The following is a 72089-nucleotide window of genomic DNA, read 5'->3' on the forward strand; positions in this document are numbered from 1 at the left end:
CAACACAATCATGAAATTTATTAGTATAGAGGTACAACTATGGTAACTGTTTGCAAGTCCAAGTAGCCGGAACAGAACAAACTTGCATCCCCAATATGGGCAATATATTCCTGACAATTATGAACAACCATCGATGCGTGGTGACATTAAAAAAAGTCGTTTGATTAATCAAACTCATCCGACCTTCGCTAAACCTTCATTAAACAAATCGCGTGCGCGATACAGATTTTTTTTTTTCTGTCATCCTGATGATGACCACAATTTTATATTTTTCAGTTGCCATGGTTTTTGGTGGGCCTTGGTTCCATGTTTCAGTAATTTCCGCAATTTGTTCATATACATACTCTTTCAACCACATTTACTATTCATAACGCAATATTGTTATAAATGGACATGTTCAGTTGCTTTTAGGAATGTTGCTTAGAAGTCGATGGGAACAATACAAAAAAATTGGGTAGTCTGAAATATAACATCCAGAAGAAGGATCGCAGTATTTTGAACATCAATTTATTTAAAAACACATATATCTCTGGGACTTCTGATGATAATCGCGTTGGAATAGCAAACAATGAATTTGGACAGGAATTTGTTTGAAAAATGTATTGTTTTCGATTTGAAAAGTTTTTATGTTTGCTAAGCGATAACGGGGTTACCTATACAGCATCATTGTCAGACGATTCGACAGGGCTTCAAATATTCAATCAGAGGTGGGATTGTATATCATCTCTTAATCTGGAAATCTGATGTTCGTCGTCATGACCACTATGATGTCACTCGTATTGTACATAGTCGCTTCATTTATGACTGGTAAGATCGATAAGAAAATGATACATATATCTTATTTTAGTTAATCTCCCTAAGATTTGCCTTTTTTCATATTTTCACAAAAATCTCTTTATCAAATTATTTAAAGTTACGGTAGTGACGCCTTTGTAAATTTTAATTTGAGTAAAAAACGCGAGCTGCATTAGGAAAGGATGACTAGACAATTTTCGTATTGATATCATATCGAAAAGGAAAAAAGAAATAATGTGACGTCATCGATTCTTTAATTTCAAACTGTGATATACACATGCAATTTCAATTTACTTTTTTATTTTTATTTTTTAAAGTTTTTACATTGATCCTGTTGTTGGTATTTCAGCGACATTCTGATTTTCAGTGTACAAAAATAATTTTGTTCTTGCGCAGATCAGCCTTCATAGTGGATGGGGGAGGGATAGAGTGATTTCCTTTGGTCTCACGATGGATAATTACTGGCTTGATAAGGCATTTGAAATATACTTAAAATTTCCGTTAAAATTCAGGATATTAATTTAATCTCTACAATAATGCCCAAACTAGTGATATTGTAACATACTGACTGATATAACTTTAGCTTTCAGTTTATTAGAATGTCATTCTTCGAATCAGCGATAACCACAAATAAATAATTTGAGACGGCAGCAGTTAAAATGATATATATCATGCATAAAGCTTTATTGTGTTTATGAGATGGTAATTTTCTTGAAATAAGATACATTTTTATTGACCTTATTTGGCCCAGATAAGCGAGATAAGCACAGAAGGGGGGGGGGGGCTATTACTATCTTTGAAATTTTATTCACGTAATAGGATCAATGTATCGGTCTAGTGACCAGGCTTGTCGCCATTATGTACATATTTAGGAAATCAATATTGATCATTTTACGTAGCAATATCAATCTACGGAGATGAGTAATACCGTTCAGGGACATTATCAATCGCGCGAAACCGGAAAGAATAACCCAAAATCGTGACACTGAAACGTAAGTTATGTGAACTCACTTACTGCGATTACTTTCTCTTAACGTGTTTGTGTTTATCGTTGTATTCATGGTTCGCATATCATCACGGACATTTTTTTTCATCTTATTTTTTTCTTTTTATTTGTATGGGTACTTTAAAAAACAAATGTTCAAGCAAACCTATCAAAATACTTTTGTTATAATGCATTTGTTTTATGACGTTTGCTGTTTGTTAAAAAAAAAAACCTGTGATTTTGAAGAGGAACTTTGAGTTAACACAAGCGTTTTTTTTAATAAATAAATGATTCATTTTTGGATACGGAAATCTATTCCTGCCTTTGAGTGTGTTGATTAACAACTGAACAACGGATTTTTTTTTTTTTTTTTTTGTAATGCAATAATCATACAACTAAAACGCATAGCACGAGGAGCGTACGGGGACAAATAGTATGACATTACACACATTACCCCTACGATACCATTTGTATCTCTTGCGTGGCTTTTTTTTTTCGACATTCAATATACCACCCCCCCCCCCCCAAAAAAAAAAAAAAGGGCAATCATAATAAAGGAAGCAAAACAAGAAAAAAAAAAAAAAAACATAAGTCATTATTATTCGTAGTAGTAGTTGCAGGTAGTAGTATATGTTTATTTATCATACTCTATACTTTGGTACACGAAGTACCCCCCCCCCCCCCACACACACACACACACATTTCCCCGACAAAAGACGAATGATAATGATGTCATCTGAAAAAAAAAGTATATGTATATTTTTGTATCTTTTCATATAACACAGTATATGCGCGTGCAGAGTGCAGCACTCCGGATTGGACGTGTCCACATTGTACTTTTGAGAGTGCTTCTACAGCTACAGAAACGTCTGCGTTTCCTATTGGAACTTACCTGGTATGGGGGTGTGAAGAGAACTATGTCATGGAGGGACCTTCTGACGTCATAGTGTGGATCTGCGGTGCGGATAGCCAATGGACTGGAGAGCCAACACCTTACTGCGCAGGTAAATAATATAGTGAGTGTGTGTGTGTTTGTGTCTGTGTGAGAGGGAGAGAGGGGGGGGGTCGACAAGTTGATTATGTGATTTATTGTAACTTCCATACATTTTATCATTAGTATAGTAAAATATGATTATTTGTTGTCTTTATCACTTTATCAATATAATACATTAGTATTATCATTATTATCAATAATATTGCTATTTGACCTATTTTTAAAATTATAATCGTTGTTTATTATTATTATAATCATTATCATTACTTTATATTATCTTCATTCATACACTGCACTTTCCCCAGATTACTTAAAGCCCTATACGATAAAACGTGGAAATATATTTCAAGAAAAGAATCTTAAACAATCCCAAAACATGAAAATAATGAAACAGAGAACGGAATATACAAAGACATCGGTATTGAAGAGTTAATTAATAAATTAAGATGAGTGAAAAGAAGTACATAAATTGAAAAATGTAATAAATGAAGATAGATAAATCAAATTTAAACTAAAATCGATCAGCCTTTGGCTACCTCTATACATCATAGAAATCGATTCAAATCAATTACAAAGGAAGATTTCCTTCTCTAAAAAAATACCAATTTACCTCTGTTTTTGTCTTTATTGGTGTACCCAAAAGCCTGAATGATGTCAAAATGCATTATGGTATGTTTTATATTCCATTAGAATCGATATCAACCTGTCCCGACCCTCCCGTTCCTGCATATGGTGAGGTGAACCCGGCGGGTGTGGCCCGATACAGACCTGGTGATACCGTTCAGTACTCATGCAAGACTGGATACCAGCGTATGGGGAGTACTCAGAATACGTGCGGGAATGACCATTCTTGGAAGAATGCGGCTCCGACATGTAAAAGTAAGAGAGCTTGAATTAAATGGGAAGTTTATCCGAGCATGAAGTTGGTTTATAGACTTCAAAGCAAAAAAAAAAACAATACTAAGTAGTAATAGTAGTAGTCTAGTATAAGTTATAGTAGTAGCAAGAGGAGGGGAAGTTGCAGGAGTTTAAGTTATAATAGGCAGTATTATTTTTTTCTAATTACTGGAGTATGATTGGTAACGGTAATAGCTTAAAAAAGAACAGCTAGTAGAAATAGAGGGAACTATTTTCGTCAATGTCATGTTTTCACTCTATAAAAAGAGTGAGAGCCAGCACTAATCGTCCTCATCCCTTTTTATTAAAGAAAAACAATATTTGAGAATGAGTAAATGAATCTTGCAAATGACCTCATATATCGTCTCCTTATCGCGTGAAACGTACATTTTTGAGAAAAAGCAAATCAAGTTTTGACCTTATTTTTGCGCTTATGTATTATTTTCTGTCTTAATTCTCATACTTTCTGACAAAGCAAGATGTTGCTTTCATTGATATATATGTATCTTATTTAAAAAACTCAAAACACTTTCTAATCTTTAGAAATAATACCTTGCGTCCTTTTCCCGGTAACAAAAATACGCAATCCACTGATCCAGTGACCTGAGAGACCGCGAGCGAAAATCGGTCAATGCACGTAAAGGCCCCCTCACACCTGACCGAATGTAGGCGGACGAAGGGTGACAAATGGGAAAAATGCACGAAAGGCACGCGAATTCAACGAATTCAAATAAAATTTCCGTCTTATCTTGCGATCAGTAACTATTGTCAATTGCAGCCGAAGGCGAGCGAAGGGTTGATATAACCCAATAAGACAAACGAAGAGTGAGCAATGGTTTGATATGGCGTGCGATTAGAAACGAAGACGAGGGAATAGATCGGGCGTTCTTGTACGTATGTGTCATCGTGTTGCTTCGTCAATGGTTCTTTCGAGATCGGTCCACTTTGGCAAAAGCGCGATGAGGGACTATACGCGGCAATAACGCACGAACGATAAACGAACGATTACGGCAGACTAAAGAAGAGATGCGAATTCAAACAGATGACCAACGATTTTTCAATTCGTCGGGAATGTTTAAACATGTTCAAATTTCCGCGCGTATTTGAATAATCGCAGCTGTTAGCTCAGAAGGTGTACGAACCCAAACACGAAGGGTAAATAGGATTTACTATCAGTTACCATTGAAATGAAAAAAAAATGCATTTCGCCAGCCATCGCAAGGCATATTTCTGGCAATTCGGTTAGGTGTGAGGGGGCCAATACTGAATTGCCTGAAATATGCCTTGCGATGGCTGGCGAAATGCATTTAAAAAAAATCGTTTTCAATGGTAACTGATAGTAAATCACATTTACCCTTCGTGTTTGGGTTCATACACCTTCCGAGCTAACAGCTGCGATTATTCAAATTCACGCGGAAATTTTGAATGTTTAAGAATTCCCGACGAATTGAAAAATCGTTGGTCATCTGTTTGAATTCGCATCTCTTCTTTAGTCTGCGGTAATCGTTCGTTTATCGTTCGTGCGTTATAGTCGCGCATACTCCCTCATCGCGCTTTTGCCAAAGTGGGCCGATCTCGAAAGAACCCAATAACGAAGCAACACGATGACACAAACGTACAAGAACGCCCGATCTATTCCCTCGTCTTCGTTTCTAATCGCACGTTATATCGAACCATTGCTCACTGATCGTTCGTCTTATTGGGTTATACCAACCATTCGTTCGCCTTCGGCTGCAATTTACTCAAAGAGGTGAACCGAAAATCGATATCCTTCGCATGTCATATTTATCCTTCGCTTACCGTTCGTTGATAAAATTTGACAACAATTACTGATCGCATGATTTGACGGAAATTTTATTTAAATTCGTTGAGTCCACGTGCATTTTTTCCCCAGTAGTCACCCTTCGTCCGCCTACAGTCGGTCAGGTGTGAGGGGGCCTTAAGCACATAAGTGTCTTGTTCCCAGAGAAAGCACGTGGAAATGTTTTTTGCTATTATGTCATAATGACGTCACTTTTAGATTCGAGAATTGTACCAGAAGAAAGTTCATGACATGCCTTTTTCATGTAAGCAATAACACAACAACTTTTTTTTAATGTCGATTATTGCCTTTCTGCGGTTAGGCAACGATATATTAGAATGTCATTCAAATGTGTGATTTCTCTGATAGTTTCAGCTACGGTGTGTGATGCAGGAACACTAGGAGAATTTATAGGTGCTGAAAATTCCATGGTCATGGCATCTCACAGCTGCATCATAGGACAACACTTGGTAAATGATTGGCGGTCAGAAAATATCATGACATGGAATGAAGCCAAGACCACTTGTCGAGATCGAGGCGGTACTTTCCAAGGTAACTACTCTCAGTATATTGCCCACACACCGCATGGTCTACCTTGATTTCGTGTAATACCATCCCGCCCATCAACGTTTCGTCTAACAACCACTTGGTCTAATCAGGCGCGTAGCCAGGGGGGGGCGGTGGGGGCGGTCGCCCCCCCAAAAAAAAACGTCCCCAAAAAGAAAAAAAAAAGAAGGGAAAAAAAAGAGAGGAAAAAAGGAAAAGGGAAGGGAGGAAAGGGAAGAAAGGTAGCTTTGTCGTTTTTTTTTTCTTTTTATTCTTTATTTTTTTTCTCAAAAGAGAAACTCCTTCACTCTTGCTCTAAACTTATATATGAATTTTGCTTCCGCGCTGCGCGCGGTTAAATGACAATATTGAAGTTCTCCATTGTTTCCTCCACCCTTTCTCTAACCCTGCTTTCCACCTCAGCTATATGTGTTTATTGCCAGTTAAAGTTCAAATATATACATTATGGCATGGAATTAGAGTAAGGTTAGGCCGAAGAATATGAAGTTATCTTTTTTTTTTTGATCGCGCAACTTCTGGTCGGGTCGGCTCCAGGCGGGTAAAATCTTTATATCAATTTCTGCCGTCACCTCCATAAAGTCAACTTCTCCCGCTTTTCAGCTCTTTACTAAACAACCATAATTTGCGGCAAACAGGTTCCTAATTTAAAAAGAGGAATGTATAAAATTCGTGTCGTATTGAATAAAAAAGTACAATATTTTTTTTCAAATTCTATTAATCTTCATGTTATTTCCCTGCACATTCATCTCCTGTCCTGTTTTGCGCCCTCAGTTTGAAATTTTGAATGACACTCAGGGGCCGCGGAACGGTTTTCAAAGTGGGGGGCTGACCATGCAAAAAATCACAATCTTATGGTCATTTTTACGTTTTTGTACACGGTTTTGGAAAAAAGTGGGGGGGGGGCTGAAGCCCCCCAGCCCCCCCCCCCCCCCCCCGCTTCTGCGGCTCCTGACACCAAAAGCTTACCCCTCCCTGCACCCACCCCCTAGGGAGCGCGCATTGCGCGCTCTGTAAGTGTTGGCACGCTTCGCGTGCATTTACCGCCCCCTCCAAAATGAAATCCTGGCTACGCGGTTGGGTCTAATCATCGCTCCGTTCAATCACTATTTCGTCTATGACTATTTCGTCTCTTTATCAGTTGATCTAATATCCATTTCATATACAATTAAAACCTTAGTCCAATTAGATCAAGTGGTACATGGACTAAATGGCAATATAACCAAATGGTTATTAGACGAAATGGTAAGTGGACGATTTGGCAATTAGGCATGGGAATAGTAGACGAACTGAAGATAGACCAAGTGGTAGTAGACGAGTTGTCAATTGGACGAATTGGCATTAAACGAATTGAAAATAAACCACTTACCTCGCGGTTGTGGTTTCGGTAGATCCTTTCATGTAATTTCCCTACAGCGCTCTTACAAAGCCTGGTTCTCCCAAGGTCAGCGCTAAAATAATCCGGACTATAATGACCTAAGATGGCAAATACTCCTGTGTTTTATAATTTTTATAGCAAGGACAATGTGCAGACCAGCGATGAGCATCTTCCCGTTCAGTCCTGTGCAAACCCATTCTTGATGTTCCCGAGTTCGGGGATGGTCTGCTAATGTTTTATCCAGCATTAATAAAATGCTTACTATAAGGACAAAGCAGTTGTGACTCTGCACGTGATAATAAACATGCCCCTCCCCTAAATTTTGTAAACCTACCCTTTCAATCATTTAACTGGTAATGATGTACCACATTAATGTGTCTATTAAGGTGAGATTACGCTGAAATACATGTACACTGTAACTTGATATCTATTGTAAAAAAAAATATTTAATTAAATAAATGAATAGATACGCAAAGAAACTAACAGAAAAGGCATATAGAATAACATAATCTACCTATCATTTCTTACAGGGAATAGTTATTCAAGAGTGTCCCCAGGCATTCCTGTATTGGAACTGTACCAGAAACAATGCCTATCGTGTATGAAATACTTAATAACCAACGAGAAAGACATGCGAAACTCAAGACTTTTCTTTCTTTACAGTTGGATACTCTCGAATCCATGCGAAATCCATAAAATCCCGATGATCCGTTGACCAATGAAAATAAAGCGCATTCCAATCCAAACTGATATAATGTTAATTAACCTGATACAGGTGAGCTGGCAATGATAAAAACGCCGACAATGCAGGAGGACGTTCGACGACTTCTCAATCTGCCAAAGACGGTAGGGATGGATTTATCAAGCTACTTCTGGATAGGGGTCAAAGAAGGTCGAAATTGGAAATGGTCTAATGATGCTACCGGTGGGTATTGTTCGGTTAAAACAGTAGAAACAAAAAAAATGTTGAAAAGGTGATGAGTAGAAAATAAAGTTGGTTGCCCATCCTCCAAATAAATGAATATAAATCAAATAGAGTCCCCCATGTATGTTTCCTTATCCATATACTTATACCGAAAATGTCTTAATTCATGGAGGTCAGCGATAAGTATGACTGCAGTAGAGATTAATAATTAGTTTGCATGAAGTACATGAATCATATGAAAGATGACATCTATTATACCATATGCCTATTAGACATAATACATCTCCAAAACAACCAGATTAAATAATTTTTTGAAATCTTTATTTTGAAATTATTTTTTTTTTCATGTCAGCATCAATATTAATTGAATCTAGATCAGATTTATCTATTGTTGTCATATTTCAATGTTCTTAAATACAACTAGCTAGTGTATCAATCAAAATTTATATTGTAAATTATACGCAATTCAGCCGTAATGCTGCTATATTCATTTATATACATTTATACAAAAAATGAAATATGAATGAATGAATTACTAAATTCAAATAAATCAAAAGCGGGTATAGAACACCAGTCAGGATAAATTTGAGATCTTTTGCTCTTAACTTATCAAGAATTCGGACATTCGAAGAGATCCTGGACATCCACCGATGTGTTTAATACAATAATAAACACTGATAAGAGGAGGGAGGGGGGACTCCTATACTACATTTCAACACGGATGCAGAAAGGTCGAAGCAAATAAATCAAGTAGATCCTATCCAGGTTAAGATCGTAGATCCTTTCCAGGTTAACCAAATCATGCCAATAGGGTCTATATTTTGTTGATTTTTTTCCTTCACATTTTTAATCTGATGCCTGTTGTAAGAAGCAACACTAATATGAATTTACTTCGTTCAATTTAGATGATACGAACATCTTTCGCTTATTCTGGGCCGATTATCATCCTAGTGAAAGTTCTGGAACCAATTGTATTTCGTTGAGTTCGTCTACCAGCTATCAGTGGGTAGATGCTCCGTGTGGCAGTAGTCGTCGTTTCATCTGTCAATACGGTAAGTTTGAAGGGGGAAGCGAACTGACTAACACTGAGAGTGGTGCCTCTCGTTGGCCATGTGCTATTGGGTAGTCCAAAAGTATAACTTTTGAGTTAAAGGGATAATTTCACTTGTCATCAATTGAAATTCGTACTGCATTTGTGTAGAGAAAGTTGATTTTTTTAAAGAGGAAAAGGAACTATTGTAGCATGAGTATACTAAGCTGTTGATTAGTGTGTTGACAGTCATCATACCATTTGAAAATAAAAATACTCACATCATTGTCAAATTGTGTTGGCCTAAATGAAGTTTGATCTAAATTATGTGACATGAAACTCCAACAAGATGATTGGTTATAAGTTTATTGTTGGAGGCGTTGCTACGCTTCGTGGTGAAGTGGTAAAAACTCTCTCTTCCATCAGAGGGACATGGTTTCGAATCTCTGCCACGGTGTGTTTTCCTTCAGAAAGAAAATTCCAACATTGCGTTAATCTCGACCAAGTTGAGGTGAATGGGTGCCCGGTAGGATTTATTCATTGAATACTTTACCGCCTCTTTGGGGGCTCGGGCTACACAGAGTACCAACCGCAGAAGCGTATATGCAATTATAGTATCTGCGCTCTGTATTATTATCAATATTAAAGCTCATGACCACATATAATGAAATAGTTCTATGATATGTCTTTCGAAGTTATGATGACATTTCAAAAAATAAATCTTAATCCAAAATGCAAGTTGAATTATTTTTAATGATAATTAAGCATACTTTGTTACATAAACAGAATAAATAAATCGTATCAAGTCACTAACAGTCAGCGTATTGCATTTTAGATGGGAGTTGTACCGGGAGAAGTCCTGAGCATGATGCTCGTTTACTCGATGAACGTCGGAAATGCTACTGGTTTAGTAATTCTAAAGCGACTTGGTCTGATGCGAAGACTTCTTGTAGCTCAGAAGGAGGCTCCTTGGTAAAAGTCACTGATGAGAGCCTGCAAGACGTTTTGGCCAACGAAGCGGCGAACGTAGTGGGAGATGTAGGTGACTGGTGGATAGGAGGGTACGATGATGTATCTGCGACAGACAGAGCATGGTTTTGGATGGATAGTAAGTAATTTAGCTAACAATATGTAAGTTTATATTTTTTGTGTAGACTCGGGCCAAATGTTTATACATGTATGTTTGATAGATCCCAGAAAGTGACAGCATTGTTTAACAATATCAATTAAAAGTGATATGTTATGATTTCGGTCACATGAATTATTGATTTTTTATCCTCCTTTATGACACTTTGCTTACACTGTAAATAAATGAAATGCTAATTTAGCATTTTCTAATGCTTACAGTGCTTTTATAGTGACTGCACTGTAAGTGCTAAATTAACACTTCATTTTTTTACAGTGTACCACCTCATGGTATGATTGCGTTAATTTCTCTCATAATTATGCTACATGTATATGTACATCATTACGCATGACCGCTAAATCTTTCCACAATAACCCAAAATAGACTGGGCTATTTCGACGCTCAACACGGGGGGGGGGGGGGGGGTGGGGGCGGGGGCTGATTCAGCCACCCTCCCCTTACACTGTAAAAATGAAGTGCTAATTAGCACTGACAGTGCTTGTATATTGACTGCACTGTAATTGCTAAATTAATACTTATATTTTTACAGTGTATGATCTCTGCCGACGACTGCGCGATCACCACGAAAATTGGCACGTGCGTTACTAACTGCATAATTTACAAAACTCTACAATCAAATACTGCGAAAATATCTTGTTGTTAATTAATTACGATAATTTATGTGTAGAATCAAAAGTTCGCTCTATTTATTTATTGTCATTTATTCATTTATTAGAGCATATTTATTCAGGTACAAAAGATCAGCATAAAACTGTTTTTCATCAATGACCTATTGAAAACATAATAACGAAAACCAACATATCTTACAAATAAAATCAAAATCAGAGTCAAAGATATTTACGATATTTTCCAAATATTGGCCCTAAATGACAAGTTTTGGTTCGCTGACTCTTTATAGGAATCTGATTAAATGTACAACAAAGTCAACATAACATTTATTTTCTAATGTATATTACTGTTTTTTATTTCCTATGTATTTCTATGCTTTTCGATTTTTTTTCATTTTATTTTCAATGGATATTGTCGGGGACTTCATTTTAACCATAAACAAGATGACATTCATTGATTCCGATCAGTAAAAAGGAATAATGATACATATATGAATTTAGGCTTAAAACACTATTTGCATTAGATTTATACACGAATTCACATTTTTGAGCAATTATTGGTCTGCAGGCACTTACGAAATGTTGCGTAATTTCGGAACCGCGTACCAGGGGGTCGTAATTTTGGTCTCAAAAGTTACCTGAGACTTTTAAGTAAAAGTCACTGAGCGGTAAAAAAGAAATGCACGGCGGATTTATCGCGACAAATAAAGAGGGGAGGGCTGATAAATCATCCCCCCGTATTATTAGGTTTAAGAAATGTGTGAATATCTCGAAAAAAAGCGATTTTACCAAACATCTTCTAGTATTTTGTTTTCATTATTATTATTATTTTTCCTTTACCAGATACACGGGCCACTTTCATGTCATGGGACAGTAATCAGCCGAACGACCCTTTACATAAGTGCGTTGAGGTTAACAGTGACATGGAACACGACTGGAATGACGCGAATTGCAATTCAGAACGACTAGCTATGTGCCAAATTGGTATGTTATTATATCACAACATAGAGATCCATTTTGGCTTATCTTGAAATAAGAATAATAATACTAAAATGTTATATAATGCATGGGCCAGTAAAAAAAAAATCTTACCGATGAGTAAATAAGAGTTTAATATCATCATTATTATGGGCGTGTCGTGGTCTAGTGGTTCTGACTCTCGCCTGTCAAACAGAGAGTCGTGGGTTCGAATCCTAGCCATGGCGTGTTTTCCTTCAGCAATAACTTTATTCACACTGTGCTGCACTCGACCCAGGTGAGGTAAATGGGTAACAGAAAGGAAGTAATTCCTCAAAAAGCTGTGCGCACCAGAATCGGTAGACTGGCCTAGCCGGGGTAATATAGGAGCGCCTTGAGCACCTACATGTAGCAAGGTGGATACATGAGCTATACAAATCCTATATTATTATTATTAATATTATTACCATTTTTTATTATTAGTAGTGTTATTATTACTATTATCATTGTGATCAGTATTATTTTTAAAAATAAAACTGCTACTATTTGTTTGAAAAAGAAATGCACAGTGTAGAGGTCTCACCTTGCACCACGTATCCTTTGGAGGGCATGTGATTGTATTGAAAAGGAATGCCCAAACTCGATATCTTACAAGTATCCTCGTGTCGTCTACTTCTCGAAACATCGAATCTGGGCGGTCCTTTTCAGGACCATTCAACGATGATAATAATGATAGTGGTAATAAAAATAACAATAATGATAAAAGGCCTATTAATAAAAAGAAATATTATAATGACACTACCGGTACATTTATCTAAAGTAGCCATATGAGCTCCGAATATTTTTTTCTCTCAGTATAAATGACTTACTGTGAAACCTCTGCCCTGATACTCCTTTTCTTGTCTTATTTATTCCTTTTGTTAGTATTTACCATGGTATGATACCATGATCACGCTGTATCACCTTAAACATGTGAAACGGTATCCATCTTTTTCATTCGGATTTCATCATCAAGTTGTAGATTGACATTTCTCCTGCCCTTTTTCTATCCTGTTTTCCTTACACAGGAATCGCCGCTTGTGGAGATCCTGGAGCTCCAACACATGGAAGTAGAAGCCCGGGGGACAGGTCTACCTACATGGATGGCGCTGTCATGCAATTCTCCTGCGATCCTGGATACAAACTACACGGAAACACTGAGATCATCTGCCAGCCAAACGGGGAATGGGATAACGCCAAACCGTCATGCATAGGTGAGAACGTGCAGATTCAAGTTCTAAGATCGATCCTGGTCTGTGAAACACAGAACTAGGCAATTCCATTAAATTATACCACTGAGATTTGAGATTGATTATATTTCTATATTGCAATCAATCAAACCAATTACACATTTTAGCTGTATAAAAATAATTTCTACGCTTGCCGTTGTCACACCTTAAACAAAGTAACTTCGGTTACTTAACATAGGCCTACTGGAGCACCATACTAGTCAAGTCATTTTTTTTTGGTTCCCCAAAAATACTTTGTATCAAACTCTTCGCGAAAGGAAATGCGTTGCAGTGATAATCATGGTCAACATGTGCACTGCATGCATGTGCCTTTTAATAAAGGAGAGTGTATTCAAATTTAAACATAGTCATGCGTAAGAAAATGTATCGCAGAATCTGTAACAAATTATGTTACAGAATGTGCATTTGAATAGATAAACAGCCCCAAGACATACAAGTTTTGTCCCTGTGCTTCCATGCACCCTCCCCATCTGCCCCCTAAACCGACCCCCCCCCCCCCCCGCCGTCCACGGAGTCTCTCTTCTTCTCAAATCATACCCCTTCATCACTTAATAAAACTATATATGTCTCTTCCCCAAACTGCAGCAATATCTTGTGGGAATAATCCCCATACTGTGCACAACGCAATACAGGAGACCCGTTCACATTCTTTCCGAGGAACTACTCTTTATACATGCAACCAGGGATTACTCCCTTCAGGAAACCCTTTGTCACACTGTCAAGCAAAATCAACATGGAGTCGGCCGGATTTTCAGTGCAATGGTATGCCGAAATTCAAAATACATGAACCCTTGATTGCTAATGAATGCTCGAAGTGAAAATACAAGAAGTTTGAAATACTTTATAAGGTTGCCAAAGACATGGGTAATTATACGGTAAAATAAATAAAATTGGCCTACATGTCTATGTAGCAGTAGATGAGCTCAACATGCTCAAGTGACATTAAAAATAATACTATAAGCGTAGGAGTAATTGCAGGTATAAATACAGATACAGGCTTATATGTTCATAAATATATATACATGTTTATACATGAAGATAAAGAAGATTTGATTAGAGGTCAATGTTCTCTAACCAACGTACGCACACAAAAAAGTTTATCATTTTATATGTCGGGAATGCTGATAGCCAGGCTTGATATCAGAAATCACAGACATTTTCTATTTTTCTCTGCTTTCTTTCCAGAAGTCACAGTGCATCCAACAACTACCACACCTACCACAAGTGCAACCACACAAGCCCCTGATATCCGTACGACTCGGCTAACCACCGTTCCGCTAATATCATCAACGTCTTATCTAACAAATCAAACAGAGCTTCTCGTCCAGTCGACAACAGTGCTCCCTGTGGTCTTACCTGAAGGTACTTCCACCAATTCTTGCACCCCTCCCTTGTTTGCTAAATTTGGTGAAATACATTACCTGCCCATACACGGGGGGGGGGGGGACTTCCTAAAATTTAGAACACAAACCCGCATTTTTAATGAAAAAAAAATCAACACAATATAGCAACGTCTGCACGGAATCCTTCAATTTCAATGCGAAAACGTATTTACAAAGAAATTTAAGCGCACCCCCGGAAAAATATCATAATCCGCATGCGGCAGTCAATAAGAAATCATATGATTAATAATCGAATAGATTTTACATTGTCATTGACCATTACGTTAAATCAAAGGCCAAGTTCGAACATTAAACAAATAACAACATATCATTTCCTATGCTGTGTTTCCACTTAATCGTCTTTGATTTTGACGGAAATGTACAATATGGAGATTTGACCAGTTTTATTGTCACTTTACTTTCCAGGGAATACATGGCCGCTGGCCAGTACGGCACACCCACCTGTTTACTCCGCTGTCCGTGACATGGGTAAGCGACATATTGCCAACCATTATCTTTTAAAACTCCATCCAGTTCGTCATTCCCTTGTTCATATTAAGAATGAGGCTCGTATTCCGATCACACCTTTCAGATCGGGATTGCGTATCTATGAGGCCATTCAAACACTCGCATTTTGCGTCATTCAAATGATCACTCGAGTGCGTCCGGCACTCGAATGATCATTCGAATGACGCAGTTTGACGTGTGAATGCAAAATAGCGTAATTTGAAATGCGCAATTCAATTGATGGTATCGAGGTGTTTCCCAGTGACGATATTCAGGAATGACGGAGCGAAACAGCCGTGTGAATGTTCTGACCTCCAAAACGTAATTCTTGGGGCGGAGCTCATGATGACCTTTCAACCACTTCCGAAGGAATAACTTTCTGTTCTGTTGGCCAATTTTAGCGATGCACGAGTGATTGACGGGGTACCAAAGAGCAGCCACACCTCTTCTTAACGGTGTGAAAACGTAAAGGCGCAGAATTCTCGAATCCTCTTGAGCATAGTGCATAGCTAAAAAGATGTTACAGACGTGACATTGCTAAATTAATATGCTTGGCATTTTAAGATGATGTTTTTTTTTCTTAGAATACCTGATAAAAACAGAGACAAAGCATCTTATCTTTTTCATTAATTTCCTAGGAAAGGTTATATGTAATAGTTTGAGTAGAATTGTCCTAACTAAAATATATATATATATTTTTTTTTTTTTATAGATATGATGATGCCCATCGGAATAGGTGTTACTGCGTTCATCATCGTGATTGCAATTGTCATATCTATAATTATTTGGAGGTAAGATTGCATTAAATACTTATGTATTTTGTATCATTGTTAATTAGAATATATTTAACAGGTAAGATCGCTTATTTTCTTTTCGCATAACAGCACTTGAAACTTTTTTGCAAAGCGCTGTATAAAATATCCATTATTATCATCAACATGTGGATTCCGTCATTGACATAATATTTCATTTTCAGGTCAGCATATGCAAGACGGTCAATGCATAAATTGGGAGAGTTTGATAGGGTTTAAGACCAAAATGTATAAGTGTTGCAGAACAAACGGTAAGGCATAAATGACGATTATCAGTTGGATAAAAGTTGCAGTATTACGAAATTGCAATGTATGTATCAGATAGCATCGATATCTTTCGTTTCATGAAAGTACTGGTAAAATTTTTCTTTGTGTGTCTTTTTAAATGGTTATAGGAGGAAACATGTGCGGAACTCGTCTAAGACACCATCCTTTGATGAGCCCGTCTATGATTTCATTGGCAATGAGTATAAGGTGGCCTTTAACCCGAATACAGAGGTCACGATCGGCATTGGCAACGATGCATACACTGGTCTAAGCGTGGGTAGCATGGAAACCATTGAAACACACGAATCAAGATACATGGCACTTGGAGAAGGTGTTACAGGACGTCCGAGAGCAGATACTGGATCAACTGGCCCGAGAGGGCGCTCGAATACCGCGAACAGTACTACGCTTCTTGTACCTGTAGATGACGAAGGTTATGCTTCGTTACGGAGTACCCACCAGCTACCTTACACGAGTTTGTCACATGGCAGGGATTGCAACCAGGGGAGTGGGAATGATCTGTCTTCGGGGGATGTGGATGGAAGGGATGTCGGTGAGTTTGACCGACTTCGATCTGCTTTGGAATCACACCGTAGCTCTGTAGACACGAACAGTAATGTGTATGAAACCCTGGAAACCCCAAGGCCATCAATCGACATGGGTGTCCTACGCAAACAAGGTAGTCTGGGGGAGAACGAGTATGAGGAACTTGATTACACGGAAATCAACTCTAACAAGGACGTTGACCAATCTACAAGGCAACAGTCTCCTCGTCCAAGAATAAATGCTGCTCCCAAAAGCAATCCATCAGAGGCTGATGCAATGGCAATCACCAATATTGATACAACATACAACGAAGTGGATGACAAAAACATGATTTTCAATGATCTTTATCGCCCATCCGGAAGCGGTTTTATTGAGTGTGGTAGGTCAGGTAAAACTCACATCGCAAATACACCTACATCGAACGCTCTCAAACAAAATGGGGAAGAAAGAATGTCGACATATGATAAGGTTGATGATGGTACCTTATTGTTCAACGATCTTTATCAACCTTCAGTAATGGCAGAAGACCTGATCCACCAAGTCAATGAGAAAATCCAAAGGAAAGCTAGTGCTTCGTCTGAGTCAGCAGATCACCCGAATCCATATTATTTCTGCCTGAACCCTTCTGATGACACTGACCCAATAACAGCACATGGAGTCTCAAACATTAGAAAAGGTGTCCCTCTTGCGGGGATGTCCCTACAGACAAAAAAGGACGATAACAGTCGAGAAAATGTCGAAGGGAAATTTGAAGATATTGAATCACCACCATACTGTACGTTGGAACCTCCCAGTTAAACAAAAAGAGCATTCCCAATGTTATACATTTTAATTGTCAATATTTTTGGGGAAAGCTGATGGGAAATTCGGCATCAATACAATTATGTACACGGTAGTGGGGAAGTTTGCTTTTACGAACACTTTCCTAGATATAATGTAATTGTTCTGCTATATGCAAGGAAATGGGAATACGTCGGTGGGCCATCGTTTATCATGTGTATGACTGGATTCTGTCGTCTATAACGGTCAGCCAGGCCATGCGACTGATAAACCAAGACGTAAATAGTTTCATAATTATGTAATTGGTTATATGCCAGCATGGCGTTCATGCAGCGGAATGCTGCTTTGCCGAATTCCTATTGGAGTTACCCCAACATAAACAGATTCTGATATGTTTTGAAGAACAAATTGGCAATGGAATTTTTTATTTTTTTGATCTGATTTGATTTGCAATAAACAGGCATGATGTTCAGTGATTCATGCAGCTTGGAATAATAAGCCTAAGTAATCTCAAGAGCTTTATATTTCCACATGTTTACAATATAGGGGAAAATAACATGGAAGCGTTTTGAAGTCAGTTATTGTATTCCATGATAATTGTAATCTTCCTATTGATGCTAGATTCTGGTTGTGATATTTTCCAAAAGAAAAAAAATTAGTTGAATCCGACTTTCATTGTACTTGCATTTCAATTCCTCTTCCCAGCCCTGTGTCCATGTATCAATAATGATTGCGCGTATTATTAATTTGACACAAAGGCATACGCACTGTTCGAAACGATAATCTTGCTATAAAGTTCGCTTACGCAAAACAAAAAATTATTGCGTTTTTTCGTGCTCGCTTTTTTTAATACAATTATTAGGAAAAATAAGCAAAAATTGTTTTATTATTATTGTAGGTGATCTAAAAGTCTGTTCCATCAACATATATATCGTACCCATATTAACATGTATGCATTGGGCAACCATATAGCATGTACATATTTGCCAGGTCGATGTTTGTGGGTCGTATATATTGATTCTCAACTTCTGAGTTTCATTTACTTCAGGAAACGGGTGATATTATATTAAAGGTGATTGCCGTATATCTACGCTTTTAACTTGTATTTTGACTCCTCGTACCAAGGCATAACCAATTCATTTGTTCTTAAAAGTGATTCCGTGATAATTTAATACAATGATATTGTTCCTCTTGCATGGTTGGTTTTGGCGCATCATTGAACATGCCATGAAAAATTGTTGTTGCGCAAAATGCATGCTTCGAAATGATTCGGATGTATATTTTGTTTCATTCATTAATTGTAGATTATCATTGTAAATAATTGACATAACGTTAAGTTGAAACATTATATTGAACGCGAAAATTGCGTCGAATAAAATAAATGGAATATATATCTGGAATAAAATATAAAACAAATGAAAAAATAAAATATTAGTGATAAGTATTTCCATGTTGCTTTCATTAGGAAACAAATCAAAGTTGTGAATGTACAGTGTAACAAATATTGTGTAAATTGTTCAACCACCACGAGGGTATTTTTTTTTTCCAACCTATTAGGGCAGTATTTTACTCAATGCGGGAAGTATATTGTCCAGGGGCCCGTTGCAGAAAGAGTTGCAATCAATCGCAACTCCAAAAATCATGAGCAACTTGATTTTCAACCAATCAACAGCGCGCATTTTTGACTTGCGATTGATTTTTTGACTTGCGTTTAAACGCAACTCTTTCTGCAACGGGCCCCAGTAAGGTTAAAAAATAACTAATAATTTAGAATGGGCCAAATTTTCATCACACTGGAGGAATGAAAATTACCCAAAAGAAATGCCCAGTGTTGGTTGGACATATAATTACCATCATGTAGCACTTTAACCCAATATCTTTAGAGTGAAGTAAGCAAACGTGACACCCCCACCCCCACCCACCCCCTCCATACCAACCAATACACAGATTACCATTGTGCACTCTCCGTCAATGGTCAGTGATCGTTGTTCTCATAACACTGGATTTAACGTTTATATCTTTACAAATTGGTTTTAATAGTAGCAATTACACGGTGGTTAACTGTTCAAAGGGCAGGCTAATATTTGCATATCTGTTGGTCCGTATACATTTTACGTAAATTAACAACAAGATCTGCAAAGGTGTTTTCTTAGTTTCTGAATCGTTGTATCACATTCCTTCTTTCGATGTAAGGAAGTGAGACCAGGGGGGTGTTTCACAAAGATTTAAGTATGACTTAGAGTCGCACTTAAATACCAAGTTGCGTACGGTATGAAAGGCTTGACCGCTTTGGTCAGATCGTGTCATGAGGACGCGCACTACTGCGTGTCTATCAATAAGATCGTGCGTTCCATATCATGTACGCGTAGGCATTTAAGTGCGACTTAAGTCATACTTAAATCTTTGTGAAACACCCCCAGATCATATGCTGATAAGCCTCTATAATCACATGTTGGAAAACATATGAAGAGAAACCAATTGTTCAAACACAACAGATTTTGAAATTTATTAATCCTAGCATTTTATTTTTACAAATCCTTTCATCCAAACTGCCATTATATACGAATTTTCTTTTAACATGTAAAAAAGCGGCCTAAGATTGTTTCCTGTGGATAATTTCAACTTGGTAACTGCGTAATAGATACTTTATATACTCCTTCTATATGTATTTATATCAGCATGTGTAAATAATTATACAAATGTACATACATATAGAATAATTATGTGTGTATGCATAAATACCTTAATTGGTTCTTTCAACTGAGAAAGGTCCGTCGTCATATCTAAATGTCATTGCTAAAAATGTACGTTCATATAAATTCTTGTCGACAAAAAAATAATAGCTGTGAAGGTCATCTTGTTGAACGAGTGCTACGCACTGCAGAATAAAAGTTAATCGGTCTTTCATGACTGCAAATACTCTTTTCTGTGATAAAGTTGGTGTTTTCCCATGTACTTTACTTTTTCGTTGTAAGCTAGGCTGTCGTCAGCAATCGCCAACGCTGCCAAAAAAAATACAGATGCAAATTAAAGTATCCTCTTAGGGTCAGAAAAAAATGTATATCAGGTCATTTACATATATCTGGGGAAATCCCCCAAGTTTCCATCTTTCGAAAAAAAAATCGAAGTTTCTAGATATGTAGACCTATCTCATATTACATAACAGTAACCCTTGAACAAGGTAATCTCGTTTGCAGACATTGAGATTTTGATACACACGCAGACCCATGCACGCTACATGAAATGGGGATTGGTGTAAAGTGGCTACTGGCTCAAAAGATTGGAATATCTCTAGTCTGTACTTCAATCTAGGTTTGTTGAATGTGCATAAATCTTGCTCGCTTAGAAGATGTTGATGGACATGGTGCTGACAAATATATCTTAGACGCCACCGGTATATAACTTCGTGTCTTTCTGATTAAAAAAGAGAACATAATAGGATCTGCAGGTACCTGGGCGTAGGAAACCTGGAGATAGGCCTACTAAATCTCATGGCAGTGTATGTAGAAATATTTTTTTGACGATGTTGATGGCGGTGGGCGGATCTAATTATAGTGTTGTGAGTGGTTGTAATAGTGGCGCTGGTGGTGATGGTGGCGGTGTTGGTTTTGGTGATTCAGGTGATAATGAAGGTTGGTTTCCATGGTTTATTTCCAATTCGTCTAATGCCAATTCGCCCAATTGCCAAGTCGTCTACTATCATTTGGTCTACCGGCAGATCGTCCATTTATCACATGGTCTACTTTCCTTTATTCTAACGCCATTCCGTCTGATAACCAGTTGGTCCAATAGCCATTTAGTCCATATACCATTTTGGTCTAACTGGATTAAGTGTTAAATTTTTGAAAAAATATAGATGAAATTGAAATGGATATTAGACCAACTGGTTGTGAGACTAAATGGTCATAGACAAAGTGGTCGTTAGACACTGATCATTTGGGCCAAATGATTGTTAGACGAATTGTTGATGGACGGAATGGCATTAGACTACATGAAAGTAGACCATGTGGTGAGTGGATAAGTTGGCAGTAGACGAATTGCAATTTACCGGTTGATGTTAGATTGATTGATTCGTCGGATCAATTTCTTATATGATTTGATTTTATTTTATTTTATTTCAGCATTTTTCCAACAGAAATAATTAACAAACATAATGTACAACATAAAGAAAAAAATAGTGATACATTTCTTTTAACAAAAAAAAATACAAATAATCATTCATTTGCAAAAATGTATATAGATAGTATTAGTTTGCAATATTATAAGTTGTACTTTGTTGAGTAGACAAAAAAAAAATGCTGGAGACCGCTACCATAAGCAGTGCTTGTCTAGGGTAGCGGCCTCAAAACGTATTAGCGAAATAGACAAAAAAGAACGAAGTACAAATCAAGCATTGACTTAAAATAATTATAAACAGACATTATTAATACGATATTTACATGCAAGAACCTTGTATGCCTGATATTATGTGCACATTTGACGTATTTGCATGTGTTTGTGCATGTGCAAACGTGTGCGCGTGTGCAAATGTATATTTAAAATTGTATGTGTATGTTAACTGTGTGTGTGTGTGTTGAGAGTGGGTGTGCGTGTATGTGTGTCGGTATATGAGGGTGTGGGGTAGTAGTAATTAGGAAATATTGAATGGTTCCAGGATACAGCTTGAAATGATAGAAAAGTTTGATACTATGACTTAATTTTTTTCATTTTCTGATGTAACAGTTTATGAGATCAGATAGAAATTAAAAATTTACCAAGAAAATTGAAAATTGACCAAGACCCGTAGAACTCTTTTTATATATATGCATAAATTATTCAGAATTGTATTTGCGTGTCATAAATTTTTTAAAGGATGATTTGAATGAGTTAAGAGAGGGACATTGTTTTAAGTATTGTGGTAAGGAATTCCAGGTATCTGGTCCATGATGGCGAACTGATTTTCGAGCAAGAATAAGTTTGGGGTTGTGTATGATAATCAGAAGAGTGGCGAGTTGGATATGCATGTATATTTGAATTTAAATTGAATAGATTTTGGAATAATGATGGAAGATTATTGTAAGTGTATCTAAACATAAATATACCTGTTTGTAGAGTGTGAATATCCTGTATTTTAAGTGCATTTAAACGCTGAAATAGAGGTTCTGTGTGGGAAATATAATGCGAATGAGTAACGTTACGAATTGCTCGTTTTTGGAGAAGTAGAAGAGAGTTTATTTTCGTTATACTACAGTTACCCCATACAATATTGCAATACATCATATGTGAAAGTACTAGGGAGTTGTATAGAACCAATAATGATTTTTCAGAAAGAAAGTCTTTTAATTTGTAAATTATTCCTATGTTTCTTGATATAGATGTATGTACATTGTGTATGTGGTCATTCCACGTTAGATTGGAGTCAATTGTTACTCCCAAGAATTTGGTAGAGTGCTTTTCAGTAAGAGGTAAACCGTCAATTGATAAATTGGGAGCTGGTAAGTGTGGATTAGCTTCTCGAAAGTGTATAAAATTGGTTTTGCTTATGTTAAGTGAAAGTTTGTTTGTTTTAAACCATTGGGATATTTTAGAGAGTTCTGAATTAAGAATATGAGTTAGAGTATCTAAATTAGCATGGGAATAGAAAATACTGGTATCGTCGGCAAAAATTATGAAATTTAGAATTGGGGATGAATTTATGATATCATTAATATAGATAATAAAAAGTAGGGGTCCCAGAATTGATCCCTGTGGTACGCCGCACTTGATATTTTGTTTTTGTGAGTTTTGAGATTGGAAATGTACGTATTGTTGTCGATTATGTAAATAGTCTTCAAACCAGGATAGTGCTTGTCCCCTTATTCCATATGACTTTAATTTATGAATTAATATTTTGTGGTCGATTGTATCGAAAGCTTTCGAAAGATCCATGTAAATTCCAATCGCATGTTCCTTTCTGGTGAAAGCTTCAATAATTTTGTCGTACATATATAATAAGGCATAATCTGTTGAGTGTCCTTCTCTAAAACCGAACTGATTAGGAATAAAAATATAATTGTTTTTCAGAAAAGTAAAGAGTCGTTTATAAATAATTTTTTCAATAATTTTAGATATTGATGGTAGTAAAGATATGGGCCTGTAATTGCTAATTAAGGAGGAATCTTCTTTTTTATAAATTGGTATTACTTATGACAAAATGTAACGAATAAATTGCAAAATCAATACTTCACAGGCGGCAAAGTAAAATAAAGAGTAGAGAATCGGTTGATTTCTAATTTTATATATAAAGAGTTTAGTTGCAAAAGGGGTTAGGTCCACTTTGGACCATTCCGAGAAAAAACATGTTTTTTATTCTCACTTATTGCAATATTCTTATGAGAAACTAAATTGTCATGATGTACTACCCTATTATGTGAACATAAAATTGGGTATAAAAGAAATCTACCTGTCTTCAATTTGTTTATATATATTTTTTTCAATAATTATCATTGTGGACCTAACCCCTTTTGCAAGCAAACTAAAATGAATTCAATCTCTTTTGATTAAAAAAGTGATTTTTCTTTGCCACTTTCATTCATGTTTTCATTTGAATTTCAAATTTTCTTTGGTATCAGATTAGGAGATTTAGAGACAGAAAACAATAGAATTCATGAAAAATGGACCTGAACCCTTTTGACAAATGAGTTATTCAGAAGAGTTTAGTCGCAACAGGGGCTAGGTCCACTCCAATATTTTTTTTTCAATTCTCCCATATTGCAATATTGTTATGCAAAACTGAATTTTCATGATACCCAACCATGAGAACTTAAAATTGGGTATAAAAGAAATCTACCTGTCTTCATTTTTGAAGATGTTCTTTTCCAAAAAAATTATGTGTGGACCTTACCCCTTTTGCAACTAAACTGAAATGGACCCTTTTGAAAAAAGTGATTTTCTTTGCCATTTTAGGTCACTTTTTAATAGGTATTTCAACTTTTCTTGGTATCATCTTACAGAGCTACTAAAAATATAGACTTTGAGAAAAAAAAAATCAAATTTGATGAAAATGGACCTAACCCATTTTGCAAGTGAGTTCTTCATAATTCTAGTATATATATATATATAAATATATATATATATATATATATATTTATATATATATACATATATATATATATATGAGTGAAATGAATAAATGAGATGCGTGAAATATTGGCTCTAACGAGTGGAATATTTCTGGTATTCCATGTAATAAAGCCATCCAATATAGTTATTAACATCTATCCCATCCCCCCCCCCCAGAAAAAAAAAAATAATAATATATAAGATGGAGAAACGTGATTGAACAAGTCATATTACTTGCCAAATTATGGCATCATCACTAATATCATATTTAAGTCTTTGACATGTAGAGGTTGTTCGTTGTGTTTCATTGTGCTCTATGCTGCGCAACGAATCGATTTCATTGTACGCGTTGTGTGTTTCATGCATTTACGCATGCGCACTATACCGTTAAAAGACAAGTCCACCCCAACAAAAATTGATTTGAAGAAAAAGAGACGAATTCAACGAGGATAACACTGAAAATTTCATCAAAGTTATGACATTTTAAAGTTTAGCTCAATTTCATAAAACAGATATTATGCACATCCTGGTCGGTATGCAAGTGAGGGAACTGATGACATTACTCACTCACTATTTCTTTTGTATATTATAATAATTATGAAATATTCTAATTTTCTCCTCATTTTCCCATGAAATAAATTTTCATTCCACCGTGAACATGTGATATTACCATTGTTATAATAATTTATTGTTCAGTTAAAGTTTGTCATTTATGTCAAATTGGTAAAAAACTAAATATTGTAAGATTCAAACAATAAACAATAAAATGAATAGTGAGTGATGAACATCATCGACTCTCTCATTTGCATGTCACTGAGTTATGAATTTAATTTTTTTTTTTTACTTCAAAATGTCATAACTTTCTTATTTTACATCCGATTTCGGTTATTTTTTAGCATTATGCTCGTTTGATTTTTCCCTCTTTATTCAAGTCAATTTTTTTTCTTGGGTGGACTTGACCTTTAAATACGGTATCTTATTAAATGGCAAGTTTTGTACAGGAACCTATTGGATATTTGTCGGATTACGGTCATTTTAGGGATACGCTTTGGTATTAAGCAGACAATTCATGCAGACCAAAATACGCGTTTTTAATGTTTCGCTTAAACACTCTAAACACTCAAAATAGATGATAAAAGGACTGGTACTAACATACGAAAGCCGCAAGTTGGCATGAAGTCATTAGCCAACATGTTGCATATTCAAGACAATGGCCATGCTCTCAAATAATTGAGAGCAATTATTTTGATAACACTTTGATGACATATTCAACTTTTGCCCAGGGAATTTTACTCTCTCTCTCTTTTCTGCCCGGAATACCCCTTTAATAGGGAGTCACCACGGAGCGTCATATCAAAGGGATTTTATAGACCGAAGATAACAGTAATAAATGAAGTCAAGTCGAATAAGCAAAACTTGTTTAAATCAAGTGTATAAAATAGCATTTTGCAATGATGATCGTATACAAAACAGTTGGTGAACTTACTTTTTATATTCCGCAAAGCGGGGAAAATAATTCAAAAGTTTGATCAAGAAGGTCAAGATCTATATACAAATATTGTTTTGCGGAATTTTAATCATGTAAATTACCATAGTTCATCGGCTAGTTAATCGCCCCCTCTTTGTTTCTGATGGTTTTTCTTGCGATCGTTTCACGACTTGTATTAACACATATTGCATGCGTTCGATTTTAGGTTGTTAGACCAGATCATGCAAACAACGATTGTTAAAACAGTTATCTAAATAGCTTGGACAAGATGATATCATTCGATGTTTGTTTTGATGGCTTACTTAACCTGTAAACGAACATTCGCGTGATCTCTTTAAGTTTATATAATATTTAAACGATGTATTTACTAGTCCGTCGGCTATGTTTATGTCAGGGTAAATCAAGTTCAACAAATCTTTACATATGCCTGTTTCCTGGTGTCAAAATAGACCCTTATTGTACACAACAAACAAATCCGCCTATCATTGCACATAAAAAGCTCCGCAAACATTGTATAAAATGTTAATTTATTCAAAGTTAGCACTTGTAAAAAAAGTTCAGGGTGATTAACCACTGAACCAGTAAATTATGTATTTTCATTTACAAATTCTTCGAGGAAGTTTAAATGACTAAACTGGTAAATATAGAGCAGCTGAAAATGTTCTTCCTCTCTTCAGAGGCAGCGGAGCGAATTTGAAAGTGGGGGGGGGACAGGGAAATGGCACATTTTCACTCGAAAAGGGCACTATTTTATAACAAAGGAAACAAAAAGAAGACTATTCTACAGATGTGTAATGAGTAAAAAAAAAAGATTGTGGTGGCCCGATATGTCGTATCACGTACGATTTATAAGAAGCTGCGAGCGAGCACAAATCTTAACACTTTTAAACGAAAATGCAATTTTGTGATAGATTTTGACACGTAAACATTTTGAATAATTTTTTTCAAAAAAAAGTACCATATTTCACCCTTCTCTCTTTCCTTTTCTCTTTTTTTCTTGGTTGTGATTTTTTTGGGGGGAGAGCCCCCTTCATCTCTACGCCACTGTTTATCTACCTCACTCATATGACTCATGAAACGTAAGGCACATAGGACTATTCGTACAATTTTTGTTTTTCTTCATAAAAGGTAACGAAAATGGGAATATTGTTGTCTTATTTCAAAGGGGCGCTCGTTAACACATAAAACGGGTCCTTCTTAGGGGTACAGATCATGTTCGTCAGCGGCCTTTTTTGGGTAAAAGGGGGCACTGATACGAGACTGACAGGGCACTAACAAAAAGGCAATGGGGGAACTTGCTCACACACAAAACGAGTCGTTTTCAGGTGTAAGGGGCGCAGTACACGTTCCCGATAGGCATTTTTCTTGCATAAAAGGGCACTTTTTTCAGTGCTATAAACAATGGTGGCACTGTGCACCCTGGCCTCCCAGAATCACTGCCCCTGCCTCTCTTTATCCATCCTCTCTCTCTCTCACACACGCACACACCCCCTATCTCTCTTTATATATATATATATATATATATATATATATATATATATATATGTGTGTGTGTGTGAGGGTGTGTGTGTGTATACATATATATCGTTTCCTCTCTCTCTCTCTCTCTCTCTCTTTGGTCATGCATTAAGACGATGATCGCGAGCAGAAGTTTGCGTGGTATTGATGCTTTTAGCCTAAAAGGTTGCGCGAAGAGCAAAGTCCTTTGATTTATCGAGATATTTAATAATTTGTAAGTTTACAATGCTATTAATAGTTTTTATGATACTAATAACACACCCAGTTTGTTTCCTTGTTGACCAGCTCATATATTGAATAATGCCAGCTCCCAAGGTCATTCGTAGAGTGGAAATATGGATAGATGCATGCAGCTCCTTCTTGTGATTGTTGCCGGCGCACTTACCTTCGGTACGTATCCCATACTCATTTGTATCACAGTACTTTAATATATACTATTGATTATGTGTGTAGGATGAAGATAATTGATAATAGCAGAAATGATAGTATTGATAAAAACAATAATGAACAATAACCACACAAATTATTGAAAACGATGAAAATAGCAGCAATAATGATTCTAGCATGATGATGACGATGATGGTTATAATAATAATAATATCCATAATTTGCTTATTTCATAACCGATTTGATGAAACGTTTTTTAAATTGTTCCTCTCATTTTACTCTTTCCAATAAAATTGCTTTTCATCTTGGGTTTTGGTTTCATTTAACATAATTCCTCGACAGCTTTGTCACACACAATGATCTTTACTGCTCTTGTACAAACTACGTGGTTACCGTTTTATTTTTCAAACTGACGTTTTTGGGCTAGAAAACGATATTAACAAAGGAGGTTCTTTAAGAAAAGTTAATTTGTAATAATATCAATAATTGTGTAACATGTCATACAAAAGTGAAATTCGGAGAATATGTGCATCTACTGTATGGATATGTTTGATGTTAAGAACAAATAGCCATCTTTACAACTTGTCAGTGAAAAGAAAGTCATTTGTCCGACTGGTTAAAATCAAGTATCAATAAAACTAGATGCATCTATTTAAAAAAATGGAAAAGAAATAAATCTTTAACACGAACCCATATTACTGACGAATCTTATAATAATAATCTAATTAACAACGCCCATATTCATATTTATATCGACAATAAACATATCGAATTAAGTGATTTCATTAACTGTGTAGGTGTCATATTGGATAATCTTTTGAGTTTTAAATACCATATGATCAATGTTTTACATAAGATAAGTAGGAATACCAATTTGATTTACAAACTTAAGCAGTGTTTGCTTCATATTAAATCTGATAACTCTATACCATTCCATAATTTTCCCTTATCTAATTTAAGATATTGCAATATTGTCTGGACTACCAATGTAACCTTTTATGAATTAGACTCAATATTCAAAATTCAAAAGAAATGTTTAAGAATAATTACCAATTCCCATTACCTAGCAACATCCGCACCTTTATTTAAGAAAATATCCTTACTTAACATATACGATATTAATAAGCATGAACTCCTTTTTCAGACCTGTTCCAATACAATAATCAAGTTCATAATTATAATACCCGTTCTTCCAATTAATTTTATTTATGGTCTATCAAGTCTAGTCACAGAATTTAATTAATTGAGTTATGTGGGTCCCAAACAATTGAATGAGATTCTCCAAATAATAACCATTTCATAATTTATATCTTCATTTAGAAAACAGTATGGAAATTTATAGTAAATGATTATTAAGTTTCACAGTTGATATCAATGCATTACTCGTACGGTATTTACCCCACCCCCTTTAACTCGTATTTTGTGTACTCTTTATTTCCTTTTTTCCTGCATTGACTTTAATATAATGATTTGAGTTTGTTTTTATTAATATTGTTGTGTTTTTATAATGTTCTGGAGAAACAGCCTTTACAGGTTTCTCATAAACTTCATGGAAAGCCACACAATTTATCATATTATCTAATCACAATATTTGATGTTTCTTTGTATTTTATCGTATTTGCGAAAATAAAGATTGAATTGAATTATTTTGACCGTTACTCAGCAATTACGTATTTTCTTCCAGTGCCATTTGGCACATATTTTTTTTTATTTATACATACAAACAATTTGGCGGTAATATCGTTAGATGCTTTTCGAACTAGGTTTGCGATCGTTACCACAAAAGGTATTTATCTTTAATGCAAGGAATAGGCTACGCCATGGAGTATTAATAACAAATTACGACTAATATACAAATTATATTAAAATCATGATCAAGTACGTTTTACTATCAAAGCGTACCATTAAAATACACATCTTCGTTTGAACTTATGTGATAAATCATGGTACACTGCAAAAACTCCGGTGTTGATCTAACACCAGCCCGGAATCTATATATGCCCACACCAGAGAAGTATTGAAACAACACCGGCTTGGAATCAAACCGATGCTGCTTTAGTACTAATTGGTGTTGTATATTGTATATCAGGTGTATATTCTTTATATTTAGTTTATTTGAATGTTTATGTCATTTATATTTTCTTTATTGAAATTATTGCATTGTAATTTTGTTGGAAAAATGAATAAATAAATGAATGAATAAAAAAAAACACTTATCTGGTGTTAGACCAAATCGAAACTGGTGTTGTTTAATACTTTTCTGGTGTGGATATATTATAGATTCCGTGCTGATGTTAAATCAACACCATAGTTTTTGCAGTGTAATGTTTACAGTTTTTGCTGACTCAAGTCTTGCTTAGACATTTTGTTTTCAATTACTATCGTGATCATGCTCACATCCTCATTTCATGTATTTGCCTTAGCTGGTGTGAATTCAGAATGCCTTTCGCCGAACGCTACCTGTTCAAACTGTACCTCCAGCCCCGGCCTCAACGATGTAGACTCCTACCCTGCCAATTCTTACATAACATGGATGTGCAATGATGGATTTGCAATGGGTGGTGATGCTGACGCCGTCGTTTGGGTTTGCGCAGAAGATGGGGAGTGGCTGGGTGACGAACCTAATTGCACATGTAACTATTTTGTTTTCATTATTTTTTTATAGAAACCATTAACTTTCAGTTGGCAAGAATAATAAACGCAACGCATTGCTTCCAGGATATATACATGTATATAAAGCATGTAAAATCATAGTTCCCATGGTCGATAAAGGTCCTGATAGATCTACAAATACTGAAATGGAATGTGCAAAATCATTACGATTAAAACACACATAAATGTTTGAAAGTATATATTTATTGTTAAGTTCCGTGGACACTTATTTGTGATTGGGATCACATCATAAGCAGACAGAATATTATCATATTATAATGTTTTAATGACCCATATGAACTGTTTCTCAAGCTTTAAATTGATGAATAGCACACGCTGAGGGGCAATTCATTTGCAGAGATAATGGTCTTTACCAGTGTTTAGATTTTTCCCCCGGAAAAATATCCTTTTAACCCCCCTCCCCGTTTGGTCTTCGCGTAGCCCTTTTTTATTGGGAAATCAGAAGTTAATTGGCTAATGGAACTTCGCAGCCGTATATGAATTACAATGAAAGGGGATTTCCTGGGTCTTTGGAACTCTCTTCCCAAAATAAGCATAGTTTTAAGTTATCAATAGTTTTTTGTTAATAGCAATTGATTACATATGATACAAGCCAAACGCGGGCTGCAATTACATCAGAACTAATTTTGAAACCTTTGTTTTGAAAACGTTATGACTTAATATCCATTAAACTTACTTTTCTTCTGTTTCAGTATTTTCCTTTATGTTTAATGGTTTTGATTGTTTATGCTTCATAACGACAAATCATTCCTGGGAATGGTTTTTTGGTGAGGATGCTGAAGTAAATTTGACAAGGAAAAAAAAGTGTTTTCATTCCTAATTGAAAGGCGTTTTGGTCCCTGGAAATTTGATTGATGGAATGCAAAATAAAATAAAGAGTGAGGGATGTCACCGACTCATTCATTTATGATGTGCATTATGGGCAAACCAAAAAACAGTCAAAGATACAATATTTCAAAATATCAGAATTTGTGTCATTCCACTTCCGATTTAGATTTAATTTTTTGAAGCATTATTAGTTTTTTTGGCTTTTGTCTCCTATATAATTCGAATCAGTTTAGATTAAGGTAAACTTAACATTTGACTACGACAATCTCAACTGTATATAATTGTTCTCCATACATATGTCAATTTTTGAATCTTTTGATCAATAGCTTCAATATTTTGTACAAATCTAAAATATTACTTATCAATATTCGATTTTACTTCAATTGTTTTTTTTTTCTTAGTAGACCTTTCCCTTTTAATCATATTTTTTTTTTCTGAATGCAGTCATCACGTGTCCCAGCCCTCCTGTCCCGGCCAATGGCGATATTGAGAACGGGACTCAAAGGGACTTCTACACACCCGGTGACGTGATCCAATATACATGCAATGCAAATTATTACTCAAATAACACAGACCTAACCAGCACGTGCCTTCCAAGCGGTTCTTGGTCCAATGTGGAACCATACTGCTCAAGTAAGCAATTATGACTCGGTGACTATACAATGCGTATAAAAAAAATCACTTAGAATTGATCCCTTGAAATTATATATTTGTAACATCCTGAAGCCTTTCTCCGAGTTTATACATTGGTACAGATCCCTTTAAGCGAATGATGATATAACTGCTCCCTCACAAAAAAAAAATAATAATAACTTTCCGTTTGAATGAGCTTCAATTACTTTAAAAAGTTCGTAAAAAATGACGTGCATATAACTCAAAAATAGTTATATGGATAAAAGAAGACGTTAAACACGAAGAGCACATGAACTTTAGCTAAAAAAATTGATTTGAAGATAGTTCTTACCTTTCCAACGTGTTTCGGTGCCCAAAACACTTTGTCAAGCGACAAAGCACCCCCACCCTCACACACCTAGGGCATCGTCATGATCGTGATGATGTTTTCTTTACACCTAGCAGTGATTATTATACCTAGGAAAAAGTGTGGGAAAACGAGTATTAAATGAAATATGAAATATAAATTTACCTTAAATGATGAAAACCTGGTAAAAACTGCTCAAGATGCCTGAAACAAAACTTTTGTTTATATTTAGTTATGTCCTCAAATCCAGCTCGCACAAAAGAAAGGTTAGGATTCTGTGCACCTAGAATTTAAAAGTTGATTCGAGTGGCAAATGTCATACAAAATGTCAAAATATAGCTAATTTAACAGCTATATTTTGACATTTTGTTTTATTTCAATTGGCTGAAAATGCCAAAGCAAAATATGAGAAATGTCCCGCACGGCCAGTTTGTTTTCGCCTTAACACAGTTTGAAAATTATTATTTCAGCTTAGCAGGGGCGGCGTAACAGGGAGGGGGGGGGCAGGGGGCACTTGCCCCTCCCCCCAAATAAAAATCCCAGTAGGAAAAGAAATGTTTCTTTTCAAAATAGAAAGATGCTTTTTTTTTCAAAATTATAGGTGCTCTTTTTCAAAATAAAACACCTTGTTTGAAAAAAAAACACAACACATGTTAGGTTTAGAATATCACACACTTTTTCTCTCTCGCTTTGCGCTCGCATCAATTATTGTTTAGTATGGTACTCATTCTGTTCTTGGTTATCAAAATTGCTTAGAATGTCCAGTTTATAGGTTGGAATATCACACATTTTCAGCTCGCGCTTCGAGCTCGCATCAACTTTTGCATCAACGTTTGTTAAGCAAGGTACTCATTCTGTTCTTGTTGGTTACAAAGAGTGCTTCGAATGTCAAGTTTTCAGGTTGAAATATCAAATATTTTAAGCTCGCGCTTCGCGCTCGCATTATGCGATAGGTGAAATATATATCCTATTCATTAGGCACTAAATGCAGTCCTGACTAGCTTCTTTTTGGTCAGTATATTAAAATTTCAGCTTGCGCGTCGCACTTGCGTCAATTCTTTAGTTGGATACACATCTTTATCATGATATATGTTTAATTTTCAGGTCTTATTAGTACATGAAACGTCAACAAATTGAGCTCGCGATTTGTGCTCGCTACATCTTGTAAGAATGTCCATTAACTTTAATTTGCGCGATAATTGTCCAAAAAGCGAGATTCAAAACTTCACATTTTATTTTTGTTTAAATCTAAATATTTTGTGCGTCCCACAAAAAAACGAAACCGAGATATAGCGATGATTTATCATAGCTTAATCATAAATACAATATATAGACAAATGGCCTACCAATGTAAAGTCTAAAATTTCCTCTTTCATCTAAAATTAAGTTTACTTAGATTATTCCTTATTCACGCATGAGTGAGCAAAAACAATTAGAAGAAAGGATACCAAAAACTCATTTGGCTGGGGGTATCTGAATTTCAAAAAGAAAATCACATGCCGAAAATTTTCAATATCTGCTCTTTTATTTGATACCCTAATCACAGTGGTCAAGAAGTAAAAAATATTGAATGTATTTCCATAATTTCAATAGATATATGTGGTTTCACCGGTTTCCCACAAAAGCAATTGCACGGTTAACAAAAGACGTAATGCATAGCTGATCATCAATAAAACGGAGTGTCGAGTGAGTTTGAACGGTAGCCTGTAAAACCTCTACATTTTATGAAATAATTGAAATTAAAGCCTTATTTCCACTAACCAGAGCTTTTATATTTCTTGACCATTTTCTTTTTTTTAGGTGTAATATTAGAAACAGATATTGACATTTTTAAAATGTGGTTTTATTTTTGAAACCCAGATACATCCCGCCAAGTGACTTTTTGGTTCCCCTCTTCAAATTGTTTTTAACTCACTAATGCGTGAATGAGAAAAAATCTAAGTAATTCCAGATGAAAGAAGAGATTCTAAGCTTGGCAATGGTAGGTCATTTGTATGTTGCATTTGTGATTAGGTTACGATAAATCATCAATAAATCTCGGTTTCGTATTTTTGCGGGACGCACTGAATATTTTATCAATCAGAAATTACCTCAAAAGGGTTTTTTTCAAGTTGATTACTATAACACAACTGCTTTACGCAGATGATAATCTCATTGTGAAATTATCCGTTCGCATCTTAATGCCAATTTTTAACATATTAAATGCCTTTTTTATTGATACGTCCCCCCCCCCCCTAAACAAAAATACGTTCCACCGACCCTGGTAAACAGATTTCTGCGAGTTTTACACAACAGGAAAGTGATCACTAAAGTGTAAAATTTTGTCAAAATATTTACTTTCATTTGACAGATGAGACCCAAACCTAATTAGGTGTAAAAAGTATTCCCATGTTGAATCTTTTTCAATTCGCAGGACTTTTACAGAGTGTATTTTTTTATTGATATACACTGTATATTTAGCACAACCATGATGTTATATACTATTACGTAATCAATTACTTTGACCATGAATCTCATTTGACATAAGAAAAGTCACCTCAACGGACTCATTATGTTTTTATTCTTCTATTCTGCGTTCTGATCTTTGTTTTGCTTAGCATTGTCATTATTGTCAAGTCTTGAGTCAAAGTATTTAATTATTTATCTATTCATTCGCTTATTTCTTGCTCAAATCTTATGATTAAACAAGCATCTTTATCATGTTTATACTCAATCTTAGTGAAATAAAAAATAGAGGCCAAATTGTTTTCCCCTTACCGACAGTTGACATATGGGTTAATTAATTACCCTTGTACCCCTGTTGAATACACACACGCACACCCTCACACACACACCCCCACACACACACACATATATATACACATATATGTATATATGTATATATATATATATTTATATTTGAATGAGAGGATGCTATAGATACAGCGAGAATAACCAATGAGACGTAGCCGGGGTTCAGTTCATCAAGTTTAATCACGAGCTTTCGGCCATAATTGGGCCTTCTTCAGGTATCTGAGGTACAAAAGAAACAATTGGCCAAAAATAAAATCATGCGTGGCTCTTGTGTTTTTTGTCAAGTATAGACATGTTTTGTTGTTTTTTCCCTTTTCAAATACTTCCAAATGTCATATATATATATATATATATATAAATTTATATATATATATATATATATATATATATATATATATATGAAATCGGCAAGTGTTTGAAAACATGTCTATACTTGAAAAAAAATAGCCACGCGTGTTTTTTTTCTTATTATTTTTATTATGAATTCGTGTGAATATCTTTGTTTAACTTTATTGAAAATTGAGATCGTTAAAACATTTATCACACATGTACTTTTGAACATTGACTCGAAAGAGACGTATAGCATGTAACAATGTTACTAAATTACGATATACCTCCTTGCTAGTAAAATGAGTAGCCATAGGTTGCTAATCATAATAAAAATATAGCCGAACCAGACGTATGTACTATTTCAACATTTATGAATCATGTGATGATGCATTGGTTGATAACGAGTGAGCAATTTTGGTTCATGTGTGTGCCAAAATTCAGTTTGAACAGAATTAACAATCGCACAATTGCCAAGATAACACACACACCTACCCCATACCATACACGCGTGAATAATGTAGGGTACAATTTGTTTCCTAAAGGGAAAGAAAAACAAGAAAATTGAGAGAAATAAAACAAAAAATGAAGACCACTAGATTTTGTTTTTCTAAACGTCATTTTACATTTACACGGTAGTGTTTTATGCTATGGTGAGTTGATTAAATTTAGAAACACTGCAGTATAGGTTTATTTTTGTGTTTGTTCAGAATGGCCGTAAGTGGACCTAACCTCTTTTGGAAATGAACTCTCCATGATTCATTCAATACTATTACGACTCCCTTTTTTCGTATGAACTACCCAGTCATCCACTGACTGGTATCATTCTGTCTCTGAGTGCGACAATCAGGAGCAAAGATCATAGAACATGTTTTTTTTCTACGATTGATTGCTTTGAATACAATGTATAACCAATCGTGAAAATCAGGCGTGCGATTAATCACAACCCTTTGTGTCGCAGGACCCAGTTTGTCATCTTGCCTCGAGATAAAACAAGTAATTAAAATGGAATACTGTATACTCTTTCCTTGGTGTCCCGTTAACCTTTTACAGTTATGGAGCGCTCTGATAGTCTGCACTCCGTCCTGCGACAAAATCTCAATTTATTTTAAATGGTTGTCATCTGTAACATCTCTAATGCACGCACATTCCTAAACACAATAGGTGCTTTCAAGATTATAGTTAAACCAGGGTTAACTTAGACCACACTTTAAATAGAGTGTCCGTTGCTAACTTTGTTTTGGTTTTCTTATTCCGTTGCCAAAAAAGGGTATTAAAACTTTATGAAAAGGGAAGATTGTTAAAGTACCAAAATATGAATTCAAATTAATCAATTAATAAAAGTTATGAATATGGAATAAATATTATGAAGCCCAGCATTCCATAAAAGCGCGGTTTAAAATTACAGGATTAAACCTAGGTTTAATTATCAGAATACCAGTCAACGTATTTTATGACTGTCATTAGAAATTATCTCGACTCTCTCTCGCTGTCTCTCTCTCTCTCTCTCTCTCTCTCTCTCTCTCTATCTTTCCAGTCAATTGCAGTGATAGTCAAATTTCGTTCCCCGAACGCAGTACATGCTTTGCAGTATCCTCTGGAGTTAGCGAATGGTCTGGTGCCAGGGATTACTGCGATAGAGAAGGGGGTTTCCTCGCTCTTGTCAAAGATGATGAAACTCAAACTTTTCTCAATGAAACTTTAGCGGGGCTTAATGAGCAATTTTGGATTGGTGGACAAGAAGGAAGGCATTGGAAGTGGAGAAGAGGTAAATATATATCGCATTTAGTTTGCACACCAATACTGATCAACGCAATGTGTAGGTCGCAGACCTGCAGTCCGCTTCCTAAAACTTGTTATATTAAAAGATTTACCAAAAAAAGGGGGCCGGTTAAAGGAGACTGAAATCCTTAAATCTGGTTTACTCTTTAATATGCTATAGAATTGTGCACCCTTTTTTTAATATGACAAGTCTTTATGAAACGGGACCCTGTACATGCTGTAGCTATTCCACCATATGTTTATGTTTTGAAAATGGGATTAAACAATACATGTTTTTCTTAAAGGGATGGTCCGGTCCGGAAATTCACAGAGCAAAATGCTGAAAATTTCATCAAAATCGGATAACAACTAATCAAGATCCTACGAAATCGAACTTAGACGAACCAATGCATTTTCAAAGGATTACTCCAACTAGCAATTGTGTACTGTTCATTTTCTATTTGAAGAAATTAATATTGAGCATGCACCCATAATTTTTCAATCTCAATTATTTTTTATTTGTATAATTAAAACACGATTAAGATCTTGTAAAGGGGGGGGGGGGGGGATCTAGAACGACTAGCCATAATTGCCAGTCGGTGTGCATTAAACAGAGACTTAAGAGAACGGTTTCAAGTGGTCGGAATCCGTTCAGCATGTTTGGGTCCAAGGGTATTGAAGCTGGATATGATGATGGGGTAAAAGAAAACCGTCTTTTTGACAAAGTAAATAAAACAAACAAACCAAAATATTTTCAAAAATCTATTCAATAGATAAGTCTAAGAGAAATAAACTTGTTTTCCGAATACAGATATCCTTCCATCGTCAACACATTGAATTTTAAGAGGAAATGGGTTCGTTTTGATAATTTTATTAAAATTAAACACCTTGTATCAGCAAGCTAGGGCAAGAATATGAAGTTACATATTTATGATATGATATCTAAGCTGATTAAAATAAGACAAGTGGTAAATTGTAAATTTTCACAGTTAATTGTGTATAATATTGCATCGAGAACGCGAACGTTCTATTATTATAATGATTAGTAATCATTATTATAATAACGTCCATTGTAATGATGATGACAATGATTATGATAATGCTATTAACAACAACAATCGTAATAATAATGATAATAGTGATACTACTAATAAAAATAATAATTATTATAACAAAAATTTCTTTTTGACAGACTAAAATCACAATCACCAGTACCTCAACTAATTTCATTATTGAAACGCATCATCCCCTTGATCCCATCAACTTTTCGTATATCATCCTTAGATGACAGATTATTTCCTTAATATGAAACGCATCACTGCCATATTTTTCAGATGGGAGGAACATAACGCGACTGTTTTGGAAAGAGGGAGAGCCGAGCAGCACCAGTGAGAAGTGCGTCGAGATGAGAGACCTAATTTACCGTCAGAATTGGAATGATGAGAGTTGTGGAAACTCAGAAGGAAAGGGATACATATGCCAATTTAGTGAGTTGTCCCTGAATAGTTAAGGGTCCTTTTGTTCTTACTTACACAAAATATTGCCAGATTGTGTGGGGTATAAACCCTATAAACAACCTCAATTTATAGGAAAATATGATATTAAGGATTTGGGTTTTGATTCACCCGAACTAAGAATAGATTTGCATAAGCCCACACACACAACATAAATCCATTTTGCTTCAAAATCTCTCAATTTATGATGTACAATAACACAAAATAAACAGTTTTGCTCCATTTTCATAGAACAGTGATACCCCAAAAACGGGTGATATTCATACATATGCGATTATCTATTTATCTTTTTTCCCACTTTTTTAATAAATTACCGTCAGAATTGGAATGATGAGAGTTGTGGAAATTCAGAAGAAAAGGGATACATATGCCAATTTAGTGAGTTGTCCCTGAATAGTTAAGGGCCTTTTTTTTCTTCCTTACACAAAATATCGCCAGATTGTGTGGGGTATAAACATCACCCCCACGAAAGGGAACCCTATAAACAACCGCAATGTATAGGTAAATATGATATTAAGGATTTGGGTTTTGATTCACCCGAACTAAGAATAGATTTGCATAAGCCCACACACAAAACATAAATCCATTTGTGTGGGGTATAAACATCACCCCCACGAAAGGGAACCCTATAAACAACCGCAATGTATAGGTAAATATGATATTAAGGATTTGGGTTTTGATTCACCCGAACTAAGAATAGATTTGCATAAGCCCACACACAAAACATAAATCCATTTGTGTGGGGTATAAACATCACCCCCACGAAAGGGAACCCTATAAACAACCGCAATGTATAGGTAAATATGATATTAAGGATTTGGGTTTTGATTCACCCGAACTAAGAATAGATTTGCATAAGCCCACACACAAAACATAAATCAATTTTGCTTCAAAATCTTTCAATTTATGATGTACAATAACACAAAATAAACAGTTTTGCTCCATTTTCATAGAACAGTGATACCAGCAAAACGGGTGATAATCAAACATATGCGATTATCTATTCATTTTCCCCCACTTTTTTAATAATATGGATTTAAAACAAAAGACTATTGCAATACGGACGACATTGTAATTATGAAAAAATTAAATATTTCATACCTAATTCAACAGCATCCAAAATACACAGTCAGATAGTGACCTCACCGGTTCCCTTCTTTTACACATCAAGTTGATTTTCCCCTGTTTAGCAATTCAATATTGTCTTGGGGGTGGACTAGTTTTTAAGTAGAAAAGAGATACCTTTTCATAGAATTATCACTGAATATTAGTGATAATTATGATGATGATTATGATGATAATAATAATAATTGTTATATTTATTATTATAACAATAAGTAATATTATCATTTTTATCATTATTATAATCATTATTATAAAATGTTTCGATCCTAAGCTTCTTCCATTAGTGAGATTTAAAATATGTGCCTGACTAACGAAATATGATGATTTCCAAAAGCAGTTCCACAAAGCAAGGATATACGGACGAGATCATTGCTAAAAACAATAGAAAACATGTGGCAAAACCTCCTCTGAACCCTTTATAAACCATACCCAAATTGTATTACTTTTTTGAAGAAAAGAGAACATTGCTATGGTAATAATAAAAACATGATATTCAGATTGTTTTAATAAACTGCTTGTCATATCGCAATTATCATATTTCAATGCGCTGTGCATACTGTATAACGAGTTTTTAAAAAATGTGTGGGGGAGGGCTTTAGCCCCCACTTTTTTCAAAAACGTAAAAATGACCATATGATTGTGGTTTTTTGCATGGTCAGCCCCCCCCCCCCCCCCAATCCACTTTGGAAACCGTTCTGCGGCCCCTGATGCTAAAGAAATAAAATGCAGTAAAGCAGGAGTAACAGATGACTTAACCCCTCGTGTAATTCGTGAATTCGCATGTGAACTAAGCCATCCTGTCAATAATATCCTTTTAATGATATTAAAATACGTCATTTCAACAAGGGTTAGTACATTGGCAATGGAATAGAAGTCAGGTTGTTCCCATTCCCAAGTCACAACCACCGAATATCAAAGAAATTCGACCTATATCTCTTACATGTCAATTCGCTTAAATTGCAGAATCATTTATTACAAATGGTTATTGGAAGATATTTCAACATCTATTGACATACATCAATACGGAAACAGACAAGTACTATCAACTACCCATTATTTGGTAAAATTATTGCATTGTGTATTGGACAACTGTGAAAAATCTAAATCAATATATATTATTGTTTGCACAGACTTTTCAAAAGCCTTCCATAGACTTGACCATAATATTCTGATTCGAAATTAATTGAATTTAGTGTAAGACCCTGACAGTGTATAATTGAGTGGATAGTTAGTTTTTTTTAGAAAATCGTTCACAAATTGTTAAATATCAGGGCATATTATATTCAGATATTACAAATCATGCTGGAGTGCCTCAAGGCACAAAATTAGGCCCGATATTATTCTTGATCGTGTTTAATGATGCGTGTCACAATTAATCTTTACCACACTTGAAATATGTTGACGATCTTACTACAGATGAAAATCCTTCAATAAAAAACACCTTCCGTACTACAATGTCATCTATATAAATGCACATGGTACCTTGTCATATGAAACTAAATCCGAATAAATGCAATGTAATCAGAGTTACTCTTTCTAAATATTCACCATTATGCACTAACAAAATGTGAATTAGAATGTCTAAAAAGAAAAAAAAAATTATGTGTATGGAGTTTGTAAATCTCTTTAAAAAAACCCTCACTGTAATAACTGGCTACCAAAAAGGAAAAATGTCTCAATCTCATTAAGAAGTATTCTAAACTTTGCTCAGATAAAATGCAAAACACATCCAAAAAAAATGCAATCCCACATTCAATAGATTCTGACTAAAAAATATTTTTAAAGCATTGAAATCAACTCAAATCTTTATCATTGTTTTAGTCTCCATTTGAATCCTTTTACTATTTGAATTTTCAATTGTCTAATATTTATCGATTTTTAATATTGCATTGGTTTTTCATTCTATGTTATTATATTTAAATTTACACTTGCTATTTATTTTTTTGTATTATCCATCTATATCACAAATCCTTACATGCACCTGTTTATTGTTTTAATAAACGAAATAGGCCATGATTGAATTGAATTGGATTTGAAAAAAATGGTAGCACCAATGAGTTGCTAGAGAAAAAAGCACTAAAGAAGATACATGTAGAAGAAAGAACTGAAAAATAAACACGTAGGTGAAAAACGAGGAGATTTCAGAATAGTGCAATACATTATTTGACCAAGCTTTTGAATTTACAATAATTTATTAATTTAATTCTAAATATGTCTGTCTGTGCAATACCTTGTACAAGTCTTTCACTTTCACTTTTTACCTCAGAATTTTAATGCAAATTATGCGTTTTCCGTTAATATTTTTTAAATTGATGTGTTAACTTGGTAATATTTAACAAATATCAATTGCAATTCTGGTTTTTAGAATTTATAATGAAATTTGTTCTTCTCGTAATGTTTGTATGTGTATAATGGTATCATGCTTTTCTGTATATAGTCTTCTAACTTGAAATGTATTGCGAGCATGCTAAAATGTCATCCATTTGGCTGCAATGTATGCAATTGAATTTGTGAAATAAATTCAATTCCTGAATTGAATTGAAAAGTATTTAGACCGTTTTCAGTAACTCTAGATTTTTGGCCAACACCAGGGCTGCACTTAAATAGTCCGCATCACAAGCGCTCAGTAATTGTAGAAGAGCCGCGTTACTATTACGATACGTTTACGATGGTGCAGGTTTGGTGCTGATAAATGCAGCGCCAAAATAGCCCGGGCCCGGCGAGGGCTATTTTAGCACGCGCCATTCATGAACTCCATTTTTTTACGACATAACCCGGGCCTGGTCTGGACCAGCGAATTACTAAAAACGGTACTTTCTTATCAGTTATACTGATCTGGCTGGGAAGAGAGGGGGGGGTAGCCTCTTATATGTATATAATTTTTTATTGTTGCTTCTAACAAGCTAAGAATACATGGTATGTTCTATTTTACGATATTTTACAAACCCTTGTAAGGTTTCATACAATATTTTGTCAAACCATTCTTTTAAATCTTATTTTTATTTATGTGCAGCTGTATAGATTTGACCTATCAGACTCTACCAGACGACATTGTATTGTTTTGATAAGGCCTATATACGCTGCTGAAATAGGCAATACGTTTCAACCAATCAGCTTGTTCCTGTTTGCTCAGATTCTCGTAAATTTTTCATACGTTATTTTATTCTTGATTAAAGACAGCTCGGTATGCTCTGGCGGCTATTTGGATCCGCAAAATTACACGGCTCTCTACCGTGGAGACTGTTATCATTTCTTCAACATCAGTTCTACATGGAATGGCGCAGCGACTGCCTGCGAATCTCAGGATGGATACTTGGCTGAAATCTTGGATATGAGCACACAGGATTTCATTTCAGCGGAGGTTAGGAGAGTGTATGGAAATGAAACAGAATGGTGGATTGGCGGCTATGAAGAAGGAAATGGAGAACCAAGGTCGTGGTTCTGGGTTGACAGTAAGTATATTGTCTCCCCCCCCCTCCCCCAAGAAAAAAAAATCATTACTGCTTGTATTAATTCAACAGGGGATACAAAGGTGGTATATCATGTTGTTACAAAAAAATGATAATCAATTAACAACACAATGATACCGGATGACAAAACAGTTCTGGAATACAAAGCTTTGATTTATATTACTTTGTATTATGTTTTGAATGGAAATGAAATAAAGAATTGAATAAGTATTGAGCAAGTTGTTGATTCACCTTTGTAAATATTTTTGCCACAAAATTAATGCAGACCATTGGAAATAAAATGTATATCAAGTGCCAATAATTTTACTCTCATTATCAATACAATTATAAAAAGGTGGGCGGCATAACCAACCTGCTTGTGATTTTTGTTTTCATTGTACTTATGCGGTTTTGCCCACGATTCAACAAAGCAACTTGAAAATAATGTTGACATATCTTGTTTAAAATGAATAGAGCAATATTACAATTCCCGGAAAGCATTCACCATTTTACCCTCCAAAATCCAATTGAACGTTAGCATTTAGGGAAATCGGTAAAAAATAAATAGTCAGCCGATAGTATTCAGAGTCAAAAAGAGTTTAGGATTCATAAAGAGGTCAGGATATCTAGGAAATCAAGACGTTAAAGTGATCATTTCACTTTGTTCTGGTTTACAAAATTCTCATTTTGGTTCTTGAAAACGGGCTGAACATTAGGCTTATGGTGTAAAAACACCATCCCAAAAGTTGCAAAGTATTATATCTACAGGAACAATTTTAAAGGTCAAGTCCACCTCAGAAAAATGTTGATTTTAATAAATAGAGAAAAATTATGCAAGCATTATGCTGAAAATTTTATCAAAATCGGATGTAAAATAAAAAAGTTATGACATTTTAAAGTTTCGCTTATTTTTCATAAAATTGTTATATGCACAATTAGTCACATGCAAATGAGAGAATCGATGATGTCCCTCACTCACTATTTCTTTTGTTTTCTATCGTTTGAATTATACATTATTTCAAATTTTGCAGATTTTACAATAAGGACAAACTTGACTGACATATAAAATGTAAAAAAATGGTAATTCCACATGTTCAGGGAGAAATAAAACTTTGTTTCACAGGACAATCTGGATAAAATTAGAATATTTCATATTTCATATGATAAAATACAAAAGAGATAGTGAGTGAGTGATGTCATCAGTTCCCTCATTTGCATACCGACCGGAATGTGCATATCACTGTTTTGTGAAATTAAGCGAAACTTAAAAATGTCATAACTTTCTTATTTTACATCCGATTTTGGTGAAATTTTCAGCATTATACTTGTTCGATTTTTCTCTTTTTATTCAAATCAATTTTTTGTTAGGGTGGACTTGTCCTTTAAAACATTGGAGATGTAAACCAAAGTTTGAAAATAATTGGGGGTTGGTTTCAATGACTGTGTGTATACAGCGAATCTGTGCGCTACAACACATTAACCCTAGATGAACACAGCATGACCTACACACTTTGTGTGCAAGGTATACACTGAATGTACAGTGCAGCTAATAAGGGTGTGTGTATAGGAGATACACACAGTAGACGGCAGTCAACACAGCCAACGGAATTTTTGAATTGGAGAAAACTCGTCATAAGCTGAAACCGTCTACCAGACGGTTCTCAAAATCAGGCAAATATTTTGTTTCTTGTATATAAAGGAGAATTTTTCATCCTATATTGTGGTCTGCTCCAGGGTTTCGAGGACAAATACACGCATTCATACACAATTATGTTTCATCTCAGATTGCGAATGTTTTAAATCAGCTGCTGACAAAGTGAAACGATCCATTTAATACTAAACATGTGTCATTTTCTCTGCTCCACAGACACCAGAGTTTCAACCTTCCAGTGGGCATCTGGGGAGCCGAACGACTTATTTGGAAATGACGAATGCATTGAGCTTTCATATGACAAAGACTTTAAATGGAACGATGAGCAATGTAGCCAGCCTAGGCGATTTATTTGTCAGTTTGGTAAATACAAATGCGGAAAACTGATGTCCGTCAATGTTCGTTGCACTGTAGTAAAATAATTCCATTGTAGGAATTTAGATAGGAAAGGGCAGTCACATGGGGATCGATTGAGATTTTTTTCTTTGTGATTGTCCCGGGGAGGGGGGGGGGGGCACTTGAACAGTGGATACCATGCGCGACCAAAAAAAAAAACACGTAAAAAGGATGTCTTTTTCAAGATAGGGCACGTATCGTAATCAAATGTACGTAACGTAATAAGGGTGTAAAAAACGCTTAAAAAAAAAAAAAAGGGTATCTATTTTCAGCAAGGAAAGCTACGTGTTTAGGGTCAAATGTACGAGGGTATAAAAAATTAAGACTAAAATGTTTTATAAAGGATGTACTTTTTGCCCCAAGAGTCAACACTACGTGTTAAGAGTACGATTTGCGCGAGCTGTGGGAGATGGGGCTATACCAATATATCTCTATGGGCTGTACTAAACCCAATGATGTAAGTAAAGGTAAAACCGACGACCGGCGTCCATGACACAACAATTTAAATATCGCTGTACTTGTTTAGTGGTTCAATTCAGGGGATATGGTTTTTTTTTTTCCAATACTTGTTAAGGGTCGGGTTTCACACGCCAATACTTATCAAGGGGTGCATTTTCAGAATATGGAAAAAAGGTGTTTAGGGTGTTTTTCGAGACTCCATGGTCGCGCATGGTATCCACTCGTCAATGGAAGTGCCCCCCCCCCCCGGGGTGATTGTCCATTTTTATGACGTGGTATAAAATATTTTGATCGCGTAAGTGTAAGTGTTCTCTCAAAATATTTATAAAATTGATGTTAATAATTACGTTGTTTGCTACCTCAGTTTGATGACATATTCAGCGCTTTGCCCAGTGAATTTTACTTTCTCTACCTCCTCCTCTCTCTCTCTCTTTTTATATATATATATATATATATATATATATATATATATATATATAGTATATGTTATATATATATATATATATATATATATATATATATATATATATATATATATATATACATGTATATATAAATATATATATATATATATATATAATGCGTCCCCCCCCAAAAAAAAACAACAACAACGGGATTCCCATTTCGTTTTTCAAGGGCAAATAAATTATGACACCTGATTGACATAATCATATAATTAATTTATTCCTCTTTATTTGGATACCTAATGTGTGACAAACACTTTCAATTCAATTCAATTTAATTTGATCCCTGAAGTGAGGAAGGATTCACATTCACACGCGAGTTTCTGCGCAAATCGTTTCTGATGTGCCTCGGTATTTATTGTTCGTAATCAGCCATGCGTGGGCCATTTGCTAAGCTGTAGGTTTCAAATTAGAGATGAGATTCCACTCTTGTCATGCGTATATTTGTTTTTAGTAAAAACATATTTAATCATTTTGAAATCTATCTCTGAAAACGGGTTTCTTTGTTCTTGTTGTGGAACGCACTGTATGTTTAGTCCGGAATGCCCCTTTAATAAGAAGTCATCACGAAGCGTCATATAAAAGGGTTTATCTAGACCGGAGATAATTATATAATATTGACTGGTCTTGAGGGGAACATCAAATATATTGCCAGCAAAAGAATCATATTGGCCCGAGTCTTTAGACGAGGGCAATATGGGTCTTTTAAGGGCAATATATCTGATGTTCCCCGAAAGAAGTGCAGTCAATATTTTTATTATCATCCAAATCAGATATCTAGAGCAAAAATCATGATAACAGTGATATCTTTTAAGAATAGAGTTCTGTTGTGTCATGATAATATCAGTGTCTAGGCTCTGCACTTTACCATTATGACGTACTTGCAAGCGCCCAGATCCAGCGTTGTCTTTATTATGACGTAGATCGTTGGTGCGCGGAACATTATGAAGCGTATCACTTCATTCGCATCCTCAAAGGCCCGGATGTGAGACCAGGGAAAATACAAAGGTATATTTTGCGTCGTCTCTGCATGCAAAGTCAATACGCGTATTGAGACCAAGGAAAATACAAACAATATACCTATCCCTTCATGATAATAATAAAATACAGGGAAATACGGTTTTGTAAATGACCAGCTCAGATGTCTGATACGGGTGATAATAGTATATGTTCACAGATAAAGAAAAGTTGAGTAAGCAAAATATTTTCTTGCATGTGTATGAAATAGCCCTTTGCAATGATGATCTTATACAAAACAATAGGTAAACTTACTTTACAACCTTGTTATCCCATGAAGAATATTACAAATATCGGAATTACCATATGTGAGCGAATAATAATGTTCTTCTTTCATTTATATACTCCTAGGTTTACCAACATGTGGGGATCCCGGGGAGCCGCTCCATGGATCCAGGTTGCCGTCGGATACCCCCTCTTTCCTAGACGGAGCTACCGTAAACTACGAGTGTGACCCAGGTTACGAGGTCAAAGGAGACACCTTAGCTACGTGCATGTTCAATGGCAGATGGGATTCAGTGAGACCGGTGTGTGAAGGTGAGATGACACGACCTTTGCTCTTGCGACAATTTCTCTGGGTTTAATTTCGTCTAGGATGAAGTGTTAGGATTGGGGTTGCAATAGGGTTTTATGTTAGGTTTAGGATGAAGTTTAAGTGTAGGGCATGGTCCTAAACACAGGGTTGAGGTTGGTCATTCGATTAGTGTGTGGAATTTACAGCGGAGCAATTGTCGCCCGAGAAAATGTCATGGAACTGAAGCTATTAAGGGTCTATGGTAGATCGGGGATGTGATCTTTTTCAAAAGAAAATAATGATCTGTGTGTTTATACTACTAATAATGATAATAGTCAGTTCTTGTATAGCGCATAACACATTATGAATAACGTGTATATGCGCTTCCAAAGGACTTGGATATTATTACCACGGCTGTAGCTCAAGCAGCTTTTACGCGCTCGGCATTTCAAGAGATAAATTCCTGCCAGGTACCCATTCACCTCACCTGGGTTGAGTGAATAACAATGTGGATTAATTTCTTGCTCGGATTGGACTCCAATCTACATATCTGGATAGTAAACATACACACATCCCGGGGAGGAAGTCAAAGTAACTTGGATATCGAACTAAACTTAAAATATAAACTTTCTAAGGTGATTAGTAGAGGGGAGAATTCGAATAGTTTGCTCACACATTTCTTGCATTTCACATCAAACCATCCTGCTATTTTGTGTATTGATTTCTTTCTTGCATTTCCAGCCGTTACTTGCCCAAATTCGACTATCGAAGTGCAAAACACTGCGAACGCGACGGTATCCTCCAACGCGTATCGAGGGGTAGCTGTCTATACTTGCTCCACGGGTTACGTGCCCGATGCCTCTCCAGTCAGTTACTGCCAGGCAGATGGAACGTGGAGTAATCCGAACTTTACCTGCACTCGTAAGTACATGTTTAAAAATGAATACCAGTTTGTGGAAAGTAACTATCTCAAAATGGGTTCGAAAACAGTCCAATGAAATTTCCATCCAAGAGTTTGCATGTATAAATAACTTTTTAAAAATGTGCCAAATGGCTGTGGAAGAAAATGGAATTTGCCGAGAAATGAGCAAAATACGCACGAAAGTTCATTAAATTTCGGTATTTATCCAAGCAATATTATTACACTGTCCCACATATGCTTTTCTGTGTTAATGATCATCAGAATTATCGGTTTTGAGCCAAGACTTCAAAACATGATGTTACAAAGACAAGTTTAAATTAATGTACCAAATCTAGATATATGATAATATAGCAGCATTTAACATTGATTTTGAAGACTTTCTAATGAAATAATAGTTTGCCGCGACTACTTTCTTTTACATTTATGTAAAATGAGTGTGCGCGCGCATGCGGGCAGATGTGTTTATTTTTAAAGGACAAGTCCACCCCAGCAAAAGGTTGATTTAAATAAAAAGAGAAAAATCCAACAAGCATACACTGAAAATTTCATCAAAATCGGATGTAAAATAAGAAAGTTATGATATTTTAAAGTTTTGCTTAATTTCACAAAACAGTTATATGCACATCCTGGTCGGTATGCAAATGTGGACACTGATGACGTCATCCACTCACTATTTCTTTTGTATTTTATTATATGAAATATGAAATATTCAAATTTTCTCCTCTTTTTGAAGCGAAACAATGATTAATTCCTCCCTGAACATGTGGAATTAGCACTGTTTAATACTATATGGTTAATTCAAGTTGGTCCTTATTGTCAAATATGTAAAAAATGAAATATTGTATAATTCAAACAATAAAAGACAAAAGAAATAGTGAGTGAAGGACATCATCGACAGTCTCATTGCATGTCACTGAATTGTGCATATCACTGTTTTGTGAAAAATAAGCGAAACTTTAAAATGTCATAACTTTCTTATTTTACATCCGATTTTGATGAAATTTTCAGCATTATGCTAATTTGATTTTTCTGTATTTATTGAAATCAACATGTTTCTGGGGTGGACTTGACCTTTAAGTACTGTATGTGTGTGTGTCTAAAGGCCATCGTAGACTTTACGATTATTACTGTCGGTCTGCAATCTGATTTAGGAATGTTACAATTTGTTCTACGGCGGCCGTACGGCGAGTCGAAAACAGTCGTTTTATTCATTTTTATTCAAACCAACTATATGTAGCTGGTACAAAAAAAATGTTCAAATGGCTATTTTCGACTCGCCGTACGGCCGCAGTAGAACAAATGTGACCAAGGTATTAGGAATAAAACTTTGTTCAATTTAATGCAAATATCAACACATGGAACAATTTACTTTACAAGGTTCTACACCCTCGTACGACTGCGTATCTGCATATCAGTATTTTTTTCATATAGCATTTTATTTAATTTTTTTTTGGTTTGTATTGTTGTTTTTAACTTTTTTTAATGCACACATTTTAAAACCAGTGTATGTCGTAAGTTTTATGAATATGAAACCACAACTTCACACTCCATTGCAGTTGCGATGGCAGTACCAACTCAGCCCACAACCGATGCCTTGACAACTTCTCATAAAACAGACGAGGCTTCGACGACTTTCGCTGATTATACTACTTCACCCTCTAATGGTAAGTGTATAAAGATGTCCGCGTGTTATAATCGGCTGAACATTATATCGCACACCAATAGCCGAAATCCTGCAATCTAAGGACGGAATGTTACGGTCAAGATAAATGCGAATTTGTGAACACAAAGGAGTACTTTTTGCCATCAAACTTTATAACTTAATATCCAAGTCCTTTGGAAGCGCATAGAGATGTTATTCATAATGTGATATGCGCTATAAAAGATCTGTCTATTATTATTATTATCATTATTATTATTATTATTTATTTGAGTGATGCATGAATACACAGGTTCAATACCCACACACTAAAAAGAGGTACAAATTTAAACCCTATTGGTTGTTACACGTGATTATAAGTGCAATTATGCTCATTTGTGTACATTGAGGGTTTAGTATATAAAGTCTTTATTAGGAATAATTTTTTGCAGAGCTGAACCATGTAATAAAGGTTTAGAATTGATTTATTTTTAAGGTCAAGTATTATGCAACTTAAACGGTGAAAGGTTGCGCATTTTATGGTGCAAATGAACATTTCTTGGTGCAAATAAAATATAGAAGTGCATTTTTGTTTCACCATTTATCACTTGGGCTTTTAGACCGCACGCTGAAACGTTGGTACAAGTGTTTCATATAGGGCTACCATTTCTTAGTGTGCAAAATGGATAAAGAAAATTTGCTCCCTGCGGTATGGTAATTAAGATTGGGTCCTAGGACCAATTTTAAATGATATATAATTGAAATATGGCGAATCCACATATGGCCTACAATAATCATTTGACTTGAAATGTGACAATAGACAGATAAATGGATTTATCAGGTAACATAGCAATAGTGACGTATGCCATTTTGGAAGAGCTTTGAATTATATGTTTTGTTGCAGATATGACGTCACAAATCTCAGATTCAACAACAGGCTCCTCAACTATTGGAGCTTCTACAACTTACACTTCAGAAGGTAAGCATAAAATAGGTGGTTGGATACTTGGTGTCTCATTTTTTTTTCTTTACATTATTTTATTTAGGCATTGGTCTCTTGGCTGTGAGTTCGTCGTGTGGTTAGAATGTGGTTAACTGTGAGAGAGAAGTGGGGTTTTGATTGATTGATTGATTGATTTATTATTTCACATTCCACAAAAACATATACATCTTTAACATAATTATGAGAAGATGACAAAAAATACATAGTTGTAGTGTTTTACAAAGAAATACAATGTCGTGAAATATGAGGAACCTATTAAAAAGCAAAGCTTGTAGACATATAGGTTCCCAGAAGAAAATAATCAAGGATTAAAAACTCCTAACGCAATGAAGCGAGATAAATCAAATGTAGAAAAATAATACATTATAAAGAGTTCTACATGATAGTCACTCGAGCAAGGCGCTTACCCTCTAGCGTACGATTGTAAAAGAAATATTTTCAGCCTACATTTAAAATAATATAAAGAGGGCGCCTCAGTTATATGGGTGTCTAAATTATTCCAAAAGGAAGGCCCTGGTGGTAAAAGTAAATGATTTAAGGGCAAGAACAGTGCGCACTGGGGAAATGTGGAAATTGTGTACTTGTCGAGTTGGGTAGGAATGGATTTCTTGATTTTGAACAAGCAAATCAGAGAATACACTCGGTAATTCCTGTCTATTTAGTTGATACATAAATATACCAACAAAATAATAATATAAATCGGTTACTTTCAGTAACTTGTTTGAATAAAATAGCGGATTAGTATGAGCCAGAAAGTCAGAAGAAGAAATTATCCTCACGGCTCTTTTTTTAATTTTAAGTATGGATTCAAGTTTTGTCTTAGAGGTATTTCCCCAGGCTAAAATTCAATTATTCAGATATGGTAACAATAAAGTAGAATACAATAATTTCAAAATGTGATGAGGAAAATGAGGCTTAAGTTAATTAATTACTCCAAGATTTCTTGAGAGCAATTTACAAAGGTGATCAATATGAACTTTCCATGATAATTTACATTTTTCAATAAAGATACCAAGAAATTTTGTTGATACGATTTGTTCTAAAACATTACCATTCATATAAACAAGACCTGACAATGTGTGTAATGAGTTGCTAAAAACCATATAATGTGTCTTTTTAAAATTTAGGGATAATTTATTAGCTTGTATCCAATCACACACAGAGCATAATTCAACATTTAGTCTTTCAAGAAGGATGTGAGGATTGCTGTGTGTAAAAAATAAGCTCGTGTCATCTGTGAAAAGAAGAAATGATAATAAAGAGGATGAGTTTTGGAAATCATTGATGTATAAAATAAATAGCAATGGACCCAAAATGGAACCCTGAGGCACGCCACATGCAATGTGCTGTATTTCAGAATTGGAGTTATTAATGACTACAAATTGACTTCTGTTTATAAGGTAACTTCTGAACCACTCCAAGGCCTTTCCACGAATTCCATAATGAGAAAGTTTGTATAAAAGTATTTCATGGTTGATCGTGTCAAAGGCCTTGGAGAAGTCCAGAAAAATACCAGCAACATGAGATTTGTTATCAATTGCCTTGGTAACTTTATCGATTAATAACATTATTGCATGAACGGTTGAATGCTTTTTACGAAAGCCAAATTGTGAGTTAATAAAAACATTACAATTCGTAAGAAATTTTATTGTACGAGAATATACTGTTTCTTCTAAAATTTTGGAGAAAGTAGTCAGCAGGGAAATAGGGCGATAGTTACCCAATCCATCCTCTGAACCTTTTTTATGGATAGGTATAACTTTAACAACCTTCATTTGATTAGGGACAATACCACACTGTAGAGAAAGATTGTATATGTGCGTCAAGGGCATCACGATTTCATGAATTATTTTTATGAGAAAATCATAAGAAATACCATCAAAACCAGAACTTTTTTTCGCCGGTAGATTTTTAACTATTTCTATAATTTCGTGTTCAGAAACAGGTGAAAAGAATATGGTTCGAGGATTTCGGTTGATGATAAAGAAAAGCAACACTCTAAAATACTTTAATCCAATATCCCCCTCCCATTTTATTTGCAACACTTAACATGATGGCTGCGTTTAGTTGTGATATCTCTTCATTTAACAAGTATATTATATCCGGTAATAGACTGATTGCACATGAATCAAAATCATACTACAACAACTACTACTACTACTACTTCTTTACAGATCCCAAGACCCACCGCAGAGGGTAAACATAAAATGGATCTAGGTTAGATTAATTTTAATTGTGATTTATTTTGATATAGTCATTTAAACATACAGTGTATTGAAAGTTGAAAGATTATTCAGTGCGCATATATTAAAATTAAAACAATTCGACTTTACAGATCCCCAGACCAATTCTCTGACCACGTCTTCTAAACACGATGTAGGCATGGAGATTTAAATTTCGCTTTTAATTCGATATAGTCTTTAAGAAATATATTGGATAAAAGGCAATTGCGTGAACATTAATTAATATGATAAGAATACTACTTTACAGATCCGAAGACCGATTCGCCGACCACGTCTTCCAAAACCGACAAGATTTCTTCACTTCCTGACTCATCTACTGCACATACAACAAAGGGTGAATATAAAATGAATTTTGCCATGGAGATTATTTTAAGTTGTGCTATGAATTCAATGACCTATGAATGCAATGACCTATTCAATGACCTATGAATTAAATTCAATTAAGAGTTCATGAGTTAATTTTATAACAATATTACTTTACAGATTATCCGGCTTCATCTCCAAAAACTGACAAGATTTCTTCAACTCCAGAATCCTCTACTGCACCTACTGAAAAGGGTAAAACTGAATTTCATATAGTAAAAGAGGTTTTAAAATAACAAATATGATATTTGAGATATGACTCAAATAAACATGCTAAATCGTACTTGAGCAATCAAGGAAATATAAAGGATTCAAGACTTATTATTGTGCGTTGTGGGTAGCTCATTTTTTCATTCCATTATTTCTTTAATATGAATGAAATTTTCAACTTTTTGTAGTATTCAAGAAAATATGAGTGAATATAAAATACTACCATTATTGTCATAAATTCGTCAAATCGATGGTAAAAGCGCATGATTTTCATTAACTTCTCCCCTTCGATTAATTCACTTTTGACAGGGGAAATAACCACCGAACCATCTAACGGGGACCCGCAGCCAAATATTGGTAAGTACATTCGGTGATTTTATGGATTATTGTATTAGCCTAATACTTGACTTTAATTCTGCTTTGCTGTATCAAAAATCTTCCGTTAATAATAATAATAATAATAGCAGTATATTTGCCCAGGGTCGCCACTTCAGTTCCGAAAACTGCTATTATTAAATGTAACGTTGCAAATGTAAAGGAGCTTGGCTTTTGTGGAAGCCTGTCGCACCCAAAGGGTTGAAAATAGGAGTGTATAAGCTCAACTAATTTCCTACATTTTGATATCGTCTGAACCTGTAAAGTGATGGTTTAAAAAATGTATGTCAGTGTCGATAAATTCGACATTACAATTTATTGTTCTCACCCATATCTCTCTCGTTTGTTCCCGTGTGTTTCTTCTTGTTACCAAGGTGCAATTGTTGGAGGTGTTTCAGCAGCAGTCATCGTCATCATACTGCTGATATTGGCTGTTGCGTTAACCAAGAAAAGGTAACGAAACTTGAATAATAAAACCCGCTTATTATGATTTTATCAGATTCCCCTTTTTCTGAAAAAAAATTGGTGTCACCTCTTATGCTCTTATGGGAATATTTGTAATGAATATTAGAGATGACGTTACCTCAACATATTATACACGTACGTACTTACAACAGTAGTTATCACTGATCACGACGTACTAAATGTATGGAAAGTTGATGCTGTGAAAATATATTTATTTATTTTACATGTATTACTGTCTTTAATTCCGATTCCATTTGAATTTCCAATATTAGGAAGAGTTCCAATTGCAATCTCAATTTTAATGTCACTTCTAAATCCTATGCACGTGTACATTCGTATGTATTATAACATGTCAGTGTTTGACCTTTTGTAAAAAAAAAAATTATCTGATCAATACCATGAACAAATGCAAATTTCCATGTATTTGTCTATTTGGACAATAAATACTACCATATGAACCTTATGAATCTTATTTAACTGAAATAGTGTTAAACGAAAGGAAGAACGATTGAATGATTTTCCATTCAACTAGGTTAAGTTCAAGATTGCATAGGAGAACTCTTAGTTCATATAGATCGTTGAATATAATCCCATATACTGTATGTTTTACCATCATTATAACAATTATTATACGCCTTCACAATTCCATTTTCGAAACTCAAATACTGTTGCAGGGGTCAAAGTCACTCTTTACCAAAGAAAGTTGAATGTACATTTTTTTTATTATTGTTTAAATTGTATAAAGCCAATGGTTTTATGACTGGCTGGATAAGTTATGAAAACAAAACAACTAGCGCAGTCAATGTCATGTTTTCATGATGCATTCTCTCTTTTTTTTATTACGACACCAGGAAATCAAATCGTGCGAAAGCTAGCGGGGCGCTTATCCTGAGCGGCGAACCAGACACGAAAGCGGAGAAAAACACTTACTACATGAGTGAGCTTGAGTCGCCTGGGATAGTAGAGGAAGTAGACCAAGCAGGCTTTAGAGAAGATGCAACAGGAAGTGGACAAATAAATGGACTCTATGTCTCACAGGAACAACCCGGAAGTGCTTCATCAGGGTCAATCCCAAACTATGCACGGGTCAAGAAAACTGAAATGGTGGAAAACGAGTTGTACGGAAAAACTGGCGAAGACAACGGGTACTCTGGACGGAAGGCATCTTACAAGGACTTTAATAACTCTTCTACCTTTCCGACTGATATGAATAACGCCCCCTACGATGGTATGGTTGATAATGAACTATACGCCCCTGCCACTCGCTGAAGAGACACAGTTTTTTAGTCAAATATACACGTAAATATGCATTCCGGAAAGGAGAGTATCCTTAGCACGAACAAATATATGCTTTGTGCACTTCAGCTATGGCAGTAGACGCCAATATTATTGTATCTTTGACGCATTTACACTATATCATTTTTTATTTCAAATACAAAATATTCGTGTTCTCAAGTTGCACAAAATAGAATTTTGTTAAATAAAATTAAGTTTTAGAGTGGAGCGATCGAGTCATTAGACCTCGTCTGTGATGTTATAGTGCAAATGAATGTGCATTTCCGAACGTCCGTTATCAAACAATATAAGAAGCTCATTTAATTATTACCCCTTTGATATTTTTAGTTGTTCAAGGGACTTGATTGCTTTCCTTACAGATGATATAACTCAGACCCGTTTTATGTATTACCCAGGTGTTGAATTCGAATTGATTTTATCAACAAACTTCATTCACTTGACATGAACATTTTGTTTTACAATGAATGCAATGAAAAAATATATATATATATTTATATATATATATGTATGTACAACTATTTATGTATATATCTATTTGAAGAGCTCACTTGCAAAAGGGGTTAGGTCCACACATAATTCTTTTTTTTTGTTTGAAAATAATATCTTAAAAAAATATGAAGACGGTATATTTGTTTATACCCAGTTTCATGTTCTCATGGAAGGGTATCATGAAAATTCAGTTTCGCATAAGAATATTGCAATATGGGAAAACAAATCTTGGAGTGGACCTAACTCCTTTTGCAACCAAACTCTTCTGAAGAGTTCATTTTTTTTAACGGGTTATGTCCATTTTTCATAAATGTTATTGTTTTCTATCTCTAAACCTCTAAAATTTTAGTCGCTCTGATGATATCAAAGAAAATTTGAAATTCAAATGAAAACGTGAATGAAAGTGGCAAAGAAAAATCAATTGTTTAATCAAAAGGATTGGATTCATTTCAGTTTGCTTGCAAAAGGTGTTAGGTCCACAATAATATTTTTTTAAATATATATAGAAAAGAATTGAAGACAGGTAGATTTCTTTTATACCAATTTTTATGATCACATGATAGGTTACTACATCATGACAATTTAGTTTCTCATAAGAATGAAAAACATGTTTTTTTCGCGGAATGGTACAAAGTGGACGTAACCCCTTTTGCAACTAAACTCTTCATATATACAATATAAATATATATATATATATATATATATATATATATATATATATAGCTAAGGTATAGTAACTCTCCGAGGTCGAAAAAATTCTAAGTTCACGAATATCACTTCAGGTCAGTTTTCTTGAGGTCAACTCTCTAGTGCGCATTTCAATTTCTGCATATGTATAATGTGTGTGTGCGTGTATAAATATAATATAGCAGTATCGCACAAATCGGTAATACATCAATGCATTTTCCACATATTTCCAATTAATTGAATTATACAGTGCGTCCCAGAAAAAACGAAACCGAGATTTAGCGATGATTTATCATAACTTAATCACAAATACAAATACAAATACAAATGACCTACCTATGTAAAGCTTAGAATCTCCTGTTTCATCTGATATTACTTGGATTATTCCTTATTCAGGCATGAGTGAGCAAGAACAATTTGAAGAAAGGATACCAAAACTCATTTGGCGGGGGGTATCTGAATTTTTAAATGAAAATCACATGCCTTAAAAGTTCAATATCTGCTCACAAAAAATGGTCAAGAAGTAAAAAAGTTACGCTCCCTCGAAACAATGCTTGTATTTCCATAATTTTATTAAATAAACGTGCTTTCACCGGTTTCCCACAGAAGCTATCGCATAGTAAACAAAAGACTTCATGCATGGATGATCGTCAACAAAACGGAGTGTCTAGTGAGTTTGAACGCTAGCCTGTAAAACCTCTTCATTTTATGAAATTATTGAAATTCAAGCTTCATTTCAAATAACCAGAACTTTCTTATTTCTTGACCATTTTCTGTAATTGAGGTATCAAATTAAAGAGCAGATATTGAATTTTTTAGAAATGTGGTTTTCTTTTTGACACCCAGATACAGCCCGCCAAATGACGTTTTGGTATCCCCTCTTCAAATTGTTTTGCTCACTAATGCGTGAAGGAGAAATAATCTAAGTAATTTCAGATGAAAGAGGAGATTCTAAGCTTTACAATGGTAGGTCATTTGTCTATTGTATTTGTGATTAAGTTATGATAAATCATCGATAAATCTCTGTTTCGTTTTTTGTGGGACGCACTGTATATGTACGTATATACATCATAGACAAAGATAAATGGCGCATTTAAATTTAACATAGGGACAGTATAGCATGATGCAATATAATATATTGTGTTATATATAAATATTTTTTTTCTCACAAAAAGTTAAAGATATCAGTATTTATCATTTAATTGAATACATTTCTTGTGAAAAAATAACCCAATTCTTCTTAAAATTATGTACCTGATGTTTGGATGATACATGTACATGTACTAATGATATTCATAAAATATGTTTTAAAAAATGAGCTTCAACTAACATAATATATAATATTAAAAAATACAATTTGTTTGCAAAAATGGGAGATCCAACTAACATCGTATATAATATCAAAAAAGGCTTGTCAGTTTCTTTACTTTAATGAAGGAAAAATCAAATTCATTTGAATTCATTTGTTTTCATTTATTTATTAATGCTTACGGTGTCAATAACTGTGCTATCTCTTACATATTTTAGGCACTAAATATAACACTGTAATATGATGATGTTCAATAAAACCTTACATTTCGTTTCTGAGCCAAGAAGAGTTGAAGAAGTTCTTGACGAATCGTCGTGAATGTGGTTTTCATTCCGAAAGTCTTAAATGCTTGCTCCGAATTGAGATTTTTCTTTTCTTTTCAACTCTAAAGTTCCAGTTTGTGTAACCATAAACAATAAGATTTAGAAATATTTGCAGATAAACAATGAAGACATTGGATAAAGACTGTCAAATGCCTTTGTTATTGTAGAATGATAGTACATGTTGTGTGACTTTACATAATGCATTGTCACAATTCACCCATGAATAATATCAGGGGCGGATCCAGGATTTTCCAAGGGGAGGGGGCACATTTTCTCGATGAAAATTTGACGAGCAAAAATGAGATAAGTTTTGCACCTAAAATTTAAGGTCATTTCGTCCAAAAAAAAATGACAAGCAAACAAAATGGGTCCACGATTTCAAAGGGGGAGGGGGCACACCTGGTTAAAAATGGCATGTTCACATTAAAAAATTATTGTGACTCTCAAAGGGGCACGAGCCGGATGTGCCCCTTCCCCTGGATCCGCCAGTAATTAATATCTTAACAGATTCCATACATGTCAAATAGGAAGAAAAAAAAGGTGATACGCAGTACAACGTAACAAATACAATTTGATGGATTTATTTTAATTATAGATTTTTTAGACGAGGGAATGGATGTTTTAATTTTCTCCAAGCTAAAATTCAGCCGAATAAGTCTTCGGTACAATATGCATCAAAGAACCAAATCGTGTCAGGAAGTCTCAGCTTAAAACGGAATCGTTTCGGATTTTAACGAAACGGATAAAACTAAAATTTTCAACGTTAAAAGCTAAACTGTGCCGTTTTCACTACACGTAGCACCGGATTTCTCGAACCCCACACGTGATCACAACGTTGGGTAAAAATCCCCTTTTCTGCGACAAAACCTGAGTAATTTTCATTACGAGAGGACAAGGGGTGATCAGGTATTAATTGTAAACATACTATAGCCCCTCTCATTTTAATTTGGATATCAGCTAAGGTATTGATATTGGTTGAAGTTGAAGTACATGTGATCAATCTTATTTCCTTTTATTCGGTGTGAACTGACGCTTTGATTGAGAACTCAAACTTTCCCTCTAATATTCCCGCTCATAACGTACTGAGTAAATTTACAGAAAAAAATGTAAACAAAGACGTTTGTCCGAGATGTGAGTGTTTGCATTTTCTGGTTCCATTATGCAAAATGTCAAATACAAATGTGGGTCGATCAATTTGAAACTGACGTGTTGACCACATAGTTTTGTGATTCTCATAGGCATTCTATAAGAGCTATATGGAACCAATTGGCAATGTCTTAGTTTCCACTCATCACATCCTCATTTGATACATGTATATTTTCCCTTCATTGAAGTGCCATCTGCACATTGCGCTGTCTGCCTGAGAGGTGATATTTCAAATGAAAAAAAAAATCGTTATTCCTTTTTAATCGCTAAATCCAGGAAATTCTGTTCAGATTAATTAATGGTCAAGCAAAATTGTTCTCAGTATACTTTCTAAAACTAGACCCCGGTTTCATTACCACCCTTAAACAAGTTTAGTTACGCTTTCAAAAACTAGTTTACTGGAAACCACTTTGAAAGATCGCTTTGCTAGCGTTCCCACTTGATCACGCGAAAGTGGTTTTCAAAATCACTTCACGTAAAGCGCTCTTGTTGCTATGGAAACGCTCTCAGTGGGGTGACACGTTTCGCGCTAAATTCAAAACCGCAGCATAAGCATTCTACACATGTCGTGTGGAGGAGCGCGCTCAAAATGTGCGAAGATCGCTTCCCGAAGAACGGTTGTGTCCTCACGCTAAAACCAGTTTAACGAGGCAAAGCGATCTTGAAAACTACATCGCGAGGTGGTTTTCCAAACTGGTTTGGAAGATCGCTTCCAAGACTGCTTCGACCGTTCTCACTAGGCGTTAAACTAGTTTCCACTAAACTAGTTTCCAGTAAACTAGTTTTAGGAACGTAGTGAGAACAGCCTTCTAGTTTAACGTGTTTACTGGAAATCAGTTCAGGAAACCAGTTTGGAAGATCGCTTTGCTTCCGTTCCCATCTGACTCAGCCGAATATGGTTTTCAAAGCCACTTCATGTAAAGTGGCCTTGTTGCTAAGGAACGCTCTCAGTGGGGTACAAATGTTTTGCGCGAAGTTCGAAACCGCATCGTAAACATTCTACACACTGTGCGTGGAGAAACGCACTCAAAATATGCGAATATTGCTTCCCGAAGAACAGTTGTGTCCTACGCAAAAACTACATCGTGAGGTGGTTTTTCAAGGGGGTTCTCTGAACTATTAAACTAGAAGATCGTTTCCAAGACCGCTTCGACAGTTCTCATTTCACGTTAAACTAGTTTCCAGTAAACATGGTAAACTAGTTTTAGGGCGATGATGCAAACGGGGTCATTTAAATTAAGTTAGCTTTATTTCAAGACCTCGGTAAAGTTTAGAATTAATCTCCATTCATTCTAAATATCAAAAATAAATGTTTTCGTATTTATTAATTTGTAATGCAAATACGCGTAGGAAATTTTCCTTCATTTTTGTTTAGTAAGTTTATGCCTGTAACTTACTTTTTAAAGAAAGTACAATGTTATTTTTTGTGTAAATATCAATTTTTACATTTCTAGAAAATATCTACAAAAAATTGTTTCAACATCATTAATTTTTTAATGTATTTTATTGTTCTCTTTTAATTATTATGTATACCTTTTTTCAAACTTTTTTTTTGGGTTTTCAAAAAACTTTGTTGTTACCATTTTGTGAAGATAAATATCACAAAACAAATAAGAATAGAACAATAATCATACATTTAAAAGTTTTGGTTGGAAAACACAATTTGCATTGACATTGTACACGGAATCACGTTTTTGAGCAATTTTTGGTCTGACATGCGCAATAAAAATGTCTAATTTCGAAACTGCTTTCGCCCCCAAAAAGAGTGGTTTTGAAAGACTGGTCAATAGTCAATCGCGGGGTCAAACGTATTTAGGGTATGTTTCAAAACTTTTTTAAGACTAGCCAAACGTGTTTAGGAGATGTTTTTCCCCAAAGCCTTTCCCCCGTGGCTTTTTCCTCCTCTTTTCTGAAAAGTGTTCGGATTCTTCCCGATTGTAAGCAATGACCCTGGGAAAGGGCCTGGGAATTAAACGGAAAACGGTTATTGTTAGCAAGCAGACAACACTTGTTTAGGGGTCATATTCTGGCGACAACTAGCCCACGTCCTGGACGATTTTTATTGATTGGGCAAACCAAAGGGGCAAACCCTATCGGACCGTACCGATACCCCCGCGCGCACACATAACCAACACACACGCCCTCCACTGATTCACTTACCCCCAGTGATTCCCCTTAGCTAACCCAGTGATACACCTAACCCACTGATTCACTTTCCCTTACTATTCAGGGGGTGTGTGTATGCATGTTCTGTGGATGTAGTGTGTTATGTGTTTGGTAGTCGTATCATAATAGCTCCATGGTCGTATCGTACCAAATAACAACAGTCCAGAAGGTGGACTAGGCAAAAACTTGTTTAGGGGCCAAAATGGTCATGCATGTGTACAGCAATACATTTGACTGCCCCCCCCCCCCCCGGAACGTTGCCACGACCGATTCAGCACCCTCAAATGACTGGTACCCTTACATAGGCCTTAGCCTAGGCTTTGATCTATACACAACAAAAAAAGTAAGTCCCTCCTAAATCAAAATGCTGTAACTTTAGAACGGAATAATTTTGAGATATAATATTTCGTAGGTGATTTGTTAAACTCATTAGGCAACTCCTGGGGGAAACTTAGATTGCTCGGTTGGGTCATGCATGAGTAATCAAAGATTGAATTAAAAATGACAATTTTTGAAAGTCACAAGAGTCGTTTTTCAGATTGTGTAAATACAAAGTAGGGCAAAGGTTGTTTTTTGGTGAATTTTATGGGAATAATGTTGTTTTACTATCCATCATTTAGCCACTCCACACAAAATTTTGATAACGTATGTTCATGGTTGAGTGAGCACATTGTTTTTTTGATGACGCATCCTCTCATATGGGTTTATGGTAGTATCCTCTGTAACTTGTTAAACATGTTAAAATTGGAAAATGTTAGTGGCTCCCCTCCCCCTATTTCTCGACACCTCCCCACTTTCAAATTCTGAATCCACCACTTATTTGTCCATAAATTCAACTGATCCTGAAAAATTGTTAGGAAAAGAATACATTTATGCAGTAAATTGAGTATTAATTCCCAAGTTTTCGAGTGTGCTCACTCATCCATGACAGTGTAAAAGTTCGGAAGTGTGTGGTGATAAAAATGATGGATGATGAAAACAACACCAATTAAGTTACATCTGAAACCGAATTTGTCCCCATTATTCACTTTATAACCACTCAAAATGAGTCTGTGACATTAAATATGCCCCTTTTCCCCCTTTGAGGCGCGCTCACTCATCCATAAACAAACAAATCGATTTCAATTTTGCATAGAATTCTGCCCATAGGTTGATAAACATTACTGCCAAATGATAGTGCTAAAGATAGCTTTGAAAAAAAGTTCCACCATATTGAATAGGGGTTGCTTATTCTCAAAAATATGCACCCATAGTGTACACAATGTCTATGAGAGAGGAAGTCAAAATTTTAACAAAAGTGAAATAAGGGTTTGTTTCATAGACGGTTTTTGTTACTTCTGCCAATAATTTTCTCATGAAACTTCGCACATGGCTTCAGAGTGACACTATCCAAAGGGTTCGCACACTCAAATAACCATTCGATGCGGCACAGAGCGGTGCCAAGGCCTTGAACTTTCTTTTCATTTGATAATTTTCGAATATTGTGTGCTCACTGAAGCATTAAATATCGGGATTTTCATAAAAATCCAATCAAAATAAATTTGCAAGAAGGTTTGTGACAGATATCCATAGTTAGCAATTTCATTTTTTCCAATAACGTAAAAAAGAGCTTATCACATTCCACATGTTCATTCAAGCGTAAATGCTTAACTTTTTGGTATCCCCTCTTCAAATTGTTTTTGCTCACTCATGCGTGAATGAGAAATAATCTAAGTAATTTCAGATGAAAGAGGAGATTTTAAGCTTTACAGTGGTAGGTCATTTGTCTATTGTATTTGTGATTAAGTTATGATAAATCATCGCTTAATCTCGGTTTCGTTTTTTTTTTTTATTATTATTATTATTTATTTCGGCATTGAAAAGTATAGAAATTGGTACAGTGAAGTACAACACATAATAAACATAACAGAGTATAGATTGAGCACCCACTGGACTGCCAGGGTCAAATAAAGTTAACTGAATTACTGTAGTCAATGAAGACCATTTGACCCTATCCAGTGGGTGCTTACATAAAACAGAAGCGGATAAAAGAGTGAGTATGAACAAAAAGGTTTAAGATCAATTATAATAGAATAACATAGGTCGACTTGATATCACTTCATCTTAACTTAAAATATCAATATCAATGAATTTAAATTTAAAAATAAAATAGTCGCTACGAAGATATAAAAACAACAAGGATAACTGCCACAAACACAATCCTAAATAATAAACTCCTGCAAAGATAAACATGGTCATTCATCACCGGCTTCTGGGACGCACTGTATATATATAAAACTGTACATAGATTATGCTTTATTAAAGATTGTGCCTGTATGATTAAATCATACAGGCACAATCTGTGATAAAGCATTCACTGCCTACCAATTTCTTATTTTTAATTGCAAAGAATTATAATATTACAAGAAAAAGAAAACCGGTCAACACGGCCTGCCTACTAGCTTAAACATAATTAATGGCACTTAAGTATGTTATAGCATTAGTCTAAAGTGAATATATCGCTTGGACCTGCTGTTAGAAACGTGAACGTTCATGAAATAGCACACCAACCCCATTTTAAAGATTTGCATGCCTTCAACTGGCAGGTGTGTCGCGATTATTTGGTCTTGGCAATTCAAATATGCTGTATCCTTGGTGATTGGAAATGAAAGGATTGGTGTTTACTGCATGGTATATGCCACCATGACACGAGGGCACTTGATGTCACTCTCTTCATTGAGTTGTTAGAGTAGGGTATCATGCCATGAATTATTTTAAAAAAATTGACCATGATCTCTCATCCATTCATAAACGTGCATAATATGATGTAAGCATATCATGATTTTACAGAGTTTTTATTGTTAAAGACCGTAACGGACGCTGTTGCTCTTCAGAGAGAGAAATAGAGAGGGGGAGGGAGAGAATCGTACTTTTTTTAAGAAACAAAATAGGTTATGTATATATAAAAAACTCGGTTTAAACAAGTGTAGATTCTCCTTTTTTATCCGACTTTGATAAAGTGTTTCCATTGATTCGTGTTTTTGTAATTTTATTTATATACATCTTTTGTTTTTGTTTTTATTTATATTTTTATCTTAATACTTTTTTTTTTTTTTTTGGGGGGGGGGGGTACTGACCCTTCAAACACTTGAACGACCATAGTAAGACAATTGTCCCGAACCGATGATGTCATCCGACCATTATATATCGTATATCTTATTACACGACGTATCAACTCCTTGTGGACCGATTGGATATATGCCGAAAACAAGTTCGAATACATTATCAATAACATTACATTGACACCACAGCATTTTGAGTTACTAAATATACATTTTAAAGTTGTACAATTTTATAACGCCAATGTGTATTCTATTTGCAATTCGTTAGACGAATCAGCCTACCCGTCAATATGATTTACAATTAATTTATATGTAAAAATTACATGTCAACTGAAATTATTCTTACAAATACTAGTAGTTCAGATTACTGTTATCCCATTAAAACACACACATCCTCTCACTCACACACATTTTTTTACACACACCCTCACACTTATATAAACATTTACCTAATACGATCATAATACGAATATAATATTACAACAATAATTGTATTTTTAACGCTTGTCATATTCTGTGATCATTAGTGATACCGCATATATTTTGCAATTTGATTTGTAAAAATGTTGGCGATTCAGCCTTTGGTAACTATGGTATTTTCTTAATGAGCCATTTTACTTCAGTGTAATTAAATTCAATCCATCGTTTCCGAAATCTGTTTAAATGCAAGTATGGTGTGTTGAAACATACCGCGTGAGTAGAAAAAATGACACCTAACAAATATTATTTTGGTTATTTCTTGAACACATACTAATTATATATTGTCTGAACAATTTCTTTCAAATAATTTGATACAGTATTTATGAGGTATGTATTAATGCTTGGATAATCAGGAGGCATTATTTTTTTTACTGTGATGTAAAGTCTGGGTTGTTCTAAAGTAATACCTCGGTCACATTTGCTCTACGGCGGCCGTACGGCGAGTCGAAAACAGCCGTTTTATTCAATCAAACTATGTATAGCTGGTACAAAAAAATTTTAAAATGGCTGTTTTCGACTCGCCGTACGGCCGCTGTAGAGCAAATGTGACCGAGGTATTAGGCATAGCTGCAGTGAATGAATCCAGATGCCAATGATGTCATAATCCTGCATGACTTAGCACACATGAGTGCAAACCCATTTTAATCAAATCAATTTGAGAATTGATAATAAGAAGTCATGCCTTACTTGGCGCAAGACAAAATGTACTTCACTGCAAGGAATACCTGCTAATTATCCAAGCGTAAGACTTACTACATAAATATGGAATCAAATTATTTGGGAGAAGATATGCCATATACATTTATTATGTGTTCATTAAATATCTTGTTTGAATTGGGGATTTGCGATGGTTTGTGTGTGTGTGTGTGTTTGTTTTTTGTTTTTACTCACACGGTAGATTTAAAATATTATAAATAATGCTTAGGCGACAGAAGAGTAAGATAGAGAAAAAAAATACCCAAAAGAACATTTCTGTTTAAGAACACACCTCGCCTGATGAACACTTCCGCGAATAGGACTTTCTCCGCTACTAGCGTCGTAAAGTGTGTGTTCACGGTGTGCAATGATGTGGAACACGATATGAACATTTACACTGTTAAATGTGAGCATTTCAACAGACCAAATCACATATTCACCGACCACGTGAGCATGCTGGAAACAGTTGAGGTGTCCGCTGTGTGAAAATATCCTCACACTGTTGAACTTGACCATTTTAACAGTATGAATAATATTTCATCATAGTCACCTAAGTGTACACACTGTGATCACGCCGTGTTCTTACTAGCAGGGTTGTGTCTCACTCAGCAAGTAATGGTGTCCTCGAACCACTGCGCCGAGAACTCTCTGCAGACAATTGCGTTCCGAATCCTTACAATACACGTAGTTATGATATTTTCTGAATAAGCCATTTTACTCCAGTGTAATTGAATTGAAAAGCCTTGTGAACGATTTTGTAACGGGGACGGAAGTTCAAATTTGAAAAGCGTCCCCTCCCCTAAAAAAAAGGTTTTAACTACAACATGAAGGCCATTTTGGTCACGAGAAATTTGTCAAGCCAGCAAAACAAAACAAAACAGAAAATAAGGTCGAGAAAGAATTTGACAGGCGAAAAGAGGGTGGGGGTGACTTCGCTAAAATAATTAGGGGAATTTTACCATACCCACCGCATTTCTAGGGGTTGCTGCCTATTGGAAATAACACACACATCACTCCAATGTAAATATTGGGGAAGCATTACCAGCATCCCCGCTATCCAGTGCCGTGCCATGTAGCTAGCCCCTTCGAAAACTTTGTCGGGCTATATCGTCCCGGTGCCCATGCCGCTGAAAAGAAGATTTAAGAGTAAACACTCAACGATTCCTCCTAACAGAGTCTCATATCAATGTGGCAGCTACTATGTCCACTCTTTCATAAAATGCAAACGTATTTTGCCCACTGTCATTTGAATTTATACAACCTGGTTTTTTTTTCATAAAAAACTACACCAGGAGAAAAATTGAAAAAGTTTACTAGCATTTAATCGATCTGTGTGTTAGAATTTGATTTAGAGTAGATTAAAAAAATCCTTTTTCACCTTCTTATTTTTCTAAATCATATATCAAAACTCATCATATGATTCTGACATGAAAAATTTTCCATTCCCATGTACCTGAATCTGGCAAATATGAATATGTACTGCATTATTATTTATTTGTCGAAATGCATCGCTCTTTCATTTTCAAGACCGTGTTAAATAAATGTTCATATTCCTACATCGTGAATATTCTACCTTTTAACATATACAGTGCGTCCCACAAGAAACGAAACCGAGATTTATCAATGATTTATCATAACTTAATCACAAATACAATAAACACATGACATATCAAAGTGTAAAGCTTAGAATCTCTTCTTTCATCTGGAGTCACTTAGATTATTTTTTTCATTTAGAGGGGATACCAAAAAGTTATTTGGCGGCATGTATCTGATTTAAAAAAGAAAACCTAGTTTTCAAAAAGTTCATTCTCTGCTCTTTATAGTTTGATTTCTCAATGAAAGAAAATGGTAAAAATTATAAAGTTCTGGATATTTGAAATAAAGCTTGAATTTCAATAATTTCATAAAATGCAGAGGTTTTACAGGCTAGCGTTCAGAATTACTCGACACTCCGTTTTGCATTAAGTCTTTTGTTGGCCGTGCGATAGCTCCTGTAGGAAACTTGTGAAAACACGTTTATTTCATGAAATTATGGAAATAAAATTGTTTCGAGGGAACATAATTTTTTTTTTCTTTTTGACGATTTTATGTGATTAAGTTTTAAAAAAACAGAACAGATTTTGAACTTTTTTGGCACGCGAATTTCTTTTTGAATTTCAGATACCCCGCCAAATGAGTTTTTGGTATCCTTTCTTCAAATTGTGTTTGCTCACTCATGCGTGAATGAGGAATAAGATAAGGAAAATTTCAAATGAAATAGGACATTCTAAGCTTTACATTGGTAGGTCATTTGTCTATTGTATTCATGATTAAGTTATGACAAATCATCGCTAAATCTCGGTTTTTTTTGTGGGACGCACTGTATAACACAATACCTATTTACATTATTTTATGTTTAAAATGAAAGTTGTTATGAGAACGCATAATGAGGGCTTATTTCAATCTTAATCTTGCCAAAGCTGTTGAAAGATATATATATATATAAATATATCATATTTCACACAAAAAAACAATAAGCAATATCAAGAATTTCGTCGTGCATTCAAATTTACAGTCATCTCTTATTCGTTTAAAGAGAGATAGATGTAAACGATAGGAAATAAATGTTTTTTTATAGCTGTTGGGAATAAGAAGACTAAATTGTTTATCGTCGGTAAATGACTATTCTACTAATCTTGAACAATTTACAGAACATAATGGAAGTTTAGGGAGGAACGTACATATATATATATATATATATAGATATAAATATATGAATGTAATGAAACCCAAAATATGCAAATTATACTGACACGTCATTTCAATTGTTCTGTTAATTTTCGTCACCGGTTTGTAGTAATTTGGTTGATTTCATTCCTCAACTCAAGTATACAGCATAGGAAATGATTACATAGGCATAACATGATAACCATACAAATCAATACATTATACAATACAATGCATTGTAAGCATAATGATTATACATCCACAGAGAACAAGACCGCTGGAAGACCTTTGAAAGACCATTCATTTTGGTTGATCTTTCAGAGGTCTCTCAATGAACCTACAACGGTCTTTGAGGTCTTACACGAGTCCTGACCAATCTTTCAGTGGTCTTCGTGGTCTTCATGGGCTCCAAAACTTTTTGAAACGGTTCAAAACAGTCTTACAACGGTCTTACAGGAAAATGGTCTTTCAGTGGTCTTTCAGCAGTCTATCAGCGGTCTTTCGATGAACTTTCAAAGGTCTTCATAGTCTTTCAATGATCTTTCGGCAGTCTCTCAAGATTTTTGCGGAGATCACTGTAAGAATCATGAGAGATCATTGAAAGATCATTGAAAGACCATTGAAAGACCAGGCAAAGTCCATGGAAAGAATTCTGAAAGATCACTTGTTGCATAAAAGATCTCTGAAAGACCATTGAAAGATTTCTATAGGATTAGTCTAAGACCAGTAAGACAAGAAATATCCATCAGTCTTTCAGAGTTCTTTGAGGGGTCTTTCTGAGCCATTCGACAGAGATGACAAATTCCAGTGACCTTGAAGACCGCTGTAAGACCTCACCAATTTCAAGTCTTTCAGTGGTCTTTCAATGGTCTCCGTTCTGTGGAATGGGGGCATATAATCATCAGTAACGACATACAGGTATACATGGAAATGATTCGGAAGCAGATCCTAAAGATGAAACTTGTGTAAGGTCCCTATTTTTTTAGACGAATCTCGCAACGACGTCATTTAAGCACCGTCCACGGGATCACGGGATTCACGGAGATAATGGGGGTGGGTTCGTTTTACCCCACCTTCCACTTCATTGGACCCAACCCATTCAATTTGTTTTAATTTGACATAGCTGATTGACAAAAGTTTATGAATATGATTAAAAATCTAACACTGATTCTAAGGATGGTAACTACTGACTTTAATTTGCCCCAATTAGGAAGATACATCAATGACTTTCGAATTACTTTCGACTGGCGGAAGAATTAGGACTATTTCACTGTTTCAGGTGATGAATTTGATACCATCAGGGGTTATCATCATAAATGGCGATTTATTTTTTAGCTGGTCAAGATACCCTTTTGTGGTCAGATATGGAATGTCAGATATAAATCTTATCCACTAGTAAACATGAGACCCTCTAATTTCAACTTTATTGTTCAATGATTCTTTTTTAATAACAGTGCCATTTTAACACACGAGTCTATATGGGGAATGTTTTACGCGCGTGATTCATTGACAGCCTGGGGGCCGGAAGGTCTCATATTTTCCATCAGCACCAAAATCATCAGAAATCGTAACTGCATCGTCGGACACAGTCACAATTCGACCCCATAGAACTAACGTTGTATTGTGTACAGCTGCTGGAATCCTGGAAGTTGCCTAACTTTGTGTTTGGCATAGAAAAGAGGATGGTAAACGATGTAGTTTAAACAAAGTAGATCAACACTTTATTCATAACAATATAGCAAACAATCACCAAGTTCACTCAGCGACGTACCAGGCTTTCAGTGACGTGGACATTAATTATGACAAGCCCTTTCAATTTATTAAATTTAAAATTAAATGTCACTTGTGATAACGATCTCAAAAGGAGTTCATATAGAATCCAATGGCCCGTATTCTGATAGCAGGTTTAACTTAAACTCAGGTTTAAAGTTGTGGTTTAAGTATGGGCAGCCAATTGTTACATAATCACTAACAGTAGAGATATCATACTTCAGCTAATTCGGCTCTCAAATCATTCATAATTGTGTAGGAAGTATAAATAGATGATTGTCTTCACCATCGATGAATCAGGAAAGAGCACAGTAAAAATAAGAAACATACAACTTAATGAAAATGTTGATACTTTTGGCTTTCCATACTTAAACCACAACTTTAAACCTGAGTTTAAGTTAAACCCGACTTCAGAATACGGGCCAATAAAATCAACACCAAAGTGTTTGTATGTATGAATATAAAAGCATGTGTCATTTGGCTTTGGATGAAAATGTGTAATTGCTGAGAAATGTCGGGTATTTTTCCGAGCAATATTGATACACTGTCCCACATATGCCTTTCTGTGTTAAAAGGTTATCATCAGAATTGTCGGTTTTTAGCTAAGATTTC

At 35.2% G+C, this 72089-nt stretch overlaps 2 protein-coding genes across 2 annotated transcripts; both read left to right on the forward strand.

Annotated features, from left to right (window-relative positions):
• The first annotated feature begins 1712 nt into the window (after window positions 1-1712).
• LOC135155269 (complement receptor type 2-like) lies at window positions 1713-3667 on the forward strand. Its single transcript, XM_064104200.1, has 3 exons — window positions 1713-1716; window positions 2566-2784; window positions 3465-3667. The coding sequence occupies exons 1-3, from the start codon at window positions 1713-1715 to the stop codon at window positions 3665-3667; spliced, it is 426 nt and encodes a 141-aa protein (XP_063960270.1).
• A 17302-nt stretch (window positions 3668-20969) lies between these two features.
• LOC129266546 (CUB and sushi domain-containing protein 3-like) lies at window positions 20970-56810 on the forward strand. Its single transcript, XM_064103915.1, has 17 exons — window positions 20970-21163; window positions 28037-28141; window positions 30562-30771; window positions 32084-32272; window positions 37276-37506; window positions 38834-38986; window positions 43315-43590; window positions 45455-45601; window positions 47926-48111; window positions 48830-49009; window positions 50567-50674; window positions 51554-51628; window positions 54143-54229; window positions 54379-54453; window positions 54778-54825; window positions 55218-55296; window positions 56160-56810. Exons 2-17 carry the CDS (start codon window positions 28087-28089, stop codon window positions 56575-56577), a joined length of 2517 nt encoding a protein of 838 aa, XP_063959985.1. The 5' UTR covers window positions 20970-21163; window positions 28037-28086; the 3' UTR covers window positions 56578-56810.
• The last annotated feature ends 15279 nt before the right edge of the window (window positions 56811-72089 follow it).

This window comes from Lytechinus pictus, chromosome 8 (assembly GCF_037042905.1).
Source record: "Lytechinus pictus isolate F3 Inbred chromosome 8, Lp3.0, whole genome shotgun sequence".
Lineage (NCBI taxonomy): Eukaryota > Metazoa > Echinodermata > Echinoidea > Temnopleuroida > Toxopneustidae > Lytechinus > Lytechinus pictus.

What these genes read in the sequence shown, in the direction of transcription:
- LOC129266546 (XM_064103915.1), top strand. Translation starts at nt 28,087, where the DNA reads ATGGATAGATGCATGCAGCTCCTTCTTGTGATTGTTGCCGGCGCACTT. An exon ending in TACTACTTCACCCTCTAATG is followed by an intron (nt 50,675 to 51,553) that starts GTAAGTGTATAA and finishes GTTTTGTTGCAG; the next exon opens with ATATGACGTCACAAATCTCA. An exon ending in TACTGCACCTACTGAAAAGG is followed by an intron (nt 54,454 to 54,777) that starts GTAAAACTGAAT and finishes CACTTTTGACAG; the next exon opens with GGGAAATAACCACCGAACCA.
- LOC135155269 (XM_064104200.1), top strand. An exon ending in GCCAACACCTTACTGCGCAG is followed by an intron (nt 2,785 to 3,464) that starts GTAAATAATATA and finishes ATATTCCATTAG; the next exon opens with AATCGATATCAACCTGTCCC.